Below are 72,089 nucleotides of genomic sequence, written 5' to 3' on the forward strand. Positions count from 1 at the left end.
GACGAGAAATAAGTTTTGTTCCATGTTTTAAATTCATGGTATTGTTAATGTTATTATGTTTCTAAATTTGTTGTATTATAAATACTGGGAAACCATTACATAAGTAATGCTGTTAGAAAGATTAGGCAATTGTATCATATTTGCAGTCATATTTGACTCTTTAAATCTGGTTTCTGTGAAATTACTAATTAAACTACTAGAGGTTATCATCATTATGTTATAATCTATCAAGCATTTAATTAGGTACATATTAAAAGGAAAAATTGATAATGACAGTGTTCTGAAAAAGATACAAAGAAAAGAACCTGTACAATCTCCTTATTGCTACACCTGCCAGATTTCTTGGGTCCATCTGCATTGGCAAGGTCATAAAATTTTATCAGCCATGTGAAAAAAACTTGTCAGTTGATTTACTGAGAAAAAATAGGATCCTCTTCTCAAATTTAAACATGCTTCCACAAAGTGGGCAGGATTTAGAAGGTAGTTTATCACACAGCAGCAATTTATGTGGTGATTTGAGATTATGGTCGCTATGAAGTTATACCTGGATTATCAAATATTGAAATTTCATCTGGAAACAATTTAGTATTTTTAGCAAATAAATTTGCTTTATCAATTAAATAAATTTATTAAATAAAATATTTTCAGTATTTCCCAGTTACTTTTTTTTTAAAAAAAATATTTATTTATTTTTAGTTTTCCACATTCCCTTTTGTTAAATAAAATTTTGAGTTCCAAATTTCCCCCCCTCCTCCCTCTCCAAGAGAGTATGTAATCTGATAGAGACTATAATGTACAATCATATCAAACATATTTCCACATTAGTCATGTTGTAAAGAAGAATCAGAACCAAAGGGCAAAATCACAAGAAAATAAAAACATAAAAGAAAAAAAAATATGCTTCAATCTGCGTTCAGACTCTGTAGTTCTTTCTCTGGATGTGGCTACCATTTTCTGTTATGAATCTTTTGAAACTGTTGTGGATCAGTGCATTGCTGAGAAGAGCTAAGTCTATCAAAGCTGGTCATTATACAGAGATGCTGTTGCCATATACAATACTCTCCTCGTTCAGCTTACTTCACTCAACATCAGTTCATGTAAGTCTTTCTGTGTTTTTCTGAAATCTGCCTGCTTATCATTTCTTACGGAAAAACTTCATTCTATTACATTCATATACCACAAGTTGTTTAGCCATTCCACAATTGATGGGCGTCCCTTCACTTTCCAATTCTTTGCCACCACAAAACGAGTTGCTATAAATATTCTTGTACATGTGAGTCCTTTCCCCATTTTTATGACCTCGTTGAGATAGAGATCTAGCAGTGGTATTGCTGAATCAAAGTAAATGCAGTTTTATACCCCTTTGAGCATGAACCAATTTAATTTTAACAGACTCCAGTCTTAGAGATTTAGTTTTGCCTAAGGGGTTGATATACAATATCTTAAGAGGTAGATATCTGTTAATCTGGAGATAGGCAGTAATTAACCAGTTGTTTACTGTTGAAATATTTTTTTTGAGTGAATGATCATTCTCTCTGTGTGGAATTCCAAAATGTTATTGTTTTCTTGATGTCTAATGCTTGATTTTTATACCAGGATATGGCTAAACTGGGGGGAAAGAAGAAAAGAGTGTTGAGGACAACCTTTTTTCTCCTTCTGTGAGGCCTGCTAAACTAACAGTCCAGTAACATGAGAGTAATAATAACTGTATGCAGTTCAAAGGCATGATTAGCAAAACTCTTCTGGATGAAACCTCATGGGACTCTAATCTCATTTGTTCTGACTGTTGAATTCAGGCAAAATTATCTGAATCCTCATTGTTAGTAATCCACCATTTGAGGGAAATGACATTAGGTGTTCAAAGGGAGCAATTACTCTGAGAATTCCTACAGGTAGATGTGTGTGCCTAGGAAAGAAAGGTTCAGAGAATAACCTTGGAGTGGCCTAAGATAGGGTTCTCTTGACTTGATTTCCCTATTGGATTGTTTCTTTTTGAACTGGAATGTGTCCCACTGGATCAATTCTGATGTCTGGCTATCATATTCTATGAATGAAGTGGAACTTTGCTAGATGAGTGACTGTTCAAAATAAAATACTACTCTTACTGAAATAGAACAGAATTAAAGGTAATTTATCCTAATATAACTCTGTTGAGTCATTCTCTTCTCTTAGGTTTAGGCACAGAGGAGAAGTTGTGATGCTCTTATAGTCATGTACCTGCTTATTCCTTTCAAAGCAAATTTATCAAAACAGGGCAACTGAAGCTGTATTATGTTTTTTTTACAAAACGAATCTTGTTGTTTCAATACCTTTGCACCTCTGCACTTTCTAATACATTGCAATTATGAAAGATCTTACTGTTTTCAATCTGATATTATAATCGTTTTCATGTCTAGATCTTCTAGGAGAAACTGCTCTGAGTATGGTCACATTCCAGAATGCCCAAGATGGGATTGTTTTTCCTCTAGAAATCTGACAATTATATGAGACATCTGAATTTTGACTGATGATGAAATGGACATTAGGAATGGGTTACTAAGAAAAACTGAACTGAGATGAATGAACAAGAGAACTGAATATTCATTTTTCTGTCTCATTTCTTTCCCCTACACCTGATGTCTCTGTAAAGCCTACTTGACGTAGGGGACATGAACACTTTTAATGTGTTGGTCAAACTCCCCTCTCTCCCTCCATTCACACACTCTTCCCATCATGGTACAATATCTGAGCTTCATAGTTAATAATCATTGAAATGTTTGGGGCAGCTAGGTGTTGCAGTGGAAAGAGTGTCAGGAAAACTAATCTAAATGAGTTAAAATATGGCCCCATATCCTTACTAGCTATGTGACCCTGGGCAAGTAGCTTAACCCTGTTTTCCTCAGTAACTCATTTGTAAAATGAGCTGAAGAAGGTAATGACAAATCACTCAAGTGTGGGATTATGAAAAGTTGGACACAAGTGAAATGGCTCAATAATGAAATGTTTAGCACCTTCAGGTCTTTCTGTGTCCTGATGAGTCAATCCTGAAAGGCAGATAGAGTTGATGTCATTTGATAATTGGCATATCATTGAGGAAACAGAGTTTGTCTTTGAATCAAAGGAGGAGAACTGAAGGAATTCAACAGATTCTATAGCGTCTTATAATTTATTCTATTCTGTAATTGATCTGTATCACCACCCCATTTTGCATAATTGATCAAGGTATATCTCTTTAGCTAGAAACATTCAATTCTGCTATCACTGTTTAGTCTTGACACAATGAAATATATAATCCTTCAGGGATGCAGGTGGACATGAGGGAGTGTGGTGTAGTATATTTCCAGTACCAACCTAGCCTTCAAGGATGGATGTCTGGTTTTCTTATCTGAAGAAATATGGTCCACCCTCTCCAAACTTGTAGCTGAACGCAACGTTTCTTGCTCACAGGAAAGGAGGGGAATCTTCTTAGTCTTTAATTCCCAATTTCCAAATAATCATATCATCCCCAACCTCATGATGCTACCAGCCATTTAACTAATTCTATTATTTTTCCTACCCAGTTCAGTTCTTTGTTCTATTGTCATAAAAAGCAGCTGGGCCTCCTCCTCCGGGTCAGTGACTTCACTGAGGTAGCCATTTGATTCACTTTGTTAACAGGTTCACACCCTAATAATAAATTGATAAGAATTAGAATTCTGTGCTCTGTTTACCTTTATTAAATTCTATCAAGCTAATCTTCCCAATAATGCAGAGATGGATTTGAGGTGGAATTCAATTTTAGTTTAGGAGACAGCTTTAAACTCAGAAAGCAAATTACAAATTTGAAATCACTACCCTCTCCTTCTTCTGACACAATAAATTAATGCAAAATACTCACTCTACTAGGAAAAGTGGGATAGGGAGATTTGGGTTCATTTCCATATATTCTGAAAACAATTTAACTTTTAAGGCAATCTTAGGGAAGTAAATGACCACTGTAAATGTTTGCCATCTGAAGGCAGATAAAACTCTGTCCTCCCAATTGGGAATTCCACCTCAAGAGATTATACATGAATCACAAATTTAGTTTCTCTTTAGTTTCCAATTTCATACATTTCTGAAGACAGGGGAAGGGAAGTTACCCCAAACTTCCTTCTTCTCTTTTCTCTCTTTGAATTTCAACTTAGCCAGAATGAGACTGCAAGGACGAATTTCTGTCTTTTGAAATCTTAATAACTTGTCATTCCTTCTCGTCCTCAATCTTTCTCCTTGTGCTTCATTAGACTACAGGAAAAAAAAACAATTTTCTGCAGATAGCCATTTAAAGAATAAAAATATTGCTAGCAATTTACATTCACTCTACATGACAAGAAATGCACAGAAGAAGAGCCGGTTGTCATTGCTTCTATGAAGATTAATACTAGTTGCATCTAAAGAAGCATGTTCTGACTATTTTGGGGGAGAAAGCACTTTCATTATAACCAACTCACTTGGCTAGAACTCAGGGATATACAAAGAGTTTAGGGAGGGGGAACAGAGGCCATTGAGCAGATATGGGAAACTAATTTAGATTGTTCAGATCTACCTCAACCACATCACTTAGATTGCGGAGATAGTGTGTGTGTGTGTGTGTGTGTGTGTGTGTGTGTGTGTGTGTGTGTGTGAATGAGTGTTCCCACAGTGTCTGAAGCAAGATTTGAGCTTAGGAAAATGAGTTTTCCTCATGTCAGTCCCAGGGATCTCTGCATTTTACCACCTGGTTATAGATAATAATAATTTTGTTCTTTTTAAGTTATTTCACTGGTGTCCAACTCTTTGCCACCCCATTTGATGTTTTCTTGGCAAAGATCCTAGAGTTGTTAACTATTCCCTTCTCCAATTAATTTTTTAGATGAGCAACTGAGGCTTACAAAGTTAAGGGACTTAACCAGGATCATATTATTAGTGTCTGTGACTGGATTTGATCTGAGACTGACAAGTCTTCCTTACTTCAGGGACTCTGTCCACTGAAGGGTGACTTAGCTGCCCAGTACTTCACTTATTGCACATTAAATTCGTGCCTTTTGTGAATGTCAGTGTCATGCTTCATCTTACCATTCTTACCTTGGGGAATATAATTTTGTGATTAAAGTTTTAAATCTTTCAACGCAGATTTTTCTATAATGTTGTTATAATTTCATCAATTCTACTTCCAATTCTGCATCAATTCATAGAGGTCTTCTAAGTCACTTCTTAACATTTTACTATTTCTTATGAGACAATAATGCACTTTTATCACGACATATTACAATTTCTTTAGCCCTTCCCAAATAAGATGACACCCCAGTAGTTTGCAATTTGAGCTACAATGAAAATAGTAGTTGTGAATATTGTTGTCCATAGAGATGCTTTTCTATTTTTCTCTGCTTTCTGTGAGGTTTTTCTCTGATTTCTGTGATATTGAAGGATACTACAGATGACACAAGAAATAAAAGCCCCAACAATCAGCAGCTTGAGATGCCTCTCTGACCCTACTATCAACATTCCTAAGCCAATCTCTGCTTCTAAGAAATGGGAGGTTAGCCTGATATTTAGGGTCTGATTTATGTCGATTTGATATGGTGATTGCTTTCTTCTAACTGGAGTTTTCAGAAAGTCATCCTGGGCAGAGATATTAATCTTTTATCAGGGGCAGAATGTGAGGTTTTCCTCCCACAAAGAGCATAGAGATACTTGGGAACTTGTGAGTCACTGCTGATGAGCACATAAGGGCTAACAGTTGGGAAACATAAACCCAGGAAAGCAGATGTATGTGTCAACCAGAATGGGGCCTTTACAAGTGACATATATATTGCCAAGATGCAATTGAGCAAGTAAGAGAAAATAAAGGTGCTCACTAGGAATAGGATACTTTTGATGGCCCTGGTCTCAGGGGAGGATCTGGGTGACAGGCAGGTAATGTGACTTTGCTTGATTTGTTTGCGATGCCTATACAGAAGTATCACTAAGTAACCACTGGCAGAGACCATAAGTCCCAAACATATAGCATCAATAAAGGAGAGAATGGTTGCAACTAATGAGGCACGAAATCCAGAAGGAATGTGATGAGAACAATATCCATGATGCTGTATCTCAGTGATGTTTCTATTTTGACTTGGTCCCTCAATTCCTGAAGGAATATAGCTGGACAAAACCAGGTGAAAAGCCCAACAGAGTAGACTAGAGAGGATGGGATATTTTTTGACTCTGGCTTTAAGCTCTGCCCAATTGGAGTTGGTGGGACTGATAGTGATGGCCTGGAAGACACTCAGGCTGCAGGTCATGCTGAGGGAAAGGTCTCGAGCTACTTTGTGAAGGTAGAAAATAATTTTACAGCCGACTTCGTCCAGAAAATTCATCATACCCAAAGCTGCCATTGTCTGAGGGATGCCCTTTAACAGAAGCACCAAGCAGTTGACTAAGACTAACTGAGTGACGATAATGTCTATAGGTCTCATCTTGTGTCCACTGAGAAACACAAAGGTGAAGAGACAAATAAGGAAGAAATTTCTGAGTACCCCAAATCCTGTCTGGGAGAAGTAGGCAATAGTCAGAATTATACCTTTAGTTTTCATGATAGTAGTTTCTTGGTGAGAAGAAATGTCATCAAAGACAGAGGGGCCTAGAGAAAAGTGAAAGTTGATGTTACTTGTGAGCATTGTCTCCTGAATCCCACCCAGCAGATCCTATGGAAAGTGATTCCAACTAATCTTTACAGAAACATTCTCACACTTGGTTTTGGTCTATAGGGCAGGGAAGTTGTCATTAGTGGGGAGATGCTATTCCTTTAACCTCTTTTAATTTAAGTAACAGCTCATAGGATAGTCAAATACTTAGCCCAATAAATGGCCTGACACAGAATGATTCTTTTAACAACTGATCAGGGGTACTAGATGAATGGAAAAAATAAAACCCTGAAAGACAAGATTTCTTGGTAATTAATAATCAATTGATTAGGCTACTTGGCAATCAGTAAACTGATGGTCATAGAAGAGACTGAAAATTTTAATGATAATATTTTAATAATAACCCTTGAAAGAGACTTCTTTTGACATTGATCAATATTTATTGAGGATGTGGACTAAACATCTTCAGCACCTCCTGCTGCTTTATTATAATACTCATTTGCCTCCAGCAGTGTAGACAGGGGAATGCAACTCCGTCTAGACCACTCTGGTGGTTTTCTGTTTCATGAGCTGGGTCACCCTAACCTCTAATGAAGGGGTTTAATAACAGGGGCTCATTTCCTCAGGTTAAGAACTGTCCCTGACTGGGCTCTGTTTATGCTTTAAATAGAGGTTAGGTATCTTAATTTGGGGTGGCCTCACGTAATATTCAAGAGCATATTGCTTGAGGACTCGTGGATACTCTCCTCAATCAGTTATGTCCTTCAGACCCTGATTATTTAACAAGAATAAGATTATAAGAAAAAAGACTGTATCTCAACTTAATAATTAATTCTTAATATAATATTAAAATGATTTCTCTTAGACTGATGTGAGCCCTATGGTGTTAAGATTATCACAGTTACTCCCTGAAGGTAGTTTTAAGCCACTTTTCTTAATCTGCATAAAATTAATATTAGTGAATTAAGTAAAAAAAATATTAAGTTCTATTATATTCCTGGGACTGAACTCAGCATGGAGATTAAGAGATAGAAGTGAAACTCTACTTGCCCTCAAGGATTCTAATAAAGTAAGAAACATGATCCTATACAAACACACATAGAGTAAACTACGTCCCTGTGCAGGCAGTTGGTTCATGTCAGGAAAGTTCACTTCAGCCAATCTTACCTACAGAATCACAGTCCTTTGGGGTCCCAATTTTATCAATTGCAGTGATTGCTTCATGTGGGTGTATTGGAGTGTATTTTCTTTTTTGAAGGAATAGAGGCTTCTACATTCTAAGGACTATTTTTGTGTTACCAATGTTCCTCCTACAGTAGCTATTAGAAGACCTGACAAATAGTTGGCAGTCAATAGATGCTAAATACGTTAAGAATGGCTTGAGGGACTGATAAATATTTTTTGTGTTTATGAGTTTCTGGCTATAAGAAAGGGAAGAATAGGGAGAAAGATATTTACAGCTTTCACATGTGTGTCCTTCTCACTCACTCAACCATTCTTCTAGTTCAGTGTCTTAGGATCTTTCATACAAAATATTTAAATTATATTTTTCTTCCAAAATTTCATGAAAATTTTCCTCTCTCCTTCTCACTTGCATTAAAAAAGAAAAGAAAATCTTGTTCAAAATATGTATGGTCAAACAATACAAATTTTGATATCAACCATATCTAAAAATGTATATTTCATTCTGCATCCTAAATTCATTACCCCTCTAAGAGTATGGGCTAGTTTTGCAATAACTTTCTAGTAGAACTTCAGTCCTCAAGGCTTTTCCCTCTCCTACATATCCTCCTTACGACCCGGTTAGTTTACATCTTTAACGAAGTGATCTACCTATGTCATTTTCTTTCTGATGGATCTTCAATATCTTCTTTTTGCCTTTAAAATATCATTGTCAGCCGTCTTTTAGCTTTGCATATGTCTACACTCAATCTCTGCCAACTTCCTTTTCCATTTTACTTCCATATTCCCTTTCACATACCTCTCTGTTTATATTAAAATGGATTGATAGATTTTCTTTGATGTCTTTCTTTTTTTTTTCCAACGCTAAGGTAGTTTTTCCTGTTGGTCAATTTTTCTGGAAAATGCCATTTGGAGGCAGGCGCAGGCTAGCTACTCTTCATTATTTTTCTGGTTCTGAGTCCCCATCTCTGCACTTCATCATTCCCAATCTGCCTTCTTCTTCTGGAAGTTCCCTTATCTCCTTTATCCTCCTCCCTCTGGCCCTGAAAGTTCCTTCTCTGGTTGGTGAATTACTCTACAGCCTCCATTTTCAGCAAATGATCTGGACAGGTACTCTTAATTTCTCTTCTAGTTCTCATTTTGACTTCCTCAATCTTTTCACCATGCCCCTGTGAGAGCCTCCCCCTCCACCCTAGCAATAGTGTAGAAAGAATTTCAAGAAATGAATTTTCTCATAAGGACTTCATTGGCTCCTCCCCCAAATTGTACTATGCCGTCTGATTGTTTTTCTAATTGTTAACGAAATTGTCTAACATTTTTATAATATTGTTTTTGACCCACCACTTCTTTTGGATTAAATTATTTACCCACCAATTAATTTTTATTCCTTTTTAAATATCTCTGTATTGAATATATTTTTATTGACACGATCAACTAAAGATATCCTTATATTTCTGCTCTTCATCATTTTTATGACTACTAAAGGTTCTAACAGATGAAACATTTTGAAAAAAGTGTTATGAATAACATAAAAGTGTGAGTATTCATTTTTAATTCCCATATGAAGTGGGGGTACTTATTTTCCATTTCCATTCAATATGTCATAAGAGGTTGGTAATATCTGCCCCTCAAATTTCCACTCAGACCTTTAAAATCTTAGTTTTTAATCTCTTTAAAAAAAAAACAGAAAGAAGCACTGAGAACTGAAATATTATAGTTTCCTTATTTATTTTTCTCTATAACTGTTTAAATGTCTCCTTCTAGTATATGGATGCTCTGAAATTTTGTGCTTGTAAATTAAACAATTGTGATTCATTGTCTGTGGAACTTTTCAGGATCATTTAATATTTTTTGGTTTTAATCCACTGCTTGTGTAGCTGTTGCTATTTTTAGTCTTGGTCCACCATTATAGTCTGTGTGACATTCACTTACTACAGCTTTACCAGATTTTTAAAGTATCAAAATAATATATTGTTAACACAATATTGCAAAGGGAAAAATATAGGCTTATAGCTACCAATAATTCACCCACAAAAGCTGGGTACAATTTAACAAAAGAAAATGTGGATTTCCATAAAGTAAAGGGCTTCCACACATCCCTTATTTAAACACAAAAATGACTGAACAGCCCTATTAACAGGTAAGTTGTAAATATGAAACATGAGGACTACATAAGAAAAGTACATTGTGCTTGTGCTTTCTGACCCATCTTTCCTTCTTCTTCCAGGTTTATGTGTGACTTTGCCCCATTCACTTTCATGATGATGATCTTAAATTGTGTACTTCCACCGTATGATTATGTAACGTTTTCCTTCCTGCCCCCATTCTCTCTACAGTGAAGCTAATGGTGAGGCAGGAGCAATCTCAGCACTCGTGCTCTTTGATTTAACCAATGCCTCTGCATTCCAGTCCCACAGGCACCAGTCACGCACTCCGGTGCTTTCTTTCTCCCCTTTAAAACTCTTCCTCACAATTCATCCTCTCACCTTAGAGTTTGCTTGTGACTAGTCCTTCTCTGAATCTACCTTTTCTTTAGTCTCCCCATCAACTTTCCCAGTTTTCTCTTTTAGTTGGCAGATGCCAACCCCACACCCACTGTGAGGCAGCTTCAAGGCTCTGTGAATTCAAAGTTGCAGAGCTGTAGGCTGACCACTAGTTGCCCAAACCTTTCCCATATCAGTCACCTATAGAGTTCAAGGTAGAACTGCAATCAGAGTGAGAGACATGTCAGTTCACACCTGGCATGCATCTGAGGACTGGATTTAGGACTGCATGCTAGAGTCAGAATGAAAGAAGCTCTGGTCTCTAGCTACATGATGCATCCCAGCTCTTACCTCAGAATTAGAGTGACAGAATGGTTAGCCCACCCCTCATTAACAGTCTCTGCCATTGCTAGTGGACAGAATTCATGACCTTGGAATGAATAAATGAATTACTCTGCTTTCTTTTTATACTTTCTAATCTTTATTCTGTCTTGACAATTGAGGTATTTTTTATAATAGTTACGAGGAGAAGTCTACTGTACTGCTATTTTCCACTCCATATTTGTTGGTTTCCTACTGAAGAAAGTTCATTGAAAGTTAAGCTCAGGGGCTATCTTGTACAAAAGTCTCTTCCTTACCCTGCTCCCCCACCCCATTGTTCTCATCAGACTCCCTCTTGTCTTGCTTTGTTTATTCATTCGACAAGCACTGGTTCTCTAATCATTGTTGGCAAAGAATGGAGATGATAAATTAAGAGCAAAGGAATAAAACTTGAGGAGGAGGTAGTGCCGTGAAAAGTAAGGGTACAGCAGATCAAGCTACAACTGAGGAAGAGCACTAATGTATTACTTCTGCGTCTTATGTTGCACTGACTCAATTTCTGTGTTTATACAGATTGGATTCAGTTTTTGAGATATCGACAGATGTATCAAAATGAGGTAGACAGGAGTTACTGAGACTGGAGACAGATGAGTCCAAATCTAGCTTCAGGCAGTTCCTAACTGTGAACCTGGACAAGTCATTTATACTTTGCCTCGGTTTCTTCAGCTGAGCAGTGAGGAAAGGAGGAGGCTCTGAGTTGGGCTCTGAAAAGGGAAAGGAAATTCACTTTTCTTGGATTTTCAACACAATCAGATCCTTCCTTTAGGTTTACTTCCTTACTCCCATACTGTAGAAAATTTGTAGCACGTTCTGTCTCCCTTTCCTGTCTTGAAAAATACTTTCTCCCTTTGAATAGATACTCCACATGTCTGAGACTGAGATATAGAAAGATACTCACCAGGTTGTTCTCAGCTTCTGGTCTGTCAGGCATGGTGCTAACAATCAGTGGGTGAGTGGATGGGATGTGTAAAGCCAGGGCCCTAGTTAAAGGGTCTTGATTCCTGGGGAGGATCTGCCCTCTCCCATTCTCTTCCCATCAGGGAACTGTGTTTATCATGTCAATAGATTGTGAGCAGAGGGAGCCAGGGGATGGTCCAGGAGGAGAGAAATTTTAGACCCCATGCAAATAACCATCAGCAATTACTTTAATTACTAAAAACTCCCCAATGGAAATTAATTATGGATAAAGAGAAATGACAAATGAACAACCAGGAATAGGTGGGCAGGAAACTTTTCTGAACCTTGTGGGAAGAGCACGAGAATGTCAGACCTGGTCACACAAAGAAGGGGAAGATCGTAGTGAATATGGCTGAGAAAAGAAGGCCTCTATGCCTCTTTCTTTAACACAACTTCAGTCAGTTACCTCCATAATGCCTTGAACATTGAACTTGGAGTGAGAAAGACCTGAGTTCAGATCTTGTCTCAGACATATACTAGTTATGTGACCCTGGGGCAAATTGCTTAAACTTTTTCTACCTCAGTTTTCTCATTTCACTGGGTTGTTCTAAAAACTAAAAGATATAACAAGTGTGAAATACTTTTAAAATACTCGAGCAGTATAAAAAACAGTAGCTTCTAAGGGCTTGAGTTTATGAGAGAAAGTCACTGACCTCAATGATTATTTGCTAGCCATAATTAATACATTGGTTATCAATTACCCAGAAATTAGGCATTCATTTCATTTTCTGAATGAGTTTTGTCTCAGACAACCTAAGATTTAGGAAAGACCTTAGCTTAAAAAGGCTAACATCTTCCAATGAATCCAGGGCCATTTCCAGTTTTCCTGTTCTATACCTTTCCGCTGGACTCAAATGACTCTAGAGGAGAGAGTGAGTCTGATGACTCTGCACAGCCCTGCCTCACTGAAGTCCAGTTCACTTGCAAGTCAAGACATTTCCCTGCTGATGTCATTGGTCCTTTTCAAAACTGGAAGCTAAACACCAACTAGCTATTAAGCGTTTGAGATCCCACTTTTTGCTCCTAGGTCCCAATACCTCTCTCAGAGTTTATTTTAAATCCTATTCCAACAGGCCAGTAGAAAACCTCAGATCTTGGCAACTAGTCTCATTACTTTCTGACAAGTAGAGGGAGAAGCAATGGAAGTAGTGCCAAATTTTAAATTCTTGAGATTGAAGATCATTGTAGATTGTCCCTAAAGCCACAAAATTGTAAGGTAAACCTTGGAGATAAATCGATGGCAAATCTGGACAGCATCTTAAAAAGTGGAAATATCACCTTGCCAAAAAAGATTCATATAATCAAAGTAATGGTTTTGTAGTAGCAAAATATGACTATGAGAGTTGAACTATATGGGAAACTGAGCACTGCAAAATCAATGCTTTTGAATATTATTGCTAGAGAAGATGTCTGAGAGTGCCTTGGACAGCTAGGAAATCACATCAGCTAATAGTAAAAGAAATTAATTCAAGCTATTCACCTGAAGGTCAAATACTCAGTACTTTGGCCACATTGATAAAGATGTTCGTGTTGGAAAAATTGAAGGATAAAGGAGAAGGGGAGTGCAGAGGATAAGAGTTATGGATTGTGTCATGGAAACTACAAGCATGAACTTGGAAAGACTTCAGAAGATAGTGAGTGAGAACAAGAACTAATACATAGAAATATGTATAGAATAATTTTCATATGAATACTTGTTTGTGTCTAGTGGTAGCTATCTCTAGACAGGAGGATGGAGGGAGAGAGAAAATAAAAGAATTTACGTGATAATTTTATTATATATTTAAAAGGCATAGCAAGTTTTACCTAATGGATTTGCAGTTACCTGTGCAATCATCTTTTCTATTATGCTATGGAAATGTTTGTTTTACTTCATAAATTAAAAAAAATTTAAAATATTTTATTAACATTAAAATTACCAATAACAATTATAAATAAGTACTTAGGTATTCATTCACATAAATGTAAACATAAAAATGTAACAAAATGATAAATCACAAGTATTTTTATGAATAATTATTAGTATTCATAACATTCATGTTTAAGTATCTAAAATTAAAATTTCTTTAAAAGAAATAATAACTACGTATAAAATACAGCAATATACTATGCCACAATAATAAGTGAAAATAAATAAATAAATAATAGAAAAAATAAAAAAGTCTTTTCTACTTCAAAAAAAAAAAGCTCAGAAACGTTAAACAAAATCTTACATTTTTGTCCAATTTCTCATGATTTAAACATCCTATTTTAGTTGAATAGAACAGCTGTGAATGCCAGAATATGGGCACAGTTATCCTCCTGTAGGTAGCAATATACCTATTTGTTAAAAAACATATTCAGTCAATCATCCAAAAATGTCCTAACTTTCCATCACCCTTTATTTCCACCTTTTCTCTCAGACTCAAGGAGACTGTTTCCCAATAAATAGTTTCTTGCCTGGTCGGAGGGCTTCAGTGTATCAGGTGATGACAGAAGAGAGGACAGTGTGTCTGTCAGTATAAGTGGAGTCTGATGGCTGTGTGTTCCTCATCCTCATCCTCAAGGGGAGGGCAGTTAAAAATAAAGGGAAACTGCATGAAAGGGTCTCCCGTGGTGTGGTATATTGGTTCAGGCCAGACTAGTGCCTCAGGTTCAAAAGTAGAATGAAGCAGGACACTCCTCATTCACAGAAGAGCCACCAACAGGCTTATTTAGCCAAACGAGGGGAAGGACAGTGAGAGCAGGGAAAGACTATTCATCAAGAACTCAACCTGGATTCAGCTGAGCCCAGTCCTCTTGGGCTGATGCTGGTTATGTTGTTGGTCTATACTCAGAAGCCTGAGGAAAGAGCTTCAGTGCTTTATGTCCTATCTGGTTTTGTTCTGAGGTGACCAGAAAGCTAAGTCAAGGGCCTGCACCTTCATCTTCTGGACAATTTAAATGTTGGAACAAAGGCAAAACTGACCCATTATAAATAGGGTGGACTCATTGGATATTCCTTCAACCACAGGTGGTATGAGAATGGGACCCTTCTCAGAAGACGTGAGGGTTGAGGGTTGGTTGTACCATGGAGCAGTACTAGGCAGTAGGTGTTTAAGGTATTCAGGGAAGACTAGCACCTCTGATGTGAAAACTTGCTGAGCGCTTTACAGGGCTGCTCATCCTCCTTTGGAATCCACCTTCATGCAACTTTCACCTGTTACTCCAAGAAACTGTCTCTCCTTTCTTCTCTGATTTGCTCTGCTCTCCTCTTCCCTTACCTGAAGGTGTTCTGTCCAAAGTAAGGGAAATTTTGATGGCTGAAAGCTACCTACTCAACTTGGGGTTTACTGGCTAGATTTCTTTCTCTAAGACAAAGCTTTAAAACCAATTTTCTCTGGAGTTCATAGATTGAACAAAAATAGGTCCCTGCCCAAGCACCACATCATTTTTATTTTTTGGACCCTCCTGAATCAGAGTGAATGTAAATAGTAACTGTATTTTTTGGCCAGAAACCCTGAAGACCTTTCTGTCCCAGTTTGATTTAATTTCTTTTTTTTCTTTACTGATTAAAGGGGCCATCCCTTCACTCACTTCTTAAAGAGGTCTATTCACTGAAAGGGTGTTACCTCACTCTTAGTGAGGACCTGACAAAGCCTTAGCCTAAAAGGGTCTCCATTGCAATCTGGGTCATCTCCAGCCATCCTGAACGATATTTGGCCACTGGACCCAGATGACTGGAGGAGAAAGTGAGGTTAGTGACTTTGCACAGCCCTCTGTCACTCAAATCAAATTCAATCGCAAGTCATGTCATCATCTCCCTGATGTCATCAGGTGCTCTTCAAGAATGCGAGGGAATCTACAGAGACAGCATATGCAGAACCCATGCTTCAGTAAAACAGTTTTGGTTAAGGGAAATTGACAAGCCTCAATTCTGTCAGTGAGTTAGGGGCATATCTACCTCAAACATGTGAAGACTTCCCCTGGAGAAATGAGCAGATGAGAATCATGTTTTCCAATGTCCACAAACAGACTTGGTGCATGCTTTGAACTTAGTCAGACGTTACAGATGCCAAGGTCATCCTGTGCCATCACCAGTCTTCCTGATTTTTCTCTTGCCACTTGACTTTGATGAGCAGAAGAGAGAGTGAGGCTGGTGTGAGGCTTTATGCAACTCTTGTCTCATTTAAATTCACTTCATGCAAAGCTCAAGAGATCAACTTCTAATGTCATTGGTGATCCTTGAAACAGGACAAGACAACTACTGAGCATGAGAAGAACATGTAGCAAAGTTTGTAGATGGAAGTCACCACACAGAAGCAACTTTCTGGGAAACAAATCTTCTCCTTCTCTCTTCCACATCTCACAACTTTCAGATGTTTTCTATTGCTACTCTGCTGTGCATGAACAAAAGGGGTATAGGGTGTGTTCAGGGAAGATTAGTACTCTGGTGTGAGGGCTGCATTCCACCTTTGGTGTCTACTTGATCCACCTAATGCTCACCTGTGTCTTCAAGAAGCTGTAGTGTGCACAGTGGCTACGACACAATAAACCATTTTGTCAGATGACTAAACTAGGCTGAGGATAACCAAAGAGTGTCAAATCTGGCAGTGAGTTAGGGGGTGCCTTCCCCTAGCATGTGAAGACTTCCCCTGGTTCAATTGATATATGAGAACAATTTGTTCCAATGACCATGAAGGCAGCTGAAGCAGGTGTTGTGGACTGTTTAGAGCTTGGTTTGATATTGAAGATGCCAAGGTCATCTTGAATCATCTTGAGCCATCAGCAGTCATCATGATTCTGTTCTGCCACTAGACTGTGATGACTCTGGAAGAGACAGTGTGGCCTATGACTTCTTGCAACTCTGCCTGACTTAAATCCAATGTACACATGAATCAAGACTTCACCCACACCATTTTACCATTTTACCCATCTCAAAGTCTTGTGGCAACAGGCAAGTGACAGGGCAGCTAGTGAGGCTACAATGGGAGTTGTAGTCACAACCCTGCAAAAAGGTGGCTCAGATCATGGGGTCAACTGATTTGATTCCAGCTGAAATTTATGATGTGTGTGTGTGGGTATCCCCTACTAATACAAAAGCTCACTAGAATTTTCTGGGTTATATGGCAAGGGGAGGTTATCCACCAGGAGTTCAAGACACATCCATCTTCCATCTCTATAAAGGTAAAGAAAACAGATTTTCCTGTGACAATTACTGGGGGGCCTCTCTCTTAGTCACTGCTGCCAAGATTCTTGTAAGAGTTCTTCTTAATAGGCTGATACATCACCTGGAAGATGGTCATCTACCTGAGAGTCAGTGTGACTTCAGAAAGGGCTGAGGAACAGTTCATATGGTGTTTGTTGCCCAATGATTCCAGGAGAAATGCCAGGAGCAGAACAGAGGTCTGTACACAACATTTGCAGATCTGACCTAGGCCTTTGAAACAGTCAATTACGAGGGCTTGTAGAAAATTATATCAAAATTTGGTTTCCCTGAGAATTTCATCAGCATTGTACCAGTACTGTGGCATGCTTGCCTGGCTTTTGGATAATGCTCTCATGCATTCCCAGTCTCCAATAGAATGAAACCAAGCTGTATGCGTGCTCTCCTGCTTTTTAGCACGACGTTTTCAGTCACTTTGTCAAATGCCTTCAGTGAGGACTAACACAACATCAAGGTCAGCCACTGCACTCATGGTAATTTCTTCAACTTGAAAAGACTCCAAGAGGGACGGAAGTAAAGCTGGCTCGGCCGTGAGGGCAGCGGGGGAAGCCCTTAAAGGCCGAAGGCGCCACCTCAGTCCCGCCGCCACAGCCAACACCAGTTTGCGCCTCAGTTCTGGTATCTTCTCCCTCCCCAGGCTCGAGGGAATGGACGCCTCATGACCGAGCCCTAGCACTAAGGAGAAAGTGAGGCACGACAAGACGGTGAGGGGTCGGGTGCTTACCTGTGCGTTGCCTGGGTGCTTGGCGTCCGTCAGGAGGCGGCGCTTGGAGCCCAGAGTCCAGGCTGCCCAGCCCAGGCCAGGAGCCCGCGGGAGCTGTAGGATGACCTGCACTGGCTTGGGGCCCAGGAAAACTCGTGCTGTCCGTGGCCTTGGGAGCCTTCCTGCTGGTGCTGCCGCCCCTACACAGCCTCCAGACTCCCTTGGGGGTCTGGGCCCACCAGCCGCCCCGGCTGCCTCCCCCCTCCCACATGCGAGCAGCCGCCCAGTGCCCCACAACCCTCGGAGAGGGACGTGGCCCAGTCCCTGCAGGACACCTTCCAGCGGATCCTGGGGTCTCCCGCAGCTCACCCCCGGACCCCCGAGAAACTGCAGCCCAGGGACATTTTCATCGCTGTGAAGACCACCAAGAAGTAGGACAAGTCTCAGTAGAGTTGCTCTTCCGCACCTGGATCTCCCGGGTACAGCAGTAGACCTTTTTCTTCATGGATGATGAAGACCCAGAGTTTCACCTTCGAGCAGGAGATCGACCAATTGTTCTGCCATGCACACGTGCCAGGCACTCTGTTGCAAGATATCTGTGGAGTACGACAAGTTCATCGAGTCAGGAAGGAAATGGTTTTGCCATGTGGATGGTAACAATTATGTGAACTCAAAAGGGCTCGTGCAGTTGCTCTCTGGTTTCTCCCCAAGTCAGGATGTCTATGTGGGGCAACCTAGTCTGGACCACCCTATTGAGGCAACTGACCGAGCCCAGGGACGTGGAACTGCATCTACAGTCAAATTCTGGTTTGCTACAGGAGGAGCTGGGTTCTGCATCAGTAGAGGTCTTGCCCTCAAAATGAGTCCTCTGGTCAGCCTGGGCAACTTCATCAGCACTGTTGAGAAAGCCAGACTTCCTGATGACTGCACCATTGGTATATCACTGAAGCACTGCTGCAAGTGAAACTATTGCATAGTTTCCACTCTTCCACTCACACGTGAAGAACTTGCAGAGGCTGCCAACTGACACCCTGCTCAGAGAGATCACCCTGAGCTACAGGGGCCCAGATAATTGGAGAAACATGGTGAGTGTGGGTGGTGCCTTCAGCCTGCAACAGGACCCCACAAAATTTAAATCCATCCATTGCCTTCTCTACCCTGACACTACTTGGTGTCCCCTGAAGAAGCCACTGTGACACTTAACCCAGGAAGTGTCTGATTTTTGAAGCAAACCTGTCCTCAGGCATAACTGATTTCATCCAGTCCATCCAAAATGGACTTGATGGCTCCTGCCAAGGGGAAAGTCCTGTGCCCCCATCAGACACCAGCAGTCCTATGGAGCCTATTGAACTCTTTCCTGCTTCTCCCATGTTCACAGGCTTTCTCAGGGCCACTTATCTGCTCTGGAGAAGGCCTGGTCCTAAGCGCGAGTTAGCTAGAGGTGCCTCTCCACATGGCCAAATCTTTGAGCATGCTCAGTGCTCATCCAGGGCTCTGTGGAGAAAGCTGGGGAAGGAAAACATGAGGTCCTTACCCTGGGAGAGATCACAGCCCAGGTTATCACACAGAGAAGGAAATATAGATGTGGTCTATCAGGACTGAGGGGCCCATGCACCAGGCAGCACTCCTCTTCAGCCTGGTAGAAAGACATGGCAGAACCTCAGTTTACTGAACTTCCAGATAGATCTCTGAGCTTTTCATCCTAGGGGCTTTGTAGCATCCTTGACTGACTAGAGTCTTTGAATGGTCGCCCTTTGAGGTGAACCTTTGACCTGCTGGCCCTTGAGGGGCCCCTGAAGACTGGATGAGCTACAGGCCAGGATTTCATTTTTTGCTTCAAGGGCAGCCTCAGGGTTGGGCTGTCCCTGAAGCAGGTGCTGGTTTGGGGGAACCTGGTGATGATAAGGGAGCAGCAGTTCCCCTTTTCAATAGCTGCCTCTGAGTCCCTCTCTACTCAAAGGTTATTGGGTTCATGGATGAAGACCAGATAAGACCCTTAACTTTCTGGCTGCCTCAGACTTCTTCCCAGCCTTTATGGGGCACTGAGGTGGAGCTAAGGAACCCTGACCTACCCTGAACCTGAGCCAAAGTTTAAAAATCGGGCTTTTCCCACAATCTGCTCCTTGTTTTCCACTTGTCCCTTACTCCTTGCATCTTCTAAGAACTGGATGGAATGGGAAAGAAGGGATGTGTCATTATCACCACTCCCTACCCCCCCTCCCCAGCTAATTCAGCCAGTACTGAGGGTACTAGAAACCTACAGCCAGAGAGCCTATCAACACAACCAGTTTGTGGTTTTTCAGCCAAATAATAATATTTAAAGTTCCAAAAGAAAGAAAAAGAAAAGAAAAGGCTACAAGCCAAGACCAAAGTGGAGGGAGTGTTGGTGCATGATATTTTGCTTGCAGATTATTGTGCAGTCAATGTAGCCTCTGAAGCTGAGATGCAACAAAATATGGATCATTAATTTGCTGAGTGTGCTAATTTTTGCCTAACAATTAACACCAAAAAACAAAAACAAAAAAAACCCTGGCAGGTAAAGAGTTCAAGAACAAAAGATAGTGTTTGTTGTTTGGTTTTTGCCCTTTCCTTATTCAAGGGAACCAAAATAACATCACTATGTTGGGGTCAAGGTTTGACGCTGGCTGGTAAGACCAACATGAACTTGGAAGGCTCTACCACAGGTTAGGCACAAATAGTCAATATTATCATTTGAAGTGGAGATATCTCTCAGTTGGTGCATATCACATTTATTTTGAACTACTGCAATTGCACTTTGCTCATGGAGTACAACATCTTTGGCGGAGAGGTCTGGAAACCATCACTGATACCAGGGAATCATTTGCCAAGAGATCTGTTTCAAGTTTGTTGGGGCCTATTCTGCCCTAGAATGGCCAGTGCTGAACTGTGCCCTTCTCTCACTTTGGTTCAATAGATATTTTCTGACAACCTTCCAAGGTGTCTTGGGCTGGAAATTAGTCTTTTTGTGGGTTTTGCTGCTCTAGAATTTTTTTGTAGTCATTTAAGAAGTATTTAGAGGAATTTGGGAGAGAGCTCAGGCTAGTTCCTGACTTTGTTCTGTTATCTTGGCTCCACCTAGCCCCATTTCTTTTGCTCTTCAAAACAAAATGTTCTAAAATCCATGTTCTTTCAGTGTAGACACTACTAAGTCTTGGGAAATACTACTTGTCACTCTGTAGTACTGTTTTTTTTTTCTTGTTCCTTGCAATACTTTCTCCTTAACCTGGGGCTTTGAAACTTGACTATGATATTTCTGTAAATTTTCTTCCTGGTATCTCTTTCATGTGGTGAACAGTGGGTTTTTTTCTATTTTTTATGTTACCCTCTTTTTCTAGAACTTCAGGGAAATTTTCCTTAATAATGTCTTGTAATATTGTATCAAGAATTTTTTTTGATAATAACTTTCAGATAGCTTTAACACCAATGCATTATTCACAGTGCCTTGTTGTGTTTGTCCTTCTATAGCAGCCAAGAATATCCCAGTGCAATTCTGAATTGCAAAATACCACAGACTCTTCACATGGAAGATAGAACCAAAACATTTCAGACACCAGAAAACCAAATCCACCCTAGTAACAAAAATCTACACACAACAACAATGCGGAACAACAGTGTCCCCACATTTCCCCTGCTAGGTTTCCCACAAACCAGCTCCATTAAACAAATCACAAGCAGGCCCCCTTCAACAAAATCACAAACAAACCCTTTCACTCGCACTAGCCAGCAGACTGTATCCTTCTAGCTCTGACTCTTTTCTCACTAATCTTTCCCCATTCTGCTCTAGCTCCACCTCTTCCTGTCCACCCATTCAGCAAATTCCTCCCACCACAGGCTCATGTGTCTCAGGCTTCCATGTGACACAGGTAGGCCACATAGACCTATTAATGAACATGAAAAATCTCCCCATTTAAATTACCATTACAGTAGTTCAACAATTTTTATAAAGTCTCTCCTCCAACTGTTCTCCAGGTAAATTGTTTTTCTGATGAGATGTTTAATTTCTCTTCTATTCCTTCAGTCTTTTAATTTCATTTTATTAATATACACACATAATTTGCTTCCCTTTGCCCAATTCTAATTTTTCAAGTAGTTATTTTCTTAAGATTTTGGATCTCTTTTTCCAATTGGTTGACTTCCTTCTCATAATTTTCTTAGATTGCTTTTATTTTTTCCCTATTTTTTCCTTAAGTTCTCTTATTAGACTTTTGAATCCTTTTTAAAGTTCTTATAAGAACTCTAATTTGATTTTTAAAATCCTTGTTAAGTTCTTTCAAGAACTCGTGTTGGACTTATGACCATTTGAGGTTACTCTTTGGGAATGGTAGTGGCTTTTTTTTAACCTCACTATCTTCCTCTGAATATGAAACCAGATCTTTGATGCCACAGTAACTAGCTAAGACAGGTTATCTCTCCCTTACTTACTTATTTTTATTTTGTCCTATTTCATTTTTAAAAACTTATTATTGTAATCAGGTTTTAATCCCAAATTGTGAGGAACAGTACCCCAGGTCCTTCTTACTATTATTTTCTAAGCTCTATCCAGGGGGCCAACCTCAGGCACTTGTTTCCTCCCCTAAACCATGGCTAGGTCCCCCAGCTATGCTCTCCTGAAAATATTTTTACTCCCGAAGGTGCCACACTCACCGGGTCTGTGCTCACTTACCCTTGTCCACAGCCCCAGCCCAGGATCACATCTGATCAGCACCACTAGGCCTCACATATGAAAGCAGCAGTGAGTCCTTCAGTCTCCCCCCATACAGTTTTCTGATCCACACACTGTTAGATGAAAGTTAGTGAGGTGAAAGTTTTTGAAGGCATGAGGTGAAAGTTCTTGAGGCTTAGTCTGTCAGCTACAATCAGAGTTTATCGTTTGTTGATTCAGTGAGTTTGCCTGGAGGTGTTTGCACTTCATTCAGGCCAAACCTCAACCCCTGGAGATTAAGATTTTTCTGCGGTCCTATCAAACAGTCTTAGAAGGACAATTGCTTTATTTCCTATATTTTTGCCCCACTGTATGGTCATTTTGAGGGAATATTTGAGGGCATTTGGAGAGTCTGAAATATTCTGACCTACTCCACCATCTTCCCTGAATGTTTGTAAAATGGCAGACTTCAACATCTTACTTGTAGATGCTTGGAGCTATTTGACTGTCTTGGGTTTATCTCCTGGACATGTCTGGTCCTTTAAAGACTCATTCTTCCTGCAGTGGTCATTACTCTTTGGCATACTCATTGAACCAAATTTTAACTTCTGAATTGTAGTCTTTTGTTAGAGCCAGGTTCTATGCTATACTATATCCCCAGAGGTAATGTTGGGACCACAAATGGCCCTCATCTTTATTATATGGGATGCTGCTCTTGTATTTTCTGAATTATGAGTGCCCTTTTGAGTGCAGGGGAGATGAAATCCATGGAGCATAAAGTTTTCAGTGTACCACAAGCAATCTTATCTTACATATGGTCTGATCCCTACCCTCTTGGAATGAGCTTTCCAAGTCCTGACTCTTTTAGTGTTTGGGCAACACAATGACAGATTTGCTCCAGGGGGGAGTTCCAGTAGACAATTGCTGTCTGAACCTCAGTTAGCTAGCTCAAAGGTTCTGCAGGTTCAGAGTGACAAAGTTGTGGGTGGATTCCTGGGTCCACACTGCTAGCCCTGGTTATTTATTTCTTGGCAGAGTCCAAGAGCTCCTGGTTCAGAGTGACAGAGATGCCAGCCCAGCCCTAGGCTCCACCTGAGGCTTGAATGCATGACCCTTACTCTGTGGTCAAACTGACAGATGTCCTGATGTATCCCTACTCAGGATAAGATCTTGTTGTGCAATAAGTAACAAAACTCAAGATCCATTGTTTCACAGTCTCTTCCCTATTCACTTGCCAGTGGACATGATCTCTGAAAGGAAAAAAAAATGAGCTCCTGTGCTTTCCCCTTAGATTTCCTAATCTCTACTTTGTCTGGCCCTTTTGGAAATTTGCTGAAGTGGTTATGGGGAGACCTGGACTCTACTGCTACCTCCTACCCTTCTGATTTTGCTTGTCTTTCACTTAGCTTCATTGGATACATTGTCTAGATGCCATCTCTTATATTAAATCTTTCTTCATTCATCTGTGCCCCTCCCTCTCTGCTCACTATAGCTCTTAGCACTTTGTATCTGGGAATATTTTGTTATTCTTTCAACAAGTATTGATTGAATGCTGATAATTGGTAAAGATAAGAGGCATAGAAACAGGAGAAAAAATGCATCTTCTGTGGAGGAGTTAATTTCTCTGAGGGTGAGATAAGACACGCGTAATTTCACAACTTGGTTAAGAGACTTCCATCTTTGAGATACTTGCCCACATTGGTGAGTGTTGACATGCAACATCAGTTTACTTTGTTCCAAGGGAACTGGGAATGGTTGTTAGAGTGAGAAATACCTTTCTGAAATCAGATCTATCTGTTAACTTTGCCTTAGCTCATAGTATTTCTAGAACAATTTCAAGTAGGGGGAGGGATAGTGTTCTGTTGGCTCTCTTAGATAGGCCAACACCAAGCATGGCTGTCTCAAGAGAATACCCTTCAGGAAGTGATAATAGGAAGGTCCTACTAAAATCCTAAACAAATACTAGTTTACCTGTAAGCTCATGGAATTGTTTACGGAGTTCTCTGACCAAGCACCTATATTCAATCTAACATCCAGGAGAGTTCAGTAGACATCCAGTATTCATCATGGAAACATTTTATTTTACACCCATTCATTTTCCTGATATGCATTGTGGTTAGTACTTGTATAACAATAAGAAGGTCGCCACCTTTGTAGACCTCAGTTTCCTCCCCTATTAAGGGAAAGAGATAAGCTAAATACACTCTGAGGTCCTTTATTACTTGACAAATTTCAAAAATGATAATGGTCAGTTTAAAAGTAAACACAAGTACATGATTTAGTAGAAGACAACCTTACCTAACAACTTCTCTTTTAAAGTCCATACTAAAAAGGTGTCATCTAATTTTCATCTACTTATGATAATATTGCTGAATGATTTCCAAAAATAGCTCCCCCTTTCTCTCCATCCTGTTTCCTGTCATCACCCTTGGTGGCTTTCAGATCCATACTGATGCACCTTTAATATTCAGATCAAAAAGTTACTTCATCTCTTCAACTCATGTTTATTTCCATTTCACTTCAACCCATGTATAGCCTATATCAAATTGCTTGCCTTCTCAATGGGGGTGGGCAGGGAGGGAGGAAGGGAGAGAATTTGGAACTCAAAGTTTTTAAAATATGTTAAAATAGTTTTAATATGCAACTGAGAAAAACTGAATATTAAATAAATTAAAAAGGCAAAAGAAAAGCTCTTTGTAACCCAGCTGCTTCCACCCTGGCCAGTTTTCCCACACTTTGCTCCCCTCCACTTCCTGTGCACTGGAGGGACACTTTGCTTTTGGCTCTTCTGCCCACAGGACTCCATCTCTCAACTCTGTGCATGTTACCTGGACATCTCCCATTGTCTGGGATGTGCTGCCCCCTCCCTTGTGTTCTCTGCCTTCCCTGCCTTCCTTCTAGATACAGCTCAGATTCCATCTTTTCCAGGAGACATTGCCTGGTCCCCCACCTTCCCACTGCTTGTGCTGTCCTGAGATGACTCCCCCATTTGCCCTGTGTATATAGCTTCTATGATAGTGGATTCCATTTTGTCCCTTCCATTAGACTGATAGCTTCTTGAGGATAAGTGCTGTCCTGGCCTTGCTTTGTATCCCTACTACTTCCCACAAGGTCTGGAACATGTGCTTGATGATTATTTGTTAACTGACTGACTGGATTTACAATTCAAGAACCTGAGTTAGAAATCAAGTTCTTATTGGTATTACTTGGGTGACCTTGGGCGAATATTGAAGAGCCATTTGCTTTAGTTTTTTCATCTGTAAAATGAGGAAGTTGGACTGAAGGATCTCTAAGGTCCCTCCCACCAGTCGTTATACACCTCCGGAGACAGTGAGTGCTTCAGGTGGCACCTGGTGGGGAGGGGAGAAGAGGGGGTTGATTGGGTGAGGAGGCAGTTGGAATGCTATGTCTAATAGAGCACAAGATGGTGATCTACTCTTGTAATAACAGCTCATGTAGCTACAGTTATGGACCAGGTCCAGCACCAAAGGAAATGTTCTTGGTTACTTGTACCTTGTATCTCCCCCTCGTCTGTATAGCTAGCTTGTTTCCTCCAGTGTTGCATTGTATAAATATTCATATTTTCTTAATGCTTTGTAGCTCATTGACCTCCTCTCGTGGCTCCCAGCTCTTTTTCCCTTCCTTAGCATGCCCCCCTCCCAAAAAAATTCTCTGAGGTTCAGTTCAGTTTTTACAATAGTGGAAAGAAAAAGGTGAGATCAGACTTCCAAGTGGACAGCAGACCCTCTTGTTAGAATATGCATGTTTTCTTCTCTGTGGGGCCTCTTATCTGCCTCTGGTTTGTTACAGATACAGAAGACTTTGGAGAGGAGTGGGAAGTACTTTAGTCAAGGTCAAATCCTTCAGGTCAAGTTTCAGATTCTCGTGGGGAAATCTCCTTGACATCTTCTGCTCCCTAGCTGTCAGTCAATCAGCAACAGCCTACCACTGTCCCAAGCTCTTCAGAGGATATGAAGAGTAACCAAGACTGTGCCTGCTCTCAAGAATCTCACAGTTTAAGGTTTCAGATCACTACGTGGAGCTCTTGAGAAGTCCCTCCATGAGTCCTGTCTCTCTGTCCTTGCATCACATGCTGTCCCTGAAGACTCCCCACTACAGCCCTACCCCATATAGTCAGGTGGCTTCTGGGTACCGTCTCCAGGCAGCAACACCTTCCCCTGCTTTCTTCTCCCACCTCAACCCCCAAAGCAAAGGAAGAATGCCTGAAAGGCACCTGGAGCAAACTGTCATCCAAACTCAAACAAAGAAAATGCCTTCAGCTTTAAAAAAACGGCGTCCCTAGTTTGACAAATGGAATCTGTTCAACCCCTGTGAATATTTTTTCATCCTAGTGCAGAGTCTTTTACCTCCAATTTCTGTCTTCATCAAGACCTGGAGATGTCAAAGTGCAGAGGTAACCAAATTTTCCCCTATACAGGAAGAGATTGAGGCAGCAGATGTCACATTCCTATGACCAGAACTGTTTTTTTCCCCCAGAGCATTGCCAGAGAGTTTGGTGAACAGCTCAGGTGAGTAGGGACCTTAATTCCTGATGTAGGTACTAACATAGATCCTAAACTGAGGGACTCTGGGCTCACTTACTGGGGGCTCCTAGAGCTCTTATTTCTCCACTGATCTCTGGGGGTAAACAACTTTGCTCATTCTCGCTGCCTCAGGATGCCATTTTTCCTGGATGGTGCTCAACTGGAGGCATAACGAGGGAGGGATCTATAGGGATTTGTCATAAGAGTAACCAAATGTAGAGGGTATCATGTTGTTGCTAGAGGAAGGTGGTAAGCAGCTTCAGGCCCTCCGCTCTTGGGAGGGTGATCAGGTTAACACTGAAGACTCCATTTTAAAACCGATTTGTGTATCAGGATGTAGGGAAAACAAATTCAAGGACCTCATCATCCCTCAGGCTCCTCTCAACCAAGAGAGAGGACTATGAGGATGCTTAACTCAAATGCTCTAAACCTGGGCACCCATGGGCTTCTGGTGTGTGTGTGTGTGTCTATGTGTGTGTGTGTGTGTGTGTGTGTGTGTGTGTGTGTTTATGTGTTTGTGTGTTTACCTTTTGTCTCCCTCATTACTTTGTGACCTCAAAGGCAGAGACTCTTATGACCTCATACACAGATGTTCAGCAAGATGGAAAATGTGCAATGCCATGCAGTTAACACTATATTCCAATCATTTTATCAGAGACATCTGAGATCTTACTGTTTTTGAATGAGTTATACCTTGAACTCATTGACCAACTCAGTTCACATCTGGAATCTGGCTGAGTGGCCTTGCCTGGAGAAGTTGTTAACAACAATAGGAAGGTAGACACTGTGGCTCTGGTGGTCTCGACCCTACCAGTTACATTTGAAAGGTGAACTCCACTAGAAACCATTTTAGTCTACTAAATTTGAGTTAATCAAAATAGTTGTTTTTTGAAACAAGTTCACGGACCCTTGGTTACAAAGTTCTGACCTGGAGGATCTGAGCCTTTCCCTATTTTGACTGGACCTCTGAAAATGCTGGAGGAGAAAGCCTGTGGTTAGAAGGCAAGGTCATACTGTGCAGGGCCTTTATTTCATGAGAGGCCTCAGCAGAGTCTTCTTCTCATTTCCTCCCAACTCCACTGCTATTGGACTTCCCTGGACCTCTCCACCATGCCTTCTTTCCCCAGGAAAAATCAATAGGGGTTCTCATTAACACATCTCCCCAGTAGCCTCTGTCCCTCTGATTGGAGAACAAGGTCATAGGCTTCTGGGCCTCTGTTTAAGGACAGGGGCTCAGTCTAATCTTCTCCCAATTTACTACCACCTACCCCACTTTGGACCTCTCCATCCCTCGCCCTCACTGGGTACTTCCTCCTCTGCTCCTTCCTTCTGACAAAAGAATTTATAATTTTCATATCAATTGATATAACAAGTGCAATGAATATGCTAATAAATTATTTTTCTCAAGAGACTACTTTTGCAGCTTGTGAGTCAGACTCACAATGCAGCTTGAATTGATCAATCAAACCTTGACAAGGCTCACAGTCACTGGCCTCCTTCTGCCTGCAGTGAAGCGAACCAAAGACTGCAGTGTCACAGAACTCTAGTCCTATGATTCACAAAGTAACGACCTTCAAGGGCTTAAGCAGTATTGCTCCCACAGGACTCAAGAATTGTTGTATTGTCTTGCACTTGTGCACTTGTCATGGGAAACTACTCTGGCCTTGGGAATGATTGTTTGTAATCCACGTTACCCCCTGTCTTCCCACTTATGATTTATGTATCCAATCAGTGTCTTCATTTCAGCAAGGTGTAATTCTGATCGGGAGCATTCCTGATTTGCAAATCTGTTCATCATAATGAAGTTAATTAATTGGTTGGCTACCTGATTGTTGGCACTTTGTCTCTGGTTTGCTGTTCCATCATTCTCGGGTTCTAGATTGGCTCAGTAAAAATCCTGTTAACATTAATTGGTATCAGAAGTTTTTAAGGGGTGGACATAGGGCAAAGTCTTTTATCAATCTGGTATAGGGGAGAAGGGACTGGCACCACTGGATCTTTTTCCAAAGTTCCAATTCACACCTGGTCTGGCAAGTTTGGAGCTCCCACTCTCATTCCACTGCAGGTTCAGCCTTTTGATCAAGACCGCCTTTCATTTTAAGGAATGTTCTTGGGAAATTTTCTTGATCCAATTTATACTGGTAAGGTCTATTATATATGGATTTGGCTTTGTGGTTTTTGTCTTCTCTCTTTTAAAAATATAGTCTGAATTATGCACTGTGGAGTTTATTTCTGCACCTGACCAAAATTTTTGGGTAGCAGCTGCTTGCACAGTTGGTTTTGTGTGTGGTTAAACCAGTTGGAATTAACATCTTAATTGTGTGCGTGGCTAGATTTGTGGAATTCTTGCCTCTATAAGTGAAGTGAATTACACAGACTCTTAATGCTCCTTTCAGGAAGGAGGGAGGGTTCCCTTATCAACCCTTGCTTTCTATGACTGAAATCACACTGCCATACTCTCCCACTAGAAAGGTGATCGTCAATAAGCTAAGTCCTTTCCAGGTATGCAACTGACATCTGAGGAGAGGTCTTTGGCCAGCGAGAGACTTCAACAACTCTTTCATGACTTTCAATGCTGATAATAATGTGGAAAACAATGGGAAGCAGGTCAATGCCAAGCTTTATTGGCAAATGGTAAAGAGGGATAACAACAGAAGGGAAAGAAGCCCCTATTTCCAACTCCAATACACATTAACATAGAGGATAGGTCACATAGGAGCAGCACTGCATTGGGAAGTACAGAGACCTGGTTCATTCTGCAGGAAGAGAATGCTTCAGGGGGAAAGAGTGTCCTGCTGGAGGTGTTAGAAATAACCAAGAATCCTATCTGGCTAGGAGTGAATTTAGAAAAAAAAAAGTTTTATTTTACATCTAAAAAGACAAGCCTTCAAGTAGTGCCCAGCTAAGGCCCTGTAATCTTAGTTATGTGAGTCTTTTATAATTCATCCAGATTCTATTTTCACTCCTTGAACCACATTGGTCAGCATTCTAGAATTCATAAACTTCACCCCTTGATTACATCTTTATACATTTTGTCTATTTGTCTGCATCAGATAGCAGACACTCGAATAGAGAGCACTTTTCAATTGCTTAGGGAACAGACAAAAACTGTCAGTTTGAAGATGCCCTTCTGAAAGTGGAATTTTTACATGGACCTTTCTTTCTTTACATAAAATCCAGTTACACAAGTCAGATTTTACATAAAGAATTCTGAAGGAAATCCACAATCCATAAAACCACCAATGTAACCCACATTCTATAGCACTGTGCACTCTCTCAGTGCTTCATAATCTCCCACCATCTCCCCCCTTCCCCCCAATATAAACCCTCCAAGTGAAAGCAGAAGAATTGCAGAGCCCAAGTCTGCTTCCTGTTGTCTGCTCTGAACTGGCATAGAGGATATAGGAGGCTATAGGAACATTAAAGCTACCTGAAATTTTCCTGTTTGATGAATTGGTTGCATCTGCATCCCACACACATCAGTCCAGATTCATGAGTTTACAACAGTTTCAGGGATATCAAAGCCACTACTTTCTCTTGGGACTTCCCAGTCGAGCTCCATTCCTTCTAGGGCCCAGAAACCTTATTGCAGATGACCTCCAGGGACTACAGGGCTGGAACTTTGAAGGATGGACACAAGGTTAAGATTATTATAATGCTATAGATGGCAGTTTGTTGGAGATGCCCCAAGATGCAGGCCTCACCAATAAATGAGGGGGCCAGGAGCAGGAGCCAGTTGGAGGTTCACAGGGACTTGTCTACCACTGGACAGTAAGTCTGAACTTGGGGTCTAAGACCCACCCCTCCTTCACTCAAGGTATCCAAGGCGGGATACCAGGGGGTCCAGGAACTTGGATGGAAGTCTAGGCTGGGGAATCACATCTTTGTTGCCATGTAATTAAATTTCTTTGTCATTCTAGGTGTTTTATTGATGTGTTTAAAGGCATTATTCCCCAAAGGGGTCCCTATCAGTTATGATTCTGCTGAAGGGGACCAGGACACAAACATCGTTAAGCATTCCTATATACAGAGGTTCCCTTCCATCCCTGCTTCCTCTAATGCAGGGCTAAGAAAAATCCAAGTTTCGTGTGATTTCAGGGCAGAGGATGATCCCAGGATTTGACCTCCAACTGGGAAGTTCCTAGCTTTAAGAGAAAGCCTGAGTTTCTTTTCCCCATAATAGGAACCTTCCCTAACCAAACATTTCAGCATCTCAAAGCATTCTTGGCTGAGGCAGGACAACGTCTAGATCAAACATTCTGTGAAATTAGGAATGTCTCCTTTCTCCACTCCTGGATGTCAGCTCTGCTTCCTTGTAAAGCAAAAGAAAGGGGAGAAATCTGTGGTCTCATTCCCTTTCTGCCACCTTCCTGTATGACAAGCAAGGCAAGTTATCTCAGGCCAATTTTTTTTTTTAATATCATAAATGAATTTGGATACGTTGGAATTGTACCTTGGAACAGAAACACTATAAAATACATTTTGATACATTGTAATTCAATTGTTTATGTATACATGTATGAAGACATTGTTATTCTCATAAATGACTTCTAAGTTCCTTCCATCTCTCTCTTGCTCTGCTGGCCTCATTTTCAAAAGCAGATGCCAACTATTTCCAGAGCATTCATGAGGTTCGGACATGTAGGGCTTTGCTGAAAGTCTGCACTTGGGTTGTGAGACATGCTGCTGACCTCCTGACAGTAATCTACCTGCCTAGAGCCTCATCAGCCTCTTGTATAGTTCCTAGAAGGTACTAAGAACTAGGAGGGTATAAGGACAGGAAGCGGAGTCACCCCATCAGTGTGAGACCAGCAGGAACTCCTCAAAGTTGCTTTTCTGCCAACAGGGACTGTGAATACCAACTGGCTTCCAATGATCCAGGAGTTTCTCCTCTGCTCCCTCCCTGCCCCCCAGCAAAAATCAGCTCCAGTCTCTTTGCTCCAATTTCTGGTCCTGTTAGACCTAAAGAACTCTATAAAAACTCACCATACTCTGATTATTTGGGAGGGGATTACACATTCCCTTTGGGATCCCATTGTGATGCTCATGTCCTCCCAGCAGCTCAGCAGACCTGTTTCCATTGTCCTCTCTGACTTTCCTTCATTTTGTCACTCCCCTCAATAAAGCTGAATTATTTTTGTGTCTTGGGAATTCTATTTCTTTGCTCTGGGTCCTTGGAATTTTGACCCTTCCTGAATCTGTGTTAAGGTACTGGGCAGGAAGGCAGTCCCTGGGCATGGGGGAAATCAAACAAGACAGTAGTTTCATTAAAATTAATGGAATTTGCCAACATTGGCCTCATTCCTGTTTAGAAAGAACTTCTGTGGAATCTCCTTCAGTTCTTTACACAAATATTCCCATACTCAGTCTTGCCCTCCTAGGTATAGAGGGAACAGTTTGGTAGCAGGGCTGAGAGGCTAATTCCTACTCTTTTTGAGGTTCAGTTACACTTTTATGAAATACTCAAATCACAAGTACCTATTACCTATAACTACAGTTCCCAAATAGAGGAGGGATCTCAATGACAGGGCATGAAGGTATGGAGCTCCATAGTGTCAGCATCATCAAAATGAATCCCCAGAAGTTAGTTTGAAACCTCTTTTCTAACCCAGTTTTGGGATTATATAAAAGATATTAACCAATCAATAAGCAAGTGTTTCTTAAGTGCGTACTGTGTGCTAGCTACTGAAGTAAGAACCTGAGATAAAAATATATAAACGAAACTTTCCTTGCCCTGAGGGATTTAAATTTTTTTTCAAGATATTCTCTTCCCAAAGTGCCATACAATTAACACAATCCCATGTAGTTGTATGTGCAAATCTATGTGTGGGTTTATGGGGTATTCAGGGAAGATTAGCCCCTCTAGGTGAGAGGGCTTACTGAACCTTTTTGAGGGCTACTCATACATGTTGGAGTCCACTTTCATCCAACCCCCATCTGTGGTTCCAAGAAGTGTAGCATGTACACCAGCTGCACAATCACTAAAACCATCCAGGCAAATGGGATAACCCAGGTTCAACAGAAATGACAGACCTCAAACCTGTCAGTGAGTTAGGAAGATGTCTGTCCCAAGCATATTAATGCTTGGAGGGATGGGTGGATGAGAAGAATTTTTAAGAAAGGGCATGAAGGAAGCTGAAGCAGGCACTGTGCTGTGCTTGGCATTAGGTCAGACTTCAAAGATGCCAAGGTCACACTCTATATCCTGGGCCATCACCAGTCATCCTGACTTTGACCTGCCACTGCCACTGGACTCTGGAAGAGAGGGTGAAACTTATGATTTTGTGCCACTTTGCCTCACTTACGTTCAGTTCATGTACCACTCAAGACATGGATCTGTGTCTGTTAGTATGTGCTTTGGCCGAGAGTCTAGAAGGATGGAGTTTGGAAACAGCTTAAGCAGCTAATCCTCATGAATCTCTACTGAGGGTTAAGGCAGAAGACTTTGCTAGGAAGTGATTCTCTGTGTCTTTCTTATAATATTACCGATATTTGAAAGTCAAACAAGCTTTTCCTAGAGGCTCATCAGCCCAGAGAGTGAGAGTAAAAAGAAAAAAAAACAGAAACCAAGCTCTCTCTGTTTTCTAACTATGGCCAAATTAAAACACAGAAAACGTCACTGATAAGGGGCAAGATCTTTCTCTCAATTTCCAGAACTTTATGACATAAACTAATCTGAAAATGAATTTGTGACTAAAATGTAAGTTCTCCGTTCTGAATTCCAAACTGTAGTTTGAATGTTTTTAGAAATGCTAAAACATTCTTGGAAGTTTTCAGTTAACATTCTTTAGAATTTGCTTTTAGGAAACTGAGAACATGGCTGTTCAAGTTCCATGGATCTTTTACCATTTTTCCCCTGGAGGATGATAGATTTATTGTTTTTAAGCTAACGGAGGAATCTTAGGCTTAGAAAGAAGCTCCTTTGAATGTAGTATCAGTGCAATTCCAAAACTTAGAGATCAACCTGCGTTTTAAATAGTTCTGGCACTTAAGAACTACCTGCCTATGACCAACTTTTTCCTGATTCATAGAAAATGGAAAAGTTTATGTAAATGACAAAACGGCTAAAAAGAAAATAAGTTTCATTAGAAGGATACATCTAATTTCAATTATGCACCTGTTGACTTTTTAAAAAAATTCTACTGACATAATTGGTGGGAGGAGAAAAATGGGGAGAGAGGCTGGTTACTAACTATCTTCTCCCAGGGAACCCTTCTTTGAGACCTCTCTAGTAAGATTTTTTTCACCTGTAAGAGGAGTGAAGTTTCTCCTAAAGAAGTATAAGCAGAGGGCAGCTAGGTGGTTCAGTGGATAAAATACTGGGCTTGAACTCCAGAAGACTTATCTTTCTGAATTCTAATCTGGCCTCAGACACTTTTTAGCTGTGTAACTAACCCTGGGTAAGTGATTTAACCCTGTTTTCCTCAATTTTGAGCTGGAGGGGGAAATCCCACTCCAACATCTTTGCCAAGAAAATGAAAAATGGGGTCATGAAAAGTCTGACATGACTTAGTGACCAAAGAACAAGAAGCCAAGAGTTCTTTGTTTTCTGCCTTAAGTTGCATAAGAAGGGTATAGATGAATTTAGGAGACTAACCACAGATGCATAAAAAAGAAAGGACAAAGCAAGGGAAAATGTGAATCGACATTCCCACCCTGTTCCACAGGAGTTTAGACTCCTGAGAACTACTCAACAGAATAAAACCTCAGGTTAAGGAAGGAGTAGGTAGTTTGGGCTAAATTTCAAAGAAGTATATAATTTGAAATTTTTACACATTTTCTTGCTTCTTTTCCTTGAAATAGAAGCTCATTTAAGGGAGCCACTTGAATTTAAGTGAAATGTATTTAGGAAAAAAATACTTTTTGTTACTTCTGTGAATCACATAATAGAACTTAATGTTTGGGTAAATTAGAAATGTCACTAGCAATTCTTTCCTTCAAGGACCATTAGAAGAGTATGTTTTGGTTTGTATGTGAAGAATATAAAATGCTCAATAACCTTAAAAAATCTTAAAGGATGAGAGTGCCACTTTAAATAGTTGGCAGTAGATTAACTAAGAAAGCAGGACATACAATGTGAAATACTGGGAGTAAATAGTCCATCACCTTTTGTAAATTTAAGATTGTGTTTAATTGTAAATCCGGATTTGATGTGGTAAAGGTTTTCCTTGAAACTTACAATATGGTTTGTCATTAAGGCAAAATGCTGAAAGAACAAGCATTGAGAAAAATGTGGGTTAAAAATTTAATCTCTGTTAATTTGTTGGCTCTATCATTTTAAGCAAATCACCTCACCTTTGTTTACTAATGTGTGAAAGGGATAATGGCACCCATCTCTCACAGTGGTTGAAAGAATCATATGATTGTCAAATGCTTACTACCTGGTCTGACATATGGTAAGCACTTTATAAACATTAATGCTTTTCTTTAATTAAGTAGTATACTGGGTTTTAGGTGTGTTTAGCATAAGGTGACAAATGTGAAAAAATGAATGGTTTTTTTATGTAGGATAATTTAGAAATGCATTTTACAGATTTGGTGACATCTGACTAGCAACAAGTTTTGCTTTATCCTTTAAATTCATGATATTTTTAATGTTATGGTGTTTCTAGATTTTCTTGCATTATAAATACTGGAAAATCATTGCATAAGAAATGCTATTAAAAAGATTATGCAATTGTATCATTTAGAACTTTGACTCTTTTCATTTGGTTATAGCAAAATTATTAATTAAATCATCATAGGCTATTGTCATGCTAAAATCTATCAAGTATTTAACTTGGTAAATATTAAAAGAGAAATTGATAATTGCTTACTGTGTGCAAAAAAGTAGAAAGAAAAGGACCTTTAAATCTCCTTTGAAAAAATCTGCCAGATTTCTTGAGATCATGGGCTTGGACAAGGTCATAAAATCCTGTGAGCCCTGTAAAAGAACTGAATTGGTTTCCTGAGAAAAATGGGATCCTCTTTCTCAATTGAAGCACTCTTTCGCAAAGGGGCAGGGGGAGGATTTATAAGTTTGTTTATGGTATAGCAACGATTTATGTGATGATTTGAGAGTATAATTATGAAGTTATACTTGGAATGACATATATTGAAATTTAACTTTAAACTAATTTAGTCTTAACTGACTTCAGTCTTAGAAATTTAATTTTGCCTAAGCGCTTGATATACAATACGGTGAGAAATGGAAATGTGTTAGTCTGGACCTGCACAGTAATTAGCCAATGTTTTTCTGCTGACCGTTTTTTTTCTTTTTTGAGTGAATGATCGTATACACACTCTCTATGTGGTATTGCAAATTGTAATTGTTTTCTTGATTTCTCATGATTGAATTTTACACTAGGATAAGATTACTCTGGGGAAAAACAAGAAAAAAGTGTTGAGGGATATTTTTTTCTCCATGTGCAAAGTCTGGTAAACATTTATTACTAATTAATGTATTGCAACAACAATAACTTATTATTAACTGTAACCAGTGCTGATACAATTAATGAAATTCTGTTATTTAAGGTGAAATCCCATGATAATCTAGTGTGATTTATTCTGAGTTTTTAACTCAGGCATAATTGCCTGAACGATCATTAAGTCAGTGATCCACCATTTGAGAGATATGCCACTAGGTGCTCAAGGGGAATGTGGCTTGAGAACTGCTGCAAATAGTTATTAGTCCCTGAGAAAGGTGGAGACGATGGCCTTAGATTGGCCTAAAGTATGGTTCTTTTGACTCAGTTGCCCTATTGGACTGTTTCTTTTTGAACAGGAATGTGATCAATCCTGACACCTAGCTAAGATGTCCTCTGAATGACGTGGAACTTTTCTATATAAATGGCTGTTCCAAGCAGTAAACACAATTCTTACCTGATATCAAACAGAATTTAGGAGGCTGTATCTTACTACTATTCCTGTGTTGAGTCATTCTGTTCTTTTAGGCTTTGACCCAGAGGACCAGTTTTGAGGCTGCTATAGTCATGTCCTTGCTTCCTCCTTTCTTTTCTTTTCTTTTTTAAAGTAAAAATTCAGTTTATCTTGAAGACACATGAAACAAGAAGTCAAGTGTTTTCCACCAGAGATTTCACTTCTATTCCCTTGGAATTCCTTTGGGTAAGGAGAAAACTTGAGTAAAGACAATGTGTACATGACTAAAAAAGTACAAGAAAGCAAATAACATCACTCTAATAAAGAATATTATGAGTTACTGTTGCAAGTTCCCACAAGTTGATTTTCTAAAATTACAAGGGGGAAGAGCAGGAAGCATTGTTTCTGGCTATTACAACTGCTTTGGTCATTTCTTTCCACAGGAATTTTAGTCATCTTCTCCACAGAGATACAGGAGTGCCTTCTGGTAATCTTTTGTGTCTTGCTGGGCGAAATAATACAGAGATTTTCCATAGTTCTTGAAATCAGATCTAATTTTCAGCATGTCCACCTCACTGTGGGAGACCATAATCCTGCTCAGGACCTTGATGTGGATTCCCCTGCCCTTCGTGGAATCATAAGCTCAGTCAGCAAAATACAGGGTCCTGTTCTGAATGTACTGGACCAGGTTGAGGAAGATGTTTTCAAGGTCTCCTTTAACTTCTTTTTTAATACTTTCCAGCATGTCATAAGAGTTGTAACCCTTGCACATTTCAAATACTTTCTGGAGGTGGCACACACTCCTCTTGGTCACAATATTTATCCATTTAAGGATATTATTTCCCTTCCTTTTCACTCCTGCATCACAGAATTTCCAAGCATCTTGGTCAATTCACTCATAATCAATGACAGAGCCATCCTCTGGTTGTTTTCCCTTTCCCAGGGCAACCATCAATTTGATATTTCTGAATAAATTCAGGTGTTTCTGAAATAATGTCCTCCACCTCTGTCTTGTACATTTCTCTGTAGACTTTGCTAATTTCATAGAGCTCCTGGTTTGTCTGTGGGCAGTTGATCTCAATGAGGGAATCTTCATCAGTACCCAGACCTGCATGGAGGTTTTCACCTCTGAAGCATCATACTGAGAAGGTGTCTTCAAAAGGCCCCAAATCACTGCCTCCTCCTGGACAGATAAGACAGATTTCAGTGCTGATGAAAGTTCCTTTCTGATACTTCTGTGATAAGTGAAGGAAATGTCCTGCCTCTGTTCATTGCTGTGATTTGTTAAAATGTTGATGATGGTGACTTCTTGCTGGCTGCCTCATTGTTTATAGCATCCCCCTCAGCATGAAGGTTGTTATAAGCCTTGATGGAGTCATATGCACTTGCAGGTATGGAATGATCATCCTTCAAATTGAGCTTGCACAAAATTTCATGGATTGTAGACATCTTGAAAGAAGCTGTGCCAAGCACTGAGATAGAAAGGAGGTAGTTGGGCTTCAGGTCTTTGCTCCTTCCTTTCAAAGCAAATTTCCATAAACAGGGCAAGTAAAACCGTATATTTTTTAATATAATGAATCTTGTTACAATACCCTGGCACATCTGCACTGCTATAATAATATGAATTATGAAAGATTATATTGTTTTCAAGGCCTTGTCAGGTCCTCACTAAGAGTGAGGTAACACCCTTTCAGTGAATAGACCTCTTTAAGAAGTGAGTGAAGGGATGGCCCCTTTAATCAGTAAAGAAAAGAAAAGAAATAAAATCAAAGTGGGACAGAAAGATCCCCAAGGTTTCTGGCCAAAAAGTACAGTTACCATTTACATTCACTATGAGCCAGGAGGGTCCAAAAAATAAAAATTATGTGGTGCTTGGGGAGGGACCTATTTTTGTTCAATCTATGACCTCCAGAGAAAACTGGGTTTAAGGCTTTGTCTTAGAGAAAGAAATCTATCCAGTAAACCCCAAGTTGAGTAGGTAACTTTCAGCCATCAAAATTTGCCTTCCTTTAGGCAGAACACCCTCAGGTAAGGGAAAAGGTGAGCAGAGGAGATCAGAGAAGAAAGGAGAGAGAGCTTCTTGGAGTAACAGGTGAAAGTTGCACGAAGGTGGATTCCAAAGGAGGATGAGCAGCCCTGTAAAGCGCTCAGCAAGTTTTCACAACAGAGGTTCTAGTCCTCCCTGAATACCTTAAACACCTACTGCCTGGTACTGCTCCATGGTACAACCAACCCTCAAGCCTCACCTCTTCTGAGAATGGTCCCATTATCATGCTACCTGTGGTTGAAGGAATATCCAATGAGTCTACCCTATTTATAATGGGTCAGTTTTGCCTTTGTTCCAACATTTAAATGGTCCAGAAGATGAAGCTTCAGGCCCTTGACTTAGCTTTCTGGTTACCTGAGAACAAAACCAGATAGGACATAACGCACCAAAGTTCCTTCTTCAAGCTTCCGAGTATAGACCAGTAACATAACCAGCACCAGTCCAGAAGAGCTGGGCTCAGCTGAATCCACATTGAGTTCTTGATGAATAGTCTTTCCCTGCTCTAACTGTCCTTCCCCTCGTTTGGCTAAATAAGCTTGTTCGTGGCTCTTCTGTGAATTAGGAGTGTACTGCTTCAGTCCACTTCTGAACCTGAGGTACCATTCTGACCTGAACCAATCTGCCACACAACGGGATCCTCTTTCAGGCAGTTTATCTTCATTTCTAACTGCCCTCCCCTTGAGGATGAGGATGAGAAACACATAGCCATCAGACTCCACTTGTACTGACAGACACACTATCCTCTCTTCTGTCATCATCGGATACATTTAAGTCCTCCCACCAGTAAAGAAAGTATATTGGCTATATCTTTGGGAAAGAGTCTCTTTGAGTCTGAGAGAAAAGGTGGAAATAAAGGGTGATGGGAAGTTAGGACATTTTGGGATGACTGACTAAATATTTTTTTAAATAAGCATATTGCTGCCTACAGGAGGAGAATTGTACCCATATTGTGGTATTCACAACTGTCATATTCAGCTAAAATAAGATGTTCAGGTCATGAGAAACTGGAACAAAATGTAAGACTTTGTACACTGAGCTTTTTCTTTTTCTTTGAATTTGAAAAGATTTTTTATTTTATATTTTGTTCTATTATTTATTTTCGATTCTTATGGCATAATATATTGTGATATTTTATATTTAGCTGTTATTTATTTTAAAGAAACTTTAATTTTAGAAACTTAAACAAGAATGTTATGAATACTAGTAATTATTCATAATGCTATTTGTAATTTATCATTTTGTTATATTCATATGTTTACATATATATGAATAAATATATAAGTATTTATTTGACATTGTTATCGATAATTTTAATGTTAATAAGGTATTGTATATACTTTTAAATTTAGTTTTGCAAATTATGAAATAAAACAAATATTTCCATAACATAATAAAAAAGATGATTGCAGAGATAATTTCAAATCCATTAGGTAAAACTTTTTATGCCTTCTAAATACATAATAAAGCTATCATGTAAATTCTTTTATGTTCTCCCTCCATCCTCCTGTCTAGAGATAGCTACCACTAGACACAAACAAGTATTCATATGAAAATTATTCTATTCATACTTCCATGTATTCATTCTTCTTCTGCTCCACTAACTTTTGAAGTCTTTCCAAGTTCATGCGTATAGTTTCCATGACACAATCTATAACTCTTATCCTCTGCAATCCCCTTCTCCTTTTTCCTTCAGTCTTTTCCAACATGAACATCTTTATCAATGTGGCCAAAGTAATGAGTATTTGACCTTCAGGTGAATACCTTGAATTAATTTCTTTTACTATTACCTGATGCGATTTCCAAGATGTCCAAGGCACTCTCAGACATTTTCTCTAGCACCATAATTCAAAAGCATTGATTTTTCAGTGCTCCGTTTTCCTTATAGTTCAACTTTCATAGTCACATATTGCTACTACAAAACCATTATTTTGATTACATGAATCTTTTTTGGCAAGGTGATATTTCTACTTTTTAATATGATGTCCAGATTTGCCATCGATTTATCTCCAAGGTTTACCTTACAATTTTGTGCCTTTAGTGACAATCTACAATGATCTTCGACCTCAAGAATTTAAAATTTGGCACTACTTCCATTCTTCTCCCTCTGCTTGTCAGGAAGTAATGGGACTAGTTGCCAAGATCTGAGGTTTTCTCCTGGCCATCTGGAATAGGATTTAAAATGAACTCTGAGAGAGGTATTGGGACCTAGGAGCAAAAAGTGGGATCTCAAACGCTTAATAGCTAGTTGGTGTTTAGCTTCCACTTTTGAAAAGGACCAATGACACCAGCAGGGCAATATCTTGACTTGCAAGTGAACTGGACTTCAGTGAGGCAGGGCTGTGCAAAGTCATCAGCCTCACTCTCTCCTCTAGAGTCATTTGAGTCCAGCAGCAAGGTATAGATCAGGAAAACTGGAAATGGCCCTGGATTCAATGGAAGATGTTGGCCTTTTTAAGCTAAGGTCTTTCCTAAAGCTTAGTTTGTCTGAGACAACACTCATTCAGAAAATGAAAGGAATGCCTAATTTCTGGGTAATTAATAACCAATGTATTAATTATGGCTAACAAATAATCATTGAGGTCAGTGACTTTCTCTCATAAACTCAAGCCCTTAGAAGCTATTGCTTTTTTATACTGCTTCAGTATTTTAAAAGTATTCTACCTTTGTTATATCTGTTATATATAGTTTTCAGAACAACCCAGTGAAATGAGAAAACTGAGGTTGGAAAACTTTAAGCAACTTGCTCCAGGGTCACATCACTAGCAAATGTCTGAGACAAGATCTGAACTCAGGTCTTTCTCACTCCAAGTCCAATACTTAAGGCATTATGGAACTAACTGACTGAAGTTGGGTTCATGAAAGAGGCATAGAGGCCTTCATTTGTCAGGCATATTCACTACCATCTTCCCCTTCTTTGTGTGATCAGGTCTGACATTCTCGTGCTTTTCCCACAAGGTTCAGAAAAGTTTCCTGCCCATCTATTCCTGGTTGTTCATTTGTCATTTCTCTTTATCCATAATTAATTTCCATTAGGGAGTTTTTAGTAATTAAAGTAATTGCTGATGGTAATTTGCATGGGGTCTAAAATTTCTCTCCTCCTGGACCATCCCTGGCTCCCTCTGCCCACAATCCATTGACATGATAAACACAGTTCCCTGATGGGAAGAGAATGGGAGAGGGCAGATCCTCCCCAGGAATCAAGACCCTTTAACTAGGGCCCTGGCTTTACACATCCCATCCACTCACCCACTGATTTTTACCACCATGCTTGACAGACCAGAAGCTGAGAACAGCCTGGTGAGTATCTTTCTATATTTCAGTCTCAGACATGTGGAGCATCTATACAAAGGGAGAAAGTACTCTTTAAGACAGGAAAGGGAGACTGAACGTGCTTCAAATTCTCTACAGTATGGGAGGAAGGAAGTAAACCTAAAGAAAGGATCTGATTGTGTTGAAAATCCAAGAAAGTGAATTTCCTTTCCCTTTTCAGAGTCCAACTTAGAGCCTCCTCCTTTGCTCACTGCTCAAGCTGAAGAAACCGAGGCAAACTATAAATGACTTGTCCAGGTTCACAGTTAGGAACTGCCTGAAGCTAGATTTGAACTCATCTGTCTCCAGTTTCAGTTACTCCTGACTACCTCATTTTGATAAATCTGTCAATATCTCAAAAATTGAATCCAGTCTGTATAAACAGAGAAATTGAGTCAGTGCAGCATAAGACACAGAAGTAATACAATAGTGCTCTTCATCAGTTGATGCTTGATCTACTGTACCCTTACTTTTCACTGCACTACCTCCTCCTCAAGTTTTATTCCTTTGCTCTTAATTTATCATCTCCATTCTTTGCCAACAATGATTAGAGAACCAGTGCTTGTCGAATGAATAAACAAAGCAAGACAAGAGGGAGTCTGATGAGAACAATGGGGTGGGGGAGCAGGGTAAGGAAGAGACTTTTGTACAAGATAGCCCCTAAGCTTACCTTTCAATGAGCTTTCTTCAGTAGGAAACCAACAAATATGGAGAAGTGGCACTTCTCCTCATTACCATTATAAAAAATATTTCAATTGGCCAGACAGAATAAAGATTAGGAAATATAAAAAGAAAGCACAGTAATTCAATTATGCATGCCAAGGTCATGAATTCTGTCCACTAGCTAGTGACTATGGCAGAGACTGTTAATGAGGGGTGGGCTAACCGTTCTGTCACTCTAATTCTGAAGTAACAGCTGGGATCCATCATGTAGACAGAGAGACCAAAACGTCTTTCATTCTGACTCTAGCATGCAGTCCTAAATCCAATCCTCAGATGCATGCCAGGTGTGAACTGACATGTCTCTCACTTTGATTGCAGTTCTACCTTGAACTGTCTAGGTGACTGATATGGGAAAGGGCTGTGCAACCAGTGGTGAGCATACAGCTCTGTAACTCTGAATTCACAGAGCCTTGAAGCTGTCTCACAGTGGGTGGGGTTGGCATCTTCCAGGTAAAAGAGAAAACTGGGAAAGGTGATGGGGATAATACAGAAAAGGTAGATTTAATATACAAGCACAAAATTTCAGAGCATCCATATACTAGAAGGAGATATTAAAACAGTTACAGAGAAAAGTAAATAAGAAAACTATAATATTTCATTTCTCAATGCTTCTTTCTCTTTTTTTAAAAAAAGACATTAAAAACTAAGATTTTAAAGGCCCGAGTGGAAATTTGAGAGGTAGATATTACTGACCTCTTATGATTATTGAATGGAAATGAAAAATAAGTACCCTCACTTCATAAGAGAATCAAAAATGAATACTCACACTTCTAAGCTACTCATAACACTTTTTTCAAAAATGTTTCATGTATTAGAACCTTTAATAGTCATAAAAATTAAGAAGAGCAGAAATATAAGGATACTTTTAGTTGATTGTGTCAATAAAAATATATTCAATAGAGGGACATTTTAAAAAGGAATAAAAATTAATTGGTGGGTAAATAATTTAATCCAAAAGAAGTGATGGGCCAAAGACAATATTAAAAAAAGTTAGACAATTTCATTAGCAGTAAAAAAACAATCAGACGGCATAGTACTATTTGGGGGAGGGGCCAGTGGAGTCCTTAGGAGAAAATTCTTGTCTTGAAATTCTTTCTACACTGTTGCGAGGGTGGAGGGGGAGGCTCTCACAGGGGCACGGTGGGAAGATTGAAGAAGTCAAAATCAGAACTACAAGAGGAATTAAAAGTGGCTGGCCAGATCATTTGCTCAAAATGAAGGCTCTAGAGTACTTCACCAATCAGAGAAGGGACTTTCAGGGCCACAGTGAGAAGGAAAAAGGAGATAAGGGAACTTCCAGGATGAGAAGGCAGGTTAAGAATGGTGAAGTGCAGAGTTTGGGACTCAAGACCAGGAAAATAATGAAGAGTAGCTGGCCTGGGCCTGTCTCCAAATGGTATTTTCCAGAACCATTGACCAACAGGAGAAGGCTACCCTAGGGTTGGAAAAACTGTCAATTGATCAATCCATTTTAATATAAACAGAGAGGTATGTGAAAGGGAATATTGAAGTAAAATGGAAAAGAAAGTGGGCAGAGACTGAGTGTAGACATGTGCAGGGCTAAAAGACAACTGACTGAGTTTTATTCCACAGGCAAAAAGAAGATATTGAAGATGTTGTAGCCAGAAAATGTCATAGATAGTTCAGTTCATTAAAGATATATGCTAACCAGGTTTTATGGAGGATATATAGGAGAGGGAAAAGCCTTGAGGACTGAAGATCTACTAGAAAGTTATTGGAAAACTAACTCATTCTCATACAGGGGTAATGAATTTAGGATGCAGAATGAAATATACATTTTTAGATGTGGTTGATACCAAAATTTACATTGCTTGACCATATGTATTTTAAACAAGATTTTCTTTTTTTTAATGCAAGTGAAAAGGAGAGAGGGAAAATTACATGAAATATTGGAGGAAAAAAAATTTAAATATTTTGTTTGAAAGATCCTAAGATGATGAACTAGAAAAATGGTTGAGTGAGTGAGAAAGGCACATATGTGAAAGCTATACATAATCTTTCTCCCTACCCTTCCCTTTCCTATAGCCAGAAACTCATAAACCCCAAAATACATTGATCTGTCCCTCAAGCCATCCTTAATGTATTTAGCATCTATTGACTGCGAACTATTTGTCAGGTCTTGTAATAGCTGCTGTAGGAGGAACATTGGTAACACAGAAATAGTCCTTAGAATGCAGAAGTCTCTATTCCTTCAAAAAAGAAAATACACTCCAATACACCCACATGAAGCAATCACTGCAATTGATAAAATTGGGACCCCAAAGGACAGTGATTCTGTGGGTAAGATTGGCTGAAGTGAACCTTCCTGACTTGAACCAACTGTCTACACAGTGACACAGTTTGTCCTTTGTATGTTTATGTAGGGTCCTATTTCTTAGTTTATTAGAATCCTTGAGGGCAAGTAGAGCTAGACTTATATCTCTTAATCCCCATGCTTAGTTCAGTCCCAGGAAAATAATAGGAATATTTTTTTTGACAATTCATTAATATTGATTTTATGCAGATTCAGAAAAGTGACTTCAAACCAACTTTGAGGAGTTACTGTAATAATCCTAATACCATAAGGTTCACATCAGTCTAAGAGAATTTATTTTAATATTATATTAAGAATTAATTATTAAATTGAGATACAGTCTTTTTTCCTTACAGTCTTATTCTTGTTAAAATAATCAGGGTCTCAAGGACATAACTGATTGAGGAGAATACCCATGAGTCCTCAAGCAATATGCTCTTGAATATTAGGTGAGGCAACCCCAAATTAAGATACTTAACCTCTGTTTAAAGCATAAACAGAGCCCAGTCAGGGACAGTTCTTACCCTGGGGAAATGAGCCCCTGTTATTAAACCCCTTCATTAGAGGTTAGGGTAACCCAGCTCATGAAACAGAAAACCACCAGAGTGGTCTAGATGGAGTTGCATTCCCCTGTCTACACCGCTGGAGGCAAATGAGTATTACAATAAAGCAGCAGGAGGTGCTGAAGATGCTTAGTCCACACCCTCAATAAATATAGAACATTGTGGGATGATATTCAGTTGTCAAAAGAAGTCCTTTCAAGGGTTATTATTAAGATATTATCATTATTAAAATTTTCAGTCTCTCCACTGATGATCAGTTTATTGATTACCAAGTGGCCTAACTAATACACTGATTATTAATTACCAAGAAATCTTGTGTCTCAGGGTTTTATTTTTCCTTTCGTCTAGTACCCCTGATCACTTGTTAAAAGAGTCATTCTGTGTCAGGCCATTTATTGGGCTAATTATTTCACTATCCATGAACTGTTACTTAAATTAAAAGAGGTTAAAGGAATAGCATCTCCCCACTAATGACTACTTCCCTGCCCTATAGACCAAAACCGAGTGTGAGAATGTTTCTGTAAAGATTAGTTGGAATCACTTTCCATAGGATCTGCTGGGTGGGATTCAGGAGACAATGCTCACAAGTAACATCAACTTTCACTTTTCTCTAGGCCCCTCTGTCTTTGATGACATTTCTTCTCACCAAGAAACTACTATCATGAAAACTAAAGGTATAATTCTGACTATTGCCTACTTCTCCCAGACAGGATTTGGGGTACTCGGGAATTCCTTCCTTATTTGTCTCTTCATCTTTGTGTTTCTCAGTGGACATAGGATGAGACCTATAGACATTATTGTCACTCAGTTAGCGTTGGTCAACTGCTTGGTGCTTCTGTTAAAGGGCATCCCTCAGACAATGGCAGCTTTGGGTATGACGAATTTTCTGGACGAAGTTGGCTGTAAAATTATTTTCTACCTTCACAAAGTAGCTCGAGACCTTTCCCTCAGCATGACCTGCAGCCTGAGTGTCTTTCAGGCCATCACCATCAGCCCCACCAACTCCAATTGGGCAGAGCTTAAAGTCAGAGCCAAAAAATACCCCATCCCCTCTAGTCTGCTCTGTTGGACTTTTCACCTGGTTTTGTCCAGCTATATTACTTTGGGAATTATGGGACCAAATCAAAATAGAAACGTCACTGAGATACAGCATCATGGATATTGTTCTCATAAAATTTTTTCTGGATTTCGTGCCTCATTAGTTGCAACCATTCTCTCCTTTATTGATGTTATATATTTGGGACTTATGGTCTCTGCCAGTGGTTACTTAGTGATACTTCTGTATAGGCATCACAAACAAATCAAGCAAAGTCACATTACCTGCCTGTCCCCCAGATCCTCCCCTGAGACCAAGGCCACCAAAACTGTCCTATTCCTAGTGAGCACCTTTATTTCCTCTTACTTGCTCAATTGCATCTTGGTAACATATATGTCACTTGTAAAGGCCCCATTCTGGTTCACACATACATCTGCTTTCCTGGGCTTATGTTTCCCAGCTATTAGCCCTTATGTGCTCATAAGCAGTGACTCACAAGTTCCCAAGTACCTCTATGCTCTTTGCGGGAGGAAAACCTCACATTCTGACCCTGATAAAATGTTAATATCTCCACCCAGGATGACTTTCTGAAAACTCCAGTTAGAGGAAAGCAGTCACCATATCGAATGACACATGAGTCAGACTCTAAATATTAGGCTAATTTCTTAGAAGCAGGAGCTGGCTTAGGAATGTAGACAGTAGTGTCACAGAAGCATCTCAAGTTGCTGATTGTTGGGACTTTTATTTCTTTTGAAATCTGTAGTATCCTTGAATATCACAGAAATGAGAGAAAAACCTCACAGAAATCAGAGAAAAAAAGAAAAGAATCTCTATGGATAACAATATTCACAACTTCTGTTTTCATTGTAATCCACATTGTAAACTACTGGAGTGTCATCTTATTTTGGAAGGGCTAAAGAAATTGTAATATGTTGTGATATTAGAGTATTATTGCCTCATAAGAAAAAGCAAAGCGTTAAGAAGTGACTTAGAACTGATGCAGAATTGGAAGTAGAATTGATGAAATCATAACAACATTAGACAGAAATCTTGTTGAAAGATTTAAAACTTTAATCCCAAAATTATATTCCCCAAGCTACGAATGGTAAAGATGAAACGTGACACTGACATTCACAGAAGGCATGAATTTAATGTGCAATAAGCGAAGTACTGAACAGTTAAGTGACGCTTCAGTGTTTAGAGTGCCAGACCTGAAGTAAGGAAAGCTTATCAGCCTGAGTTTAAATCCAGTCACAGACACTAATAATGTGATCCTGGGTAGGTTCCTTAACTTTGTTGGCCTCATTTGCTCATCTATAAAATTGGTTGGAGAAGGAAATGGTTATTCACTCTAAATAAATCTTTACCAACAAAACCCCAGATTGGGTGGCAAGGAGTTGGACACCAGTGAAATAAATTAAAAACAACAAAATTGTTATTGACCGTAGCCAGGTGGTACAGTGCAGAGAGAGCTAGGACTGACGTCAGGGAAACTCATTTTCATAAGCTCAAATTTGGCTTCAGACACTGTGGGGACACTCTCTCACACACACACACACATGCATACACACACACACACACACACACACTGTCTCATCAGTCTAGGTGATGTGGTTAAGGTAGATCTGAACAATGTAAATTAGTCTCCCATATCTACTCAATGGCCTCTGTTCTCTCTCCCTAAACTCCTTGTATTTCCCTGAGTTCTAGCGATGTGGATTGGTCATAATGAAAGTACTTTCTCCCCCAAAATTGACAGAAAATGCTTCATTAGATACAAGCAGTATTAATCTTCATAGAAGCAACAAAAATCAGCTCTTCTGTGCATTTCTTGTCATGTAGAGTAAGTATATTGCCAATACTCTTTGTGTTCTTTAAATGACTATCTGCAGAAAATTATATTTTTTTTCCTGTGGTCTAATGACATACAAGAAGAAAGATTGAGGATGAGAAAGAATGACAAGTTATTAAGACTTCAAAAGACACAACTTCGTACCAGTCTCATTCTGGCTAAGTTGACATTTAAAGAGAGAGAAGAAAAGAAGGAAGTTTGGGATAACTTCCCTTTCCTTCTCTTCAGAAATTTATGCAATTGGAAACTAAAGGGACACTAAATTTGTGATCCATGAATAATCTTTTGCGATGGAATTCCAAATTGTGAGGAAAGAGTTTTATCTATCATAAGATGGTAAACATTTGTAGTGGTGATTTGCTTCCCCAAGTTTGCCTTAAATGGTAAATAGATTTTAGAATATATAGAAATGAACCCAATTCTCCCTATCCCACTTTTTCTTGTAGAGTATTTTGTTTTTGTTTATTGTGTCAGGAGAAAGAGAGGGCAGTGATTTAAAATTTGTAAGCTGCTTTCTGAGTTCAAAGCTGTCTCCTAAACTAAAATTGAATTCCACCTCAGATCGATCTCTGCAGTATTGGGGAGATTAGCTTGATCGAATTTAATAGGTAAGAGCACATAATTCTAGTACTTATCAATTTAATTTTTAATTTTTATTTATTTTTAGGTTTTCACATTCATTTCCACAAAATTTTGAGTTCAAATTCTTCTACCCATCTCTCCCCTCTCCCCACCTCATAATACCTTGCATTCTGATTACCCCTTCCCTCAATGTACCCTCCCTTATATCACACCACACCCTTCCTTTATCCCCATCTTTTCTCTTTTCTTGTAGGGCAAGATAAATTTCTATACTCCATTACCTGTATTTCTTATTTCCTAGTTATATGCAAGAATAATTCTCAACATTCATTTCTAATACTTTGAATTCCAACTTCTCTCCCTCCCTCTCTCCCCATCCCCACTGAGAAGGCAAGCAATTCAATACAGGCTATATATGTGTTCTTTTGCAAAAGACTTCCATGATAATGGTGTTGTTTAAGACTAACTATATTGACCTCCATCCTACCCTGTCCCCCCCTTTTTTTTCCGTTCTCTCATTTGGCCTTGTCCCTTCCCAAAAGTGTTTACTTCTAGTTACTCACTTCTCCCATTTGCTCTCCCTTCTATCATCCCACTCACTCCACTTGTCCCCTTCTCCCCTACTTTCCTGTAGTGTAAGACAGATTTTCATATCAAACTGAGTGAGCATGTTATTCTCTCCTTAAGCCATTGGTGAAGAGAGTAAGCTTCACTTTTCCCCTCACCTCCTCCCTTTTCTCCCCCATTGAACAAGATTGTTCTTATCTCTCTTATGAATGACAGCCTATCCAATTCCATTTCTCCCTTTCTCCTCTCAGTATTTTCATCTCCCACTTCTTAATATAATTTTTTTTATAGATATCATCTTTTCTGATTCAACTCAACCTGTACTCTCTGTCTATATGTCTGTGTGTGTATGTGTGTATGTGTGTATGTGTACAATCCCTCCACCTACCCAAATACTGAGAAAAGTCTCAAGAATTACGAACATTATCTTTCCATGTAGAAATGTAAATAGTTCAGCTTTAGAAAGTCCTTTATGATTTCTCTTTCCTGTTTACCTTTTCCTGCTTCTCTTGAGTCTTGTGTTTGAAAGTCAAATTTTCTATTCAGTTCTGGTCTTTTCATCAAAAATGCTTGAAAGTCCTTTATATCATTGAATTACAATTTTTTTCCTTGAAGTATTATACTCCGTTTTCCTGGGTAGGCGATTCTTGATTTTAATCCAAGTTCCTTTGACTTCTGGAATATCCTATTCCAAGCCTTTTGATCCTTAATGTTGAAGCTGCCAGATCCTGTGTTATTCTGATTGTATTTCCACAATACTCGAATTATTTCTTTCTAGCTACTTGCAGTATTTTCTCCTTGACCTGGGAACTCTGAAATTTGGTCACAATATTCCTAGGAGATTCTCATTTGGGGTCACTTTCAGGAAATGAATGGTAGATTCTTTTAATATTCATTTTGCCCTCTGGTTCTAGAATATCAGGGCAACTTTCCTTGTTAATTTCATGTCTAGGCTCTTTTTTTTATCATGGCTTTCAGGTGGTCCCATAAGTTTTGAATTGTTGCTCCTGGATCTATTTTCCAGGTCAGTTGTTTTTCCAATGAGATGTTTTACATTATCTTTCATTTTTTCAGCCTTTTGGTTTTGTTTTCTAACTTCTTGGTTTATCTCATAGTCATTAGTTTTCCTGAACTCCACTCTTTTTTTTAAACAACTATTTTCTTCAGTGAGCTTTTGAACTTTCTTTTTTATTTGGCTAATTCTGCTATTTAAAGCCCCATTCTCCTCACTGGCTTTTTGGATCTCTTTTTCCAATTGAGTTATGATATTTTTAAAGGTGTTATTTTCCCCAGTAATTTTTTGGTTCTCTTTTAGCAAGCTGCTGACTCCCTTTTCAGGCTCTTCCATGGCCTGGGCCCATTTCATATTCATTCTGAGGGCACTGGAGGCAGAAGCCTTAACTTCCTCTGACAGTATTCCTTGTTCTTCATCATCTGTAAGGATGGAAGGAGACACCTATTAACCAAGAAAGTAACCTTCTATAGTCTTATTTTTTTTCCCTTTTTTGGGCTTTTACCCAGCCAGTTACTTGACTTCAGAATCCTTTGTGAAGAGGAGGGTCCTAGTGCTCCCGATCACCCCAGGACTGTGCTCAAGGGTGAGATTCAGATCAGCTGCTCAATTCCCCCAGGGCTTTGGGTAGGGGTGGGGCCACCACTGAGGGCTGAGATTCAGATCAGCTTCTCAGTTCCCCCAGAGGCTTTAAACTGAGCTGCCTGGACAATGGACCCAGGCTGCTTCCAAGGCCATTGTAGCTGCCTGCTGCCTGCTGCTGCTGCTGCTGCTTCCACCTCTGCTGGGAGGAGGCTGCTCCCTTCTTGCTTAGCTGGGAAAGCCCTCCCACACTGACCTTTGGAACTTTGTTGTGGGTTGAGGGATCTGGGACCCTCACTGCTGGAAATTCTGCCCTGGAGGTCTGTTCAGGTACTGTTCCTCCCACTGCCAAGCAGCCAGGGCTCTGCTCAGTGTCCCATGAGATAGACCTTTCATGTTGGCCTTCCTGGTTACCTTTGGCTGGAAACCTCATTCACTCTGTTGTTCTGTGGCTTCTGCTGCTCTAGAACTTGTTGAGAGTCATTTTTACAGGTAATTTGTGGATTGTTGTAGAAGAACTAGGGTATATGCATCTTCCTACTGACTTATCAATGTACTATTTGGATGTGAACCTGTTAACAAAGTGAGTCAAATGGCTACCCCAATGAAGTCACTGATCCAGAGGAGAAGGTCCAGCTGGTTTTTATGACAATAGAACAAAGAACTGAATTAGGTAGGAAAAATAATAGAATTAGTTAAAAGGCTGGTAACATCATGACGTTGAGGATGATATGATTAGTTGTAAATTGGGAATGAAAGACATACAAGAGTCCCCTCATTTCCTGTGGACAAGAAATGTTGAGTTCAGCTGCAAGTTTAGAGAGGGTGGACAAGATTTCTTCAGATAAAAAAAACAGACCTTGAAGGACAGGTTGGTACTTGAAAAATACTACACCAGACTCCCTGACGTCCCCCTGCATCCCTGAAGGATTATAGATTTCATTGAGCCAAGAATAAAACAGTGATTAGCAGAACTGAATGTTCCTTGTCAAAGAGATATGCCTTCATCAGTTATGTAAAATGGGGTGGTAATACATACAGAGCAGTTACAGAATAAAATAAATTTTAAAATGCTCTAGAATCTATTTAATTCCTTCAGTTCTTCTCCTTTGATTCAAAAAGAAACACTGTTTCCTCAATGATATGCCAATTATCAAATGACATCAACTTTATCTGCCTTTCAGGACTGACTCATCAGGACACAAAAAGATCTGACAGTGCTAAATGTTTCATTATTGAGTCATTTCACTTGTGTCCAACTTTTCGTAATCCCACACTTGAGTGATTTGTCATTACCTTCTCCAGCTCATTTTACAGACGAGTTACTGAAGAAAGCAGGGTTAAGTTACTTGCCCAGGGTCACATAGCTAGTAAGGATATGGGGCCATATTTTAACTCATTTAGATTATTTTTCCTGACACTCCATCCATTGTAACATCTAGCTGCCCAAAACATTTCAATGATTATTAATTATGAAGCTCAGATATTGCACCATGTTGGGAAGAGTGTTTGAATGGAGGGAGAGAGGGGAGTTTGACCAACACACATTAAAAGGGTTTATGTCCCCTGCGTCAGTTAGGCTTTACAGAGACACCAGGTGTAGGGGGAAGAAATGAGACAGAAAGGTGAATATTCACTTCTCTTGTTCATTCTTCTCAGTTCAGTTTTTCTTAGTAATCCATTCCTAATGTCCATTTCATCATCAGCCAAGATTCAGATGTCTCATGTAACTGTCAGATTTCTAGAGGAAAAAGAATCCGATCTTGGCATTCTGGAATGTGACCATACTCAGAGCAGTTTTTCATTGGAGATCTGGACATAAAAATATCAGATTGAAAACAGTAAGATCTTTCATAATTGCATCTTATTAAACAGTGCAGAGGTGTGAAGGTATTGAAACAAGATTCATTTTGTAGAAAAAATAATACAGCTTCAGTTGCCCTGTTTTAATAAATTTGCTTTGAAAGGTATAAGCAGGTGCATGACTATAGGAGCATCACAACTTCTCCTCTGTGCCTAAACCTAAGAGAAGAGAATGACTCGACAGAGTTATATTAGGACAAATTAGCTTTAATTCTGTTCGATTTCAAGCAAGAGTTGTAATTTATTTTGAACAGCCACGCGTATAGCAAAGTTCCACTTCATTCATAGAATATGATAGCCAGACATCAGAAATGATCTAGTGGGACACATTTCAGTTCAAAAAGAAACAATCCAATAGGGAAATCAAGTCAAGAGGACCCTACCTTAGGCCACTCCAAGGTTATTCTCCTAACCTTTCTTTCCCAGGCACATACCTGTAGCAATTCTTAGACCACATTCCATTTGAGAAAATAATGTCATTTCCTTCAAATGGTGGATTACCGATTTAATGATCATTTGGATAATTTTGCCTGAATGCAAAATTCAGAACAAATGAGATTAGAGTCCCATGAGATTTCATGCAGCAGAGTTTTGCTAATCATGCCTTACAGCTGGATACAGTTACTATTACTCTCATGTTACTGGAGTAAGTTTGTTAGCAATAAATATTTAGCAGGCCTTGCATATGCAGAAAAAAACTTTTCCTCAACCCCCCTTTCTTCTTTTTCTTCTTTTCCCCGAGTTTATCCTTATCCTGGTGTAAAAAATCAAACATTAGACATCTAGAAAACAATAACATTTTGGAATTCCCCACAGAGAGAGTGATCATTCAGTCAAAAAAAATAATTTCTACACTAAACAACTGGTGAATTACTTCACATCTCCAGATTAATAGATATCTATCTCTTAAGATATTGCATATCAATCCCTTAGGCAAAATTAAATCCCTAAGACGGGAATCTTTTAAGATTAAATTAGTTCATTTCCAAAGGGCTATAAAACTGCATTTACTTTGATCCAACAATACCACTGCTACATCTGTATCTCAAAGAGATCATAAAAATGGGTAAAGGACTCACATAAACAAAAATATTTATAGCATGTAGAGAGCCAGTACTGAAGGAGTCCGGAATTTGAGGTACTTGGGACTTGTACTACTGTCCAAAGGTTGAGGTTCTCAGGACCATCCCACAGCTTGATAAGCAAAGAAGAGATCATCCTGACCCTGATTGTGTACCCTGAGGTTATTACGCAGAAGGAACTAAGACATGGATGTAAAAGGTGTAAAGTAAAAATGTTCTCATGGGAATAACCTTGCTTGCTTACTTGCTTAAAAGAGTATATAAATCTTGACCCTCAGCTCAATAAACTAGTCGTGTACCAGTCATGTACAGACAGCACAGGCTCACCTAGCCCCTAGCTGCTGTTATCTCGTTGTTTTCTCTCACCGCTGTGCCTCTGATCCTCCAGTTACTGGCAATAGCAGCTCCTTTTGTGGTGGCAAAGAACTGGAAATTGAAGGGATGCCCATCAATTGTGGAATGGCTAAACAACCTGTGGTATACGAATGTAGTAGAAAACAGTTGTTCCATAAGAAATAATAAGCAGGCAGATTTCAGAAAAACACGGAAGAACTTGACATGAACTGATGCTGAGCGAAGTGAGCAGAATCAGGAGAACATTGTGTATGTTAACAGCATCATTGTGCAATGACCAACGTTGATAAACTTAGCTCTTTTCAGCAATACACTGATCCACAACAGTTTCAAAAGACTTATAATAGAAAATGCTAGTCACATCCAGAGAAAGAACTATGGAGTCTGAATGCAGATTGAAGCATATTGTTTCTCTTTTTTCTTTTTTTTTGTCTTGATTTTTCCCTTTGGTTCTGATTCTTCTTTACAACATGACTAATGTGGAAATATGTTTAATGTGATTGTACCTTATACCCTCTATTAGACTGCATATTCTCTTGGAGAGGAGGAAAGGGGGAAAATTTAGAACTCAAAATTTTATTTAAAAAAACGAATGTAAATAAATAAATATTTTTTCAAAAAGCAACTGGGAAATTTAGAAAATATTTTATGTAATAAATGTCTTTAGTTAATTAAGCAAATTTATTTGATAAAAATACTAAATTGGTTCCAGATGAAATTTAAATATATGCTTATCCAGGTATAACTTCACAGCTATCGTAATTTCAAATCAACACATAAATTGTTGCTGTATTATAAACTACCGTCTAAATCCTCCCCCCTTTGTCAAAGCATGTTTGAATTTGAAAAGAGGATCCTATTTTTTTCTCCATAAATAAATTCACAAGTTCCTTCACATGGTTGATAAGATGTTATGACCTTGCCAAAGCAGATGGGCCAAAGAAATCTGGCAGGTGTAGCAATAAGGAGATTTTACAGGTTCTTTTCCTTGTACCTTTTCCCACACACTAAGGAATTATCAATTTTCCCTTTTAACATGTACCCAATTAAATGCTTGATAGGTTAAAATATAATGAGAATAACCTCTAGTAGTTTATTAATTTCACAGAAACCAGATTTAAAGAGTCAAATATAACTACAAATATGATACAATTACATAATCTTTCTAACAGCATTACTTATGTAATGGTTTCCCAATATTTATAATACAAGAAATTTAGAAACATAGTAAGATTAACAATATCATGAATTTAAAATATGGAACAAAACTTATTACTAGTCAGATGACATCAAAGCAATCTAATGGATTTCCAAATTATCTTATACACAAAACCATTCTTTTTATCACCTTTGGCATTTTGTACCAAACACATGTAAAACCCAATTCAGTATTCAACTAAAGAAAAGCAATATTTCTATAGTGCTTCCCATATGTCAAGTCTTGTATTAAGCACTTCACCACCTTAGGAGGTAGATGCCAATTTTATCTCCACAGATTGGTAACCTGAGGTAAACAGAGGTGAAGTTACTTGCCTAAAATCCCAGAAACAACACATTAACAGAGATTGGATTTTTGACCTGTCTTTTCCTTGATGGATGCTTTTCCAGCATTTGCCTTACAGTAAAACCACACTATAATTTAGTTTCAAGGAAAACATTTACCACATCAAATCTGGCTTTGCAATCACACAAATAGTATCTCAAATTTCCCAAGGGTCATGCGCTCCTAATACTTCACATTATACTGCCTGCTACTCTTAAGAGATCTACTACTAAATATTTAAAGTGGCACTGTTGTATAGTATTCACATCCCCTTGTTTAAGGTTATTGAGGATTTAAATTCCTCAAATAAAAACTAAAATATACACTTGTAATTGCCCTTAAAGGACAGAATTGTTGGTGACATTTCTAATTTACCCAAATGATTAACTTCTTTTATTTCATTCCCAAAATTAACACACAGCATTTTTCCTAATTACATTTCACTTATATTCAAGCTGCTCCCTTATATAAGCTTCTCTTTTCATGGATAAGAAGCAAGATAATGTCTAAAAATTGAAATTATAAATTTCTTTGAAATTTAGCCCAAATTACCTACCCCTTCTCAAACCTCAGATTACAATATTTTGAGTAGCTCTCTGCAGTATAACATGACCTCACGCCAATCCCCATCAGCAAGGGTAGAAAGGGAGATTCAGAGTATCACTTCCTTGTTCTTTTTGTTATATTGATAGTGATGATCCTTAGTTCATTGATACACTTAGGCAACCTAGGACAGAAACCACATATACCACTTAGTTCTTGACTTCCTGGTCTTCACTCAGTAAGTTATTTTAGACTTTCCATGACACCAGTTGGAGTTGAACAGGTAATAAAAATCTTTTCATTGCTGTAAAAGAAAAAATTACAGGAACATATGTGAGGAAAGCTTTTGTGAATCTTTAGGCAATTTAGAAAATTGGATTACAGAAGAAGTGAAGTTCCCCATCTCCCACACTTTGCTGTTTATTCTTTTTCAAAGAGGACCAATGGCACCATGGGGTGATGTCCTAACTTTCACGTGAGTTGGATTTAAATGAGGCAAAGTCGCCCAAAATCATAAGCTTCACTCTCTTTTCTGGAGTCCAGAGGCAAGACAAAAAACAGGATGACTTACAAAGACCCAGGATACAGGGTGTGACCTTGGCATCTTTGATGTCTCACCTTACTCTAAGCACTTTACAGTGCCTTCTTCAGCTGCCTTCATGCCCTTTGTTAACAATTCTTCTCATTCACCCATTCCTCCAGGAGAAGTCTTCATATCCTTGGGGTAGACATCACCTTAACTCACTCACAAGTTTGAGGTCTGTCATTTCCCCAGATCCTGGTTTATCTCATTTCCCTAGAAGGTTTTACTCGTCATGTGGCTTCTGTCCATGCTGGTTGGTTGGTTGTTGTACTTTGTCTTCGAAGAGGACCACAATGACATCACTATTGTAAAGTCAAGTTTCAGTGTATCTGACTGTGGCTGATTAGACCAACATGACCTCGGAATGCTCTACCATAGCTTGGGCACAGATAGTCTCTTTGAATATTTGGGGTGCATATCCCAAATTTGTGCATCCTGCGTTTACTTTGTGCTGTCTCAATTCTGCTTTGCTCAAACAGCACAGGAACTTTTCTTATGTGGGCATGCCATGCTGAGCGGTCCTGTGCCAGTGTCTTCTGTGTTGCACATTCAAATCCAGAGTTCTTGAGAGAGATCTTAGAGAGTCCTTACAACGTTTTTTCTGGCCACCCTGTAATCATCTGCCCCATGCACGTTCTCCATAAAATACTCATTTAGGGAAGCATACATTTTGCATTTGAACAACGTGGCCAGCTCTTTGGAGTTGAGCTTTCTGAAGCATAGTTTGAATACTTGGCAGTGCAACTCGAGCAAGGATTTCAGTGTCTGGCACCTTATCCTGCCAGGTGATCCTCGTGCTACAGCTTCTTGGTACCACAGATGGGAGTTGGGTGAAGGTGGACACCAAAGGTGGTTGAGTAACCCTGAAAAAAGTTCAGCAAGTCCTCTCACCAGAGGTGTTAGTCCTCCCTGAACACTCCATAACACCACACATAGATTTACACGTACAACCACATGGGATTATGTTCATTTTATGGCACTATGAGAAGAGAATATCTTCAAAAGTTTTTAATCGCTGAGGTCAAGTAAAGTTTCATTTATGTGTTTTTATCTCCAATGCCTACTTCAGTAGGAACTTAACAATCACTTGTTAATTCATTGGCTAATTTTTTTTTTTTTGTTTAGCCCCAAAGTTGGTTAGAAAAAAGGCTCAAACCATTTTCTAGGGATTGATCCTTCATGGATCTCCACACCTTCATGCCTTAGAGTTGAGATCCCCTTTCCACTTTGGAATTGTAGTTATAGATAATAGGTACTTGTGATTTGAATATTACATGAAAATGTAACTGAGCCTCAGAAAGAGTTAGGAATTAAGCTCTTAGCCATACTACCAACGTATTCCTTTCATACCTATGATGTCAAGGCTGAGTATGAGGATATTTGTGTAAAAAACCGAAGGAGACTCCTCAGAAGTTCATTCGAAATGGAAATGAGAGGGCAATGTTGGCAAATGTCATTAACATCTATTTTCTCTAAATCTATGTGATTCTAGTGCCATTTTTTCTCCACAAGAGGCCAAGAACATGAGTCCTAAGGACATTATTCTGAGTATATTTTTCTTTATCCAGAAAGGATTCTATAACTATAACTATATATATATGTATATATATATATATATAACTATATATATATATACATACACACACACACACATATATATATAATATATATAAAAGTAGATATATGTAACTATATGTGTGTATACTACCCTACAACTGTAACTCTACAAAGGACTCTATAAAATATAGACGCAAACATTGGCACTTGAAAACAAAAAGAATCAATGCACTCTGGGAATAAGGTAGACTAGGTCGGAAATCCCCAGATTTTCCAGATTTCTGCTAAAAATAGACAGAAAATCACCATGAAATAAACATAGAGCAAAAAAATAAAGGCATAAAGTATTTCTTCTCCTACGATCATCTTAAGAGAACCTCAGAGAACACTCCATGTTTTGACCTTTGGTCTCAGTGGGGTAAAACACCTCCAGGCTGATTCTTCTAAATCAACCCTGAGAGAAGCCAATTAGACCTCAGGAAATTTCACCTCACAAACATTTCCTTCACAAACTTTCATCTAAAGAACAGTAGATGTAGAGTGAAGAAAGAAGTAAGGATGCTTTTCTATATTTAGAAGTCAGGTCTAAAAATGCTGAGCAAAGTATGGTCCCATACTGTGGCTGTGCATGAGGAGCAAGGAGCACATGTCCCAAGAGAGCAGTACTCCAGGGAGTAAGAACATTCTCTGGATAGCATGGCTGGGAGTTAGGGGAGAAAGAGAGGAGTCCCTGAGTTTGAGCCTCTGAACAGAATTATGAAAATAAAAGTAAAAACAGTGAGAAGAACTTGATATCTAGGACAATATTACCTACAACTTGCAATTAAAAATTGATTAAATATAGTAAGCTAGAAAAAATAAAATAAGACAAAGAAAAAATTGGTAAGAAAAGAAAAAATAATGTGACATTTGACAGCTTCAGAGGAAGATAATGAGGTTTAAAAAACGTCACTCATACCCTAAAGAGTTATGTCAAATGGCCACAAGACTGCCAAGAAATCTTGGAAGAACTTCAGAAAAGTATTTAAAAATCAAATAAGAGAGACAAAGAGAAAATCGGGTGGTGGTGGTGGGGGGGGACAATTCCACAAAATTATGAAAAGAAAATTAACCAGTTGGAGAAAGAGATTAAAAAATCAAGAGGAAGAAAATAAAAAGGAGTTCAAAAATCAAATCAGAGACAAGAAAAATAAGAAAAAAATAAAAGGAATCCAAAACAATCATGAAAAGAAAATTAATCAACTAGAAAAGGTGATATAAAATATTAAGGAAGAAAAGAACACTTTGAAAACTATAATTTGGCAAGTGAAATTGAATGACATTATAAAAAACCAAGATATGATAACACTAAAAAGAAAAAGAAGAGAATCTGAAACATCTCATAAAAAAAAAAAAAAACAACTGACAGAGAACAAATTGAGGAGAGACAATATAAAAATTGTTAGTCTACTCCAAACTTATGTTCCAAAAAAAGAAACGGGGTACAAGGTAAACACACACATTGCCAGAGCTAACTCAGTGCTTGGGAGGCTTCAAAGAAACGTTTAGGAGAGAAGAGGTATTAGACTGACTACCAAACTGAAGGTCTACAGAGTTGTTGTGCTGATCTCATTGCTGTATACCTGTGAAACATGGATAGTCTACCAGAGTCATGCCAGCAAACTGAATTGCTTGCATTTGAACTGTCTTAGGCACATTCTGAAGATCACTTGGCAGGGGAAGGTACCAGACACTGAGGTTCTTGTTCAAGCTAAACTGCCAAGCATTCAAACTATGCTTCAGAGAGTGTAACCCTGATGGGCTGACCACGTTGCTGAATGCACAATGTATATTTGCCAAAAAGACTATTTTATGGAGAATTCACGTGGGGCAGATGATCACAGGGTGGTCAGAAGAAGCCATACAAGGACTTTCTCAACGTCTCTCTCAAGAACTTTGGATTTGATTATGGAACATGGGAGACTCTCAGCATGGTATGCCCACATCAAAGAAGGTGCTGTGCTATATGAGAGAAGTAGAATTGAAACAGCACAAAGGAAACTTGGCATGTGCCAATTTAGAGTATCCACCCTAAATGTTCACAGGAACTATCTGTGCCCCATCTGTGGTAGAGCATTCCGAGTTCGTATTGGTCTGATCAGTCACAGTTGAACACATTGAAACGTCATTTAATCATGGTGATGTCATTTTGCTCCTCTTCAAGTACGGACAACAACAAAACCAAACAAAAAAATTTTTAAAGAAAATTACCGTGAAGTTTGAAAACAAGAAGGCAAAGTAAAAATAAAAAAAAAAAACACACATTAGTCACTGCCTGAGAGAGAGCCTAGGAAGAAAACTTGGAGGTAAGTCAAAGCCAAGTTTCAAAATTCCCAGGTTAAAGAGAAAACTTTGCAAGCAGCAGGGAAAAAAGAATTTAAATACCGCAGAAAAACAATCAAGATTTCACAAGACCTAGCAGTTTCTACACTAAAAGACCATAAGTATTACAACATTATATGTTGAAGAGCAAAGGAGTTGGGTTTGTATTCAAGAATAACTTATTCAGCAAAGGTAAGTATAATCATGAATGAAAAAAAAATGGTCATTTGATGAAATGAAAGATTTTCAGGTATTTGAAATAAAAAGACCAAACCTCATAGAAAAATTCAATACAAATACGTGAAATATGTAAATAAATATGTAATATAAGAAATATAAGGAAATCATTAAAGACTAATATAAGGCACTTATATAGGTCAAATTGATTATTTATGATATATGGAAATGTTATTAATATTACCGGTCATTAGCAATAATATTCTTTAAAATTATTATCATTACTAGAGCAATTTGAAAATAAACTGGGGGCTGATTTGGGATATGATGAGAAGATTATACAAATTATCCCATGAAAATGAGGAGTGAAAGGAAGAATTAATTAGAAGGAAGCAGATGGGAGTGGAGGACTGGTAAAGTTTGCTGAAAATGTCATTCTTAATATAAAAAACAGCATATGGAATAGAGAGGGCACTTTTAAAAATATCAACGGATTAAGTACTGCTGTGAGAACGTGCCTAACTACATACAGGACATAACACACACTGTTTGATAATATATGTATGCTCATAGAACACAACTATCCATCACAACCAACAAGGTAAACATGGTATCTAAGAGGGCAAGATTGGCTAGGTGCAACAATCACAATGATAAAATCAATTGGTCTAAACCAAATGCAGTTCAACTGTAAGCATTAGGATATACATAAATTGACAGACATTACACATTATGTATTAACATAACACAAAATGAATGAACAGCAAAAATATGTTTACTCAAATGTAGTAATTCACATTCAGCAAAATGATCATTAACAACCATTTATTAATATTAGAATCCAGAGGTTTTGTTCTCTTTTTTATTCCCTAGTTCAAAGCCCAGGCCTTGTGAAGGACAGGGCTGATGCTAAGATGGACTTATCCTTCTAGGAACATTCTTCAAATGGCCAAGTGTCTCAGAGCTGGCAGTCCCTTTCCCCAAGTTGAGGAGAATCAAGACTTCCTCTCCCCTTCACTCCTCCTGTCACTTAGTTAGACAATACAGGTACAACGGGGCTATGATTGGCCTTCCAGCAGCCCTTAGTATTTTTCTTGGTGGAGAAGAATCCGAACATTTAAGGCAGTACTCTGGGAGTGAAAATGGGACTCCTTGGAATGGCCAGCATTATTTATCTAACAGCCCCAGATTTAATTTTTTGAAGACTCCAAATCAAGAAAGTCAATTTAAATCCAGGTGAATATATAGGACCTGGGTCAAAAAGGTAGGAATGAACAGAAAGCAAAGGGAATGGTTACGAATACTTTTTTTTTTTTTTTTTACTACTGTGAGTACTTCATATATTTTCTGTAGTTTCTATGATGAGAAGTTAAATCTGTCCTGTACTTGACGTGCTTTTCAATTTTCTGTGATTTGGGGGGGGAGATGTGGGTGTGGAGATGGAAGACTTGTGCCCCTTTATTCACAATGTGCCTCCATAATGATTCAATAGAAAATATACAGTATTTAGAGGCTATGGAGTTGATTTCAAATACCAGTTACATTTCTTATTGCATGTGCCATACTTGGCAAATTATTTACCTGACATAGACGGTAGCTTCCTCATCAATGAAATCAATGAATAAAAGTAGATGCCACTTCAGTTCTATTTCTGTTCTATACTGATGATCTTATGAAATATAATGAACAAATCATAAGTTATATTTTGGCCACAATCTGAAATTTCCCGTGGAAAGTTAATCAGAGAAAAAAATCCAAAAAGCCTATATTTATATTTAATAATAATAACAATAACAGCAACAATAACTGATGAGGATGAAAGCTAGTATTTGCATAGTACCTACTATGTGATTGGCACTTTACCAAATATTTAACAAATATTACCTTATTTGATCCCCACAACAACCCTAGGAGGTAGGTGCTATTGTACCCATTTGATAGTTGAGGGAACTGAAGCAGAATATAAAGAACTTGCACAGGGCAACACAGATTGAGGCTAGATATGAACTCATCTTCCTGACTCCATGTCCAGTACCTCATGACTCCCTCATTTTCTTATATGAACTGATATCCAAGAAATTGAATCCAAAATGTATAAAGACAGAAACTGAGTCTGTGGACCATTGTTTAAAGAAGTAATAGAAAGTACTCTTCAGCGATTGAAACTTGATCTACTCTGTCCTTAGTTTTCTTGGCATTATGTCCTCTGATGCTTCTATACTTTGACTTACTTTTTATTTAACAACTCTATTCTGTTGTCCGCAAAAATCATAGAATCAATCCTTGTTAAATGAATTGTTGTTTTCGTTGTGTTCGTCCTTCATTTTCGAAGAAGACGATGGCATCAAAGAAATGATGACATGACTTGCAGTTGACTTTGATTTAGTGAGGGAGGGCTGTGCAAGGTCACCAGCTTCACTTTCTTTTCCAGAGCCATCTGGATCCAGTTACCAGATATTCGTCAGGATGACTGGAGATGACCCAGGATGCAATGGGAGACCCTGGCCATTTTAGGCTAAGACCATTTCAGGTACTCATTTAAAGTGAGTAATGCAATTCAGTGAGTAGGCCTCTTTAAAAAGTAATCGAAGGATGGCCTCTTTAATTAAAAAAAAGAAAAAAAATCAAGGTGGAGGGGGCAAGTCCTTCAGGGTGACTGTTTCAAAAGGAAATAGTTGTTATTAACATTCACTCTAAGCCAGGAGAGTACAAAAAAAAAGACATTAAGTGGAGCTTGGAGAGAGACCTATTGTGGTCCAATCCATGGGCTTCAGAGTGAATTGGGTTTAAAGTTTTAGGAAAGGAAGGAAGGAAGGAAGGAAGAAAGGAAGGAAAGAAAGAAGGAAGGAAGGAAGGATAATAAAGGAATAAACAAGGTAAAAATAGAGTTAGATGAGAACAATGAGATTTGGAAGTAGGATAAGGTAGGATCAAGAAAAGTCTTCCCTACGAGATGATACCTGAGGTTATCTTTTTTTTTTTTTTTTTGTAAATAGCACTGTAGTTTTCCCAATTGCATATAAAGACAGTTTTCAACCTTAATTTTTTTACAATTTTGAATTTCAAATTTTTCTTCCTTTTTTCTTTTCCCCCCTTTCCAAGACAGAAAGCAATCTGATATAGGTTATACATGTGAAATCATGCAAAACACATTTCCGTATTAGTCATGTTCTGAAAGAAGAAACAGTTTTAAAGAGAAAAAACAGGGGAAAAAAAGTAAAAATACTATGCTTCAATCTGAATTCAGAATTCATAGTTCTTTCTCTGGATGGGGAAAGCATTTTCCATCATCAGACTTTTGGAATTGTCTTGGATCATTGTATTGCTGCAAAGACATAAATCTATCAAAGTTGGTTATCACAAAATGTTGCTGTTACTGTATAGAGTGTTTTCCTGAGTCTACTCATTTCACTCACCATCCTTTCATGCAAGTCATCCAGGTTTTACTAAAATCATCTTGCTCATCGTTTCTTATAACACACTAGTGTCCCATTAAATTCATATTCCACAACTTGTTTAGGCATTCCCCAATTGATAGGCATTCCTTCAATTTCTAATGCTTTGCCACCACACAAAGAGCTCCTATAAATATTTTTGTACATGTGGATTATTTTTCTATTTCTACAATCTATTTGGAATACAAACCTAGTAGTGTTATTGCTGGATCAAAGGGTATACACGATTTCATACCTCTTTGGTCTTAGTTCCAAATTGTTCTCCAGAATGTTTAGCCTGGTTCACTACTCCACCAATAATGCATTAATGTTCCAGTTTTCCCACATCTTCTCCAATATTATTATTTTCCTTTTCTGTCAAATTACCAAGCTGATTGGTATGAGGTGGTTCAGTAGATTTGTTTTAATTTGCATTTCTTTAATCAATAGTAATGTAGAACATTTTTTCATGACTACAAATAGCTTTGAATTCTTCATCTGATAGCTGCCTGTTCATATCCTTTGACCATTTATCAACTGGGCAATAACTTGCATTGTTGTAAATTTTACTCAGTTCTCTATATATTTGAGAAATCAGGCCTCTATCAGAAACAATTGCTGTAAAAATTGTTTGCTAGCTTTCTACTTTCCTTTTAATCTTTGTTACATGGACAATTTTTGTGCAAACCCTTTTTAATTTGATGTAATCAAAATTATCCATTTTGCATTTTTTAAAAATATTCTAAGCTTAACTTTCAATGAACTTTTCTAGGTAGGAAACCAACAAAGATGGGAGTGGGAGACAGCAGTACAGGTCAGTTCTTCCCATAATGATTTCAACAACATTTTAAGACATCCAGAGAAAGTAGAGATAGGGGAACGCATGGTGGGTAATTTTTCTATTCCAAGGTCATGAATTGTATCCCCTGGCAAGTGACCTTTGTAGAGACTATGGAAGAGTGGTGGGTCAACAGTTCCATCACTCTCACTCTAGGGTAAGATCAGAGATTCATCAGTCAAGTAGAAAGGTCAGGACCTCTTTCACTCTGACTCTAGTATAGGGTCTTAAATCAAATCCTCATGTTCATCCCACCTGTGAACTGGCATGTCTGTCAATATGAACCCTTAATTATATATAGAACTCTACCTAAAGGTAAGTCACCAGGATAGAGACTGTGGAACCAGGGGTCCACTTACAGTTCTGTCATTTGCAATCTAGAAAACCTTCCAGTTAGCTGACAGTGAGTGAGGCCAGTAACTGACTGGTAGAACTCTCTCCTCAGGGGTTAATCCATAATTATTGGACTAGATCCAAATTGGGGTCTGAAACCTGGAAAGCTCAGTCCAAGGGGGCTGGGACCAGACCATAACCAAGATTAGACTGCTCAGAGCCCACTGAAACTTTTCAGTTCCTGAGTCTGAGCCATTCTTGTCTCTTCCACTTTCAGTCCCCAGCAATCAAAGGGCAGAACACCAGAAAATAGACTATGGCCATATCAGTCTTTAAAATTCTCTCCAGAAATGCATAGACCTTAGTCCTGATACAACGTTGCAATTCAGGAATTAAGGCTTACGGAAGCAGTAAACCAAACAACAAACAAAAATATTCCAGTGATGAAGCTCTTTTATGTTGCTAATAATGCCCATGACACCTACCCAACAGAGATAAATAACTCCAAACTGTCCGCAAGTGAGGACTGAAAGAAAAACAGAATAAAACTACAAAGTCAAGCTTGAATTCCTAAAATAAATGAAAAATCTTTTGAAATAAGAGTTTAAAATTATATAATAAATGAAATAATTTAGGGGAAAGAATTAGAAAATAAATGAGAACTTTGGAAGAAAGTCTTCAAACAAGAGTCAATAGCTTACTACAGGAGTACAAAAACTTACCCAAGTGATAGACAATTTGTTAATAATTATAATTGACATATGAAAGTTAGTGACTTTGGGAGACAACAAAAATATTAAAATAAAGTCAAATGAATGCCCAAATAGAAAAAACCAAGACACTTCATTTAAAAAAAACACTTAACCTAGAAAGCAAATCAAGGAGAGATCATTTTCAAAATCACTGAACTAACTGAAAGTCACAAATTTAAAAATCTACTATCACGTTTCATTAAATGTTGAAAGAAAAGTTCCTGACATTAGAATCAGAGTGCACAGTAAAATAAAAGAAATAGACAGGACCTTTAAAAAAGGTGGCACAATCAAGGGAGAGGAGTTTACTCCTCAACCACCTCCAACTTCTCCATGCCCCAGGATTATGCTCAGGGCTGAGATTCAGATCAGCTGCTCAATTCCCCCAGGGCCTTTACAGGGAGATTTCCCAGGGAAAGGTTACCACTCAGTGTGAGATTAATATCAGCTGCTCAAGTCCTCCATGGGCTTTAGGCAGGGGCTGGGCAGTCACTCAGGGCTGAGATTCAGATCAGCTGCTCGATTACACTAGGGGCTTTAAACTGAAGGCTCCAACAATAGACACTGACTGCTGCCTGCTGAAGCCACTGCAGCTGCTGCTGCTGCCCACACTGCTGCTGCTGCTGCCTCTGCCACCACCACCTGGGGCCAGAGCTAGGGGGGGACCCTGCTCCCTTGTCACTGAGGTGAAAAAACTTTCTCACTGACCTTTGAAGTTGCCTTTGGTGCCTGTGAGTTGCAGGATCTGAGAATCTCTGTTGCTGCTGGGGATTCTGCCCCTGAGACCTTCTCCAGTCCTGCTTCTCCTGTTGCCATGTGGCCAAGGCTGGGCTTCACTCCATTCTGCATCTGCTGTAACAGACCTTTCCTCTCATCCTTCCACGTCACCCCGGACTGGAAATCTCCTTCACTCAGTTTTTCTGTAGCTTCTGCTGCTGTAGAATTTGCTGAGAGTCATTCTTTACAGGTATTTTATAGGTTGTGGGGGAAGAGTTAGAGTATATGCATCTTTCTACTCCACCATCTTGGCTCCACCCCTCTTGACTCTTTTAAGTGAGATAATTTACCTCATTCTACCTCTCCCTTTCTTCCTGTTCCAGTGTACTCCTCTCTCATCCCTTAATTTTATTTTTTAATATCATCCCTTCACATTTGATTCACTCTGTGCCCTCTCTCTATGTGTACACACACACACACACACACACACACACACACACACACACACACACACACACCCTTAATGTTCCCTCCAACTAACCTAATACTAAGAAAGAAACTATAAGAAATACTCATGAGTTACAGATATCATCTTTTCATGTACTTATGTAAATAGTTCAATTTTAATAAATCCTTCATTATTTCTTTTTCCTGTTTATCTTCTCATGCTTCTCTTGAGTGTTGTATTTGAAAGTTAAATTTCTATTCAGCTTTAGCCTTTTCATCAAGAATGTTTGAAAGTCTTCTATTTAATTGAATTTCCGTTTTTCCATTTTTTCCCTTGAAAGATTACACTTAGTTTTACTGGGTAGAAGGTTGTTGGTTTTAATCATAGGTCCTTTAATCCTTTGGTTTATCATATTCTAAGCCCTCTGATCCCTTAATGTGGAAGCTATTAAATATTGTGTTATCCTGATTTTGTTTCCACAATATTTCTAATATTTAATTGCTTCGTTCTGGCTTCATTCTTTTGGGATCTCTTGCAGAAAGTGATTGGTGGACTCCCTCAATTTCTATTTTGTCCTCTGGGTCCAGAACATCAGGGAAGTTTTCCATGATAATTTCTTGAAAAATTATGTCCAGACTCTCTTTTTGATCATGGATTTCAAGTAGTTCAATAACTTCTAAATTATCTCTCCTGGATCCATCCTTCCAGGTCAGTTGTTTTTCCAATGAGATATTTCACATTGTGTTCTGTATTTGACTATTTTGGTTTTGTTGTATAATTTCTTGATTTCTCATGGAGTCATGAGCTTACATTTTCTCTATTCTAATTTTTAAGAAATTATTTTCTTTAGTTAGCTTTTGGAACTCCTTTTCATTTGGCAAATTCGACTTTGTAAAATGTTCTTCTCATTTGGTTTTTGGAGTTTTTTTCATTTGTGTTAGTCTATATTTAAGATTTTTATTTTCTTCAGTATTTTGGGGGGTTTCCTTTAGCAAACTGTTGACTTGATTTTCATGATTTTCTTGCATCACTCCCATTTTTCTTCCCAATTTTTCCTCTATTTATCTTACTTGATTTTCAAAATCCTTTTTGAGCTCCTCCATGGCCTTTGACCAATTCATATTTTTCTTGGAGCCTTTAGATCTAGGACCTTTGATTTTATTGTCATCTTCTGGTTGTTTGTTTTTATATTTTCATATTCAGCTTACACCTGTGTCCTCTGTCTATATATACTCCTTCTAACTACCCTCATAATGATAAAGACCTTATGAGTTACATATATCTTCTTCCCATGTAAGAATGTAAATAGTATAAAATTATTAAGTCCCTTATGATTTTCAGTTCCTATTTACCTTTTTGTGTTTCTCTTGAATCTCTTATTTGAAAGTCAAATTTTTTAATTCAGCTCTAGTCCTTTCATCAAGAATCCATGAAAGTCCTCTATCTCATTGAATATCCATTTTTCCCCCCTGAAGAATCATACTCAATTTTGCTGAGTAGGTAATTCTGGGCTGTAATCCTGGCTTCTTTGCCCTCTGGAACATAATATTCCAGTCCCTCGGATCCCTTAATTTACAAGCTTCAAATCTTGTGTAATCTTGACTGTGTCTCCATGGTACTGGAATAATTTCTTTCTGCCTACTTGCAATCTCATAATTCATTTTTCTTTCTAGGTTTGAGTTTTAAATTTTCTCCCTAACACTTTCCCCTCCCTAAGGTGATGAATATTTTTATATAGGACATATATGTGCAGTTACAAAAAACATATTTACATATTGGTCATCATGTGAAAGAAGCAAACCAAAAAACATGGAACCGTAACAAAATAGTGATCTATATTTAGACTTCACCAGTTCTTTCTCTGTATGTGGATAGCATGTTTCATCACAAATTCTTTGGGATTGTCTTCAATAGCTGCATTGCTGTGAATAGCTAAATCATCCATAGTTGATTGTTGTACGGTGTTGCTGTTACAATGTACAACATTCTCCTGGTTCTTCTCACTTCACTCAGCATCAGTTCCTGTAAGTCTTCCCAAGCTTTTTCTGAAATCTGCCTGCTCATCATTTCTTATGACACAATATTGTCCAATTGCATTTGTATACCACAACTTGTTCAGCTATTCCCCAACTGATGGTCATCCCCTCAATTTCCAACTGTTTGCCACCACAAAATGATCTGCTATAAATGTTCTTGCACATGTGATTCCCTTCCCCTTTTTTATGATCTTTTTGGGATACAGACCAAGTAGTGGTATTGTTGGTTCAAAGGGTATGCATCGTTTTATAGCCCTTTAGGCATAGTAACTTGTAGTCCCTCCTACTCATTTTTTCTTGTGGCTCATAAGACTGTAGAAGAATATAATTTTATGCAGATAATCAGACAAAGAATACAATACAAGTACTGTTATCAAACATTGCTAAACACTCTACATGACAAAAGATGAACAAAAGAAAAACTAGTCATTGCTTTATGAAGATTAAAACTGCTTGTATTTAGTTCAGCATGTGTTTTCTATTCTTGTGGAGAAATCACTTTCATTATGATTAATCTGCTTGACCAAGACTCAGGAAAATACAAAAAGTTTGATGAGGGAAAACAGAGACCATGAATGATGATTGGAGAACACATTTAGATAGATCAAATCTACCTTAACCACAGCACTTAGACTGATGAGGCAGCGTATGTGGCCACTTAGAAAGGTGACATCGACAGATCACTCACTCTCTGAGAAGCATTGGAGAACTTGGCCATTTTTTGACTTCCCTTCAGTGAGTTACAATGCAGAATTGACAGAATGTTTATTTCCCATTAAGAGTAGTAGCTCGTGCTGCTACCTGGTGGTTAAGAAAGGAAACATTGTTTTCTACTAATTAGATCTGTAAGAAAAGGAATTTGTTTCCTTGGTGATCAAGTTGGTTGATCGGTGTGTGGAAGACAAATTGTGAGCAATGCTTTAAATGATATTTTAGCTTAGAAATATGTTGGACTAGATGGTTTCCTATAATCTTTTGAAAATTTTTAAATATGTTTTCTTTTAACCATATCCTAAGTTTCCTGTGTGCTTTCTTTCCCCATATCTTTATATTAATTTTGAAATAAAAAATCTTTAAAATGGTGGCTTCACTACACAGATGATTATCCAGTAAAAAAAAAAAATCCCCACATTGACCATGTCTAAATTTTTATTTTCATTCTTGAATCATTTGAGTCATATCCGATTATTCTTGACCCCATTTTTTCCCAAAGGTCCTGTAATGGTTTGCCATTTCCTTCTCCATCTCATTTTACAGATGAGAAAATGAGTCAAACCAGGTTAAGTGACTTGGCCAGGGTCACACATCTAGTAATTTTCTGAGGCCAGATTTGAACTCAGGAAGATGAGTCTTCCTGACTTCAGGCCTGGCACTCTACCTACTATACCATTTAATATTTTTCTTGCTGCTGCTGTTGCCTCCATTCAATCCTTTCAGCCATGTCTGAGTCTTTGTGATCCCAAAAGTGGTTTTCATGATAGTGGTTTGCCATTTAATTCTCCTCCTCATTTTATACATGAGAAACTGAGGGAAACAGGGATAAACTGAGGCAAACTGACTTGCCCAGGGTCTCACAGCTAGTAAATGTCTCAGACCAGATTTGAACCTAGAAAGATGAGCCTTCCTGATTCCAAGCCTAGTGCTTAATCCACTATGCTATCTAGCTGCACATTAAATTTATTCCCTCTTTGATAGCAAGTGAGTGGCATGTTTCATTGTTAGCCTTCTGGACTTACACACTATCATTCTGTGATCAGGGTTTTAAGCTTTTTCCATTTCTACTCACATACCTCTATATTAGCTCATTGAGGACTTCCAACTCTCTTCTCAAAATGTACATTTCAAAACTTTATGAATGTAGCACCAGTGTGATATTCACAATGCCTACAGTAACCATAAATATCCCAGTGCAATTCTGAATCACGAAATACTACAGACTCTTCACATGGAAGACAGAAATAAAATATTTATTCAGGTACCAGAAAGCCAAATCCATCAGAGCAAGAAAAATCTATACACAATAGCAATGCAGAGGACAACACCAGCCCCCAACATTTCCCCTGCTAGCTTATCAGAAACCAGCTCGCTGAAATCACCAACAGGCTTCCCTTACACAAAATGTCCTTTTCACACTCACAGCCAACTACAGACTTGCCTGCATCCTTCAGTTCTGACAACTCTGTTACTAATTTCCTGTCAGCTCTGTCCCAGTTCTGTCTCTTCCTATTCCATCCTTTCTGTTCTAATCATTCAGCAAATTCCTCCTATCACAGGCTCCATGTGACTCAGACTCTTGTGACTTGTGCTTCCATGTAATCCAGGC

At 38.8% G+C, this 72,089-nt stretch overlaps 2 protein-coding genes and 2 pseudogenes across 2 annotated transcripts; 2 read left to right on the top strand and 2 right to left on the bottom strand.

Annotated features, from left to right (window-relative positions):
- Positions 1 to 5,585: 5,585 nt before the first annotated feature.
- On the bottom strand, positions 5,586 to 6,635 carry LOC140507300 (vomeronasal type-1 receptor 4-like). The gene has a single exon (XM_072615418.1). It carries the CDS (start codon positions 6,633 to 6,635, stop codon positions 5,586 to 5,588), a length of 1,050 nt encoding a protein of 349 aa, XP_072471519.1.
- A 10,979-nt stretch (positions 6,636 to 17,614) lies between these two features.
- Positions 17,615 to 18,689, top strand: LOC140508250 (beta-1,3-N-acetylglucosaminyltransferase radical fringe pseudogene; annotated as a pseudogene).
- An 18,317-nt stretch (positions 18,690 to 37,006) lies between these two features.
- Positions 37,007 to 38,007, bottom strand: LOC140508253 (annexin A2 pseudogene; annotated as a pseudogene).
- An 8,084-nt stretch (positions 38,008 to 46,091) lies between these two features.
- Positions 46,092 to 47,141, top strand: LOC140507301 (vomeronasal type-1 receptor 4-like). The gene has a single exon (XM_072615419.1). The coding sequence runs from the start codon at positions 46,092 to 46,094 to the stop codon at positions 47,139 to 47,141; it is 1,050 nt and encodes a 349-aa protein (XP_072471520.1).
- Positions 47,142 to 72,089: the final 24,948 nt, after the last annotated feature.

Source organism: Notamacropus eugenii, chromosome 5, assembly GCF_028372415.1.
Source record: "Notamacropus eugenii isolate mMacEug1 chromosome 5, mMacEug1.pri_v2, whole genome shotgun sequence".
Taxonomy (NCBI): Eukaryota; Metazoa; Chordata; class Mammalia; order Diprotodontia; family Macropodidae; genus Notamacropus; species Notamacropus eugenii.

What these genes read in the sequence shown, in the direction of transcription:
- LOC140507301 (XM_072615419.1), top strand. Translation starts at nt 46,092, where the DNA reads ATGCTCACAAGTAACATCAACTTTCACTTTTCTCTAGGCCCCTCTGTC.
- LOC140507300 (XM_072615418.1), bottom strand. Translation starts at nt 6,635, where the DNA reads ATGCTCACAAGTAACATCAACTTTCACTTTTCTCTAGGCCCCTCTGTC.